Here is a 72,089-nt window from a genome sequence, read left to right as displayed (position 1 = left end):
GAGGCCTAGAGGTATCCATCCCAACCACTCTAAATGGCGTCGGCTCAATGGCGGTTAAGCCAAAGGTCCAAATTGAGCCAACCGGCTCTGATACCAATTGAAGGGATCATGATGCCTAAGAGGGGGGGTGAATTAGGCAACTTAAAATTCTAACTCTAAACTATGGCATCTTTTTCTAACCCTAGCAAAACCTATGCAAAAGATAAACTATCTAAATGTGCTACTATGGTTTTGCTAATGTGTTGCAATCTCTACCGCAAAAGGAGTAATGTGATTAATGTAAATACGGAAGGTAAAGAGCAAGGTAGAGATATGCAAACTCCCATCGACGACTCTGGTATTTTTACTGAGGTATCGAGAAGCACGCAAGCTTCCCCCTAGTCCTCGTTGGAGCCCCTCGCAAGGAATCCCTCGCAAGGGCCAAGCTCCCGATCAGGTAACTCCATGGATAGCCTCGGGCCTTCCCCACGCACAAGTGGGTCTCCAACGTGCCTTCTGGCAAGCCTCTCCTGGATGCTCCCCGCCATCTTCACTATCAAGCTTCCGGCCGAAACACCGTGGGCATTGTTCCCTTCGGTACACGATGGCGGCCACACCACAAACGTGGTTGGTGTGATCTCGCAAGACTTCAAGCCCCTTCGATGTACAACAATGGTGCTCGCAAGCATCGAGTGATAAGAGGTATGCAAACCTCACTAAACACTAGGCCTAAACCTAGAGCAAGCGCATAAGCGGTGGTCTAATCAACCTAAGCACTTCGCAAAGCACCTACGCTAATCACCTAATGAAACACTAAGCACTATGCAAGTGGAGATAACTGAAATGGTGCATCAACACCCTTGGTATATTTTCTTAGCTCCACTCACCTCAAATGGCCGGTTAGGGGTTGTATTTATAAGCCCCACTAAGAAAGTAGCTATTGGAGACGAAGTCTCGCTTTTTTGCTACTGACCGGATGCTGAAATCATCCTGATCGGACGCGTCCGATCGTCCCGACCATTGGAGCCACGATCAACTGATCGGACATTGCCAGCGTCCGGTCACCTGCCACCGGATGCGTCTGGTCACAGTTTCACCGCTTTGGAACCTCTCTATACTCGACCAGACTCTACTGTCCTGTGTCCGGTCGATCTGCCGCCAGCATCCGGTCTAGTGTCCGGTCACGCCTATTGCCGAGCCTCTTGATCTGAGTGTCCGGTCACTTTCTTCCAGCGTCTGGTCCAGCGTCCGGTCACTTCTGTGAGCTCGTTTCTTCGCGATCTTGCGTACGGCTTGGTTCCTATCTTCATGCTTGGACTTTGCTTGATATCTTGGGTCTTCTCTTGTGCTCCTAGGGTCTTGCTTATGGTGTTGATCATCGGATCATCACGTCGCCTTCATCCAAGTCACGTCTTGCATCCTATTGAACTACAAAACAATCACTTGCAAGTTCATTAGTACAATTTGGTTATGTTGGTCATCAAATACCAAAATCCAAAGTAAATGGGCCAAGGGTCCATTTTCCTTACACAGGTACACTAACAACGAAACGTGTAGCTCGACTAGTTACGCTATATATGAGAGAACATATGTATGCCACCATGTCTACCGTTAGAAATAAAATTTTCCTATGTTTGTGAGGACGTACGGAACGTGCATGCATCATGATAATTATCATTCAAATAATTACATTGTTCCTTCCCTTATAAATTTCTTGCTCGGTTATGTAACTCTTATCCATTATGGCCTTATCTCACAAAAGTGTACATGTTGATAGTACTGATGGTAGCACCAGTTGGATGTGAGAAGTTCCTAATAGTTTTCAGAACTCCTACTCTGCTGTGGAAAGTTTTGCACTTTGTGGGGTACCACGAACCGCCCCTCTATCACCGGAATGAAGGGACTTGAGCCAGCAGCTTGCACGGGCCCAGCATGTAGTGATGGGTTTTCAGCATGAGGTGCATAATTTGAACAACCAACTGCACCCGATCCTTAGTAAGGAAGACAAAGATCTAGAAATGTTAGTAGAAGATGACGACTGGGACAAGGAAGAAGTGGAGCCAGAGAATGAGGATGATCTATCTCCGACCTCGACAGCGATCTTAATGAAGATTAGTGTCGCCTAGTGACTAGTATGTTAACACGCTGCGAGCACGATAAGTGATCCAATTGGTGGTGTCATATTGCAAGAATGAATTATTGTGCCACTATTTTTATTGTATGAAATTGAGATTCTCTCCAGTAATTTCAGTTTGGCATGATTACATAATTCATCTGCAATCTCTTGACATTGTCCAATAATTGCTTATTGTTGCAACCTCGCAGATAATGCGCACCCATGCAGGAGCTAGCAGCAGTCATGAGGGCAATGGTGATGACTTACCACCACCACCGCCACCGTCTGCTCAGGAGTTCTTTGCCCAATTTTTGGGAAGCCAAAGAACTATGGAGGAAGCTCTGTGCCTCATCACGCAGAACACAGCTCGTGGCCACCCGCAGCAACAAGGACCCGAGCCCAATCAGCACAGTACCTTCAAGGAATTTCTAGATACGAAGCCTCCTATCTTCAAGGTGGTAGAGGAACCACTATAGGCAAACGAGTGGCTCAACACCATTGAGCAGAAGTTTCATCTGCTAAGGGTCACCGAGCATCTGAAGGATGAGTATGCTTCCCACCAGTTGCAAGGACCGACAGGGATTTGGTGGACACATTTCTTGTCCTCTCTACCTGCTAATGCACGAGTAACATGGGAATAGTTCAAGTTGGCATTTCAGGGGCATCACATTCCCCAGGCCTAATGCGCATGAAGGCGGCTGAGTTTATGAGGCTCACCCAAGGGACAAAGACCCTCACAGAATATATGCACGCGTTCAATAACCTATCTAGGTATGCTCTAGGTTTTGTGGATACCGAGGAGAAGAAGATAGAGAGCTTCAAGCAGGGTCTGGGCACCAAACTAATGAAGACCATGGCAAATTCCAAGTGCACCACCTATAACGAGTTTATTAGTGATGCTCTGACCCAGGAAAATCATAAAAACATGCATGCGATGGCTAAGGGTCGCAAGAGGGCATTTGAGGTAGGTGCCTCCGGATCTTCACAGTCTAGAGCTCCTATCATAGCTAGGCCACAGTTCCACCCACCTACACCCAAGTTTAGGCCTCCACCACCAAAAGCTCAAAATGGCAGGCCTCAGAAAGCATTTTGTAAGGCATTCACTATTGCCTTACCAAAAGGAAATGGCAGTCAGGGAAGCTCCATAGGACTTAGGAGTAATCAACCTTGTTTCAACTGCAATCAAGTAGGTCACTGGGCCAAGGAATGCCCCCACCCGAAGAAGAATGGCAATATGAATCAGAACAATTAGAGGCAGGCGAACTCAAGGGCATGTCCTAGATACGTGCATTATACAGCGGTTGAGGAAGTGCCCGCAGGAGAAGTTGTCACAGCTAGTATGTTTCTTGTTAATAAGCATCTTGCTGTTGTTTTATTTGATTCGGGAGCTTCTCATTCATTTATGAGTCAAGCATTTGCATCTAGACATGATCAGGAAATAATTGAAGTAAGCAAGGGGGTTATAATATAAGTTCAGCAGGGGCTACTATTTCTACAAATAAGATAGTCAAAAATGTGCTCATCTCTATACAAGGGAGGGAGTACACAACAGATTTGATAATATTGTCCGGGTTATCAATAAGTGTAATCTTAGGCATGAATTGGATGAAGGATCATGGTGTTCTCATTGACACTAGCACTCATACTGTTATGTTGAGAGAACCCAAGGGAAGGAATGATTTTCTAGTACCACTCCCCCGCAACTTTGAACTCCAACACTTAGCTTGTGCTATCCAAACCACTACCCTTTGTGATATCCCTATGGTTTGTGAGTTTTCGGATGTATTTCCAGAGGAGTTACCAGGTTTGCCACCTAATAGGGATGTGGAATTTGAGATTGAGTTAGTGCCAAGTATGGCACCCATCTCAAGAAGGCCCTATAGAATGCCACCAAATGAGTTAGCAGAACTTAAGATTCAGTTATAGGATCTGTTGGACAAGGGTCTTATTCAACCTAGTTCATCTTCGTGGGGATGTCCAACATTGTTTGTGAAAAAGAAGGACAAATCCTTGAGAATGTGTGTAGATTACAGACCACTCAATGCTGTGACCATCAAGAATAAGTACCTGTTGCCTCGCATCGACATCTTGTTTGATCAGTTGGCAAAGGCAAAGGTATTCTCCAAGATTGACTTGAGATCAGGCTATCATCAGATAAAGATTAGGCCAGAGGACATACCTAAAACTGCTTTCTCCACTAGGTACGGCCTATATGAGTATTTGGTTATGTCTTTTGGACTAACGAATGCTCTTACCTACTTCATGTACCTGATGAATTCGGTATTCATGCCCAAGCTTCACAAGTTCGTGGTCGTGTTTATCGATGATATATTGATTTATTAGAAAAATGAGTCAGATCATGAAGAGCATCTAAGGATTGTCCTATCTAGACTGAGGGAGCACAAGTTATATGCAAAGTTTAGCAAGTGTGAATTTTGGTTGAGCAAAGTACCTTTCTTAGGTCATATCTTATCAAGAGATGGAATCTCTATAGACCCATCAAAAGTACAAGAGGTCATAGCTTGGAAAGCCCCGACTTTGGTTCATGAAGTTCGGAGTTTTCTAGGGTTAGCAGGATATTATCGTCATTTCATTCTAGATTTCTTAAAGATAGCTAAGCCCATGACCAGACTACTTCAGAAAGATGAGAAGTACAAATGGACACCAGAATGTGAAGCAACTTTTCACACCCTCAGAACTCTGTTAACTATAGCGCCTGTTCTAGCACAACCCGACATTGAGAAGCCTTTCGATGTATTTTGTGATGCATCAGGAATAGGTTTGGGGTGTGTGCTTATGCAAGAAGGAAGAGTTATTGCATATGCTTCTCGGCAGTTGAGAAAGCATGAAGTCAACTACCCTACACATGATTTAGAACTTGCAGCAGTTGTTCATGCATTAAAGATATGGAGACATTATTTGTTGGGCAATGTATGTCATATATATACTGACCACAAAAGTCTCAAGTATATCTTTACCCAACCAGAGCTAAACATGAGACAGCGAAGATGGCTAGAGCTGATTAAGGACTACAATTTGGAAGTGCACTACCATCTGGGAAAAGCTAATGTAGTAGCAGATGTACTCAGTCGAAAGTCTCATTGCAACACTATGGAAGCATTATTGGAAGAGGGATTCAATTTGTTACATCTTGCTGTACTGCACAATATCATGATCAGTTGTTCACTAGAGAGCAAAATCATAGAACTATAGAAAACAGATGTAGGTATAAGTCACATTAAGAGAAAGATGCTAGAGCAAGAAACCAAGCATTTCAGATTGGACGAAAGAGGTGTACTATGGTTTGAGAACTAACTTGTGGTACTAAAGGACCGCGAACTTAGAAATCAAATTCTAGATGAAGCTCATGCATCCAAATTGTCTATCCATCTGGGTAGTAGTAAGATGTATCAAGATTTGAAAACCCATTTTTGGTGGACTAAGATGAAGAAAGAGATCGCAGCCTATGTCACTAGATGCGATAACTGCAGTATAGTAAAAGCTATTCATATGAAATCTACCAGATTACTTCAGCCATTGCCGATTCTAGGTTGGAAATGGGAAGAAATCAGTATGGACTTTATCATAGGCCTTCCAATGACACAGCAAGGTCATGATTCAATATGGGTCATTGTAGATCGTCTCACCAAGTCAGCCCATTTTATACCAGTGAACACAAGGTATCACATGGGGAAGTACGCTGAGCTATATGTTTCTCAGATCATGAGACTACATGGAGTACCCAGGACTATAATCTCAGATCGAGGACCACAGTTCATAGCTCATTTCTAGGAGCACTTGCACCAGGCTTTGGGAACTAAATTGATCAAAAGTTCGGCATATCATCCGCAAACTTCAGGACAGACAGAGCGAGTGAACCAAATCTTAGAAGATTTGCTAAGAGCTTGTGTTATATCTTCCAAAGGTTCATGGGAGAAATGGTTACCTTTAGCTGAGTTCTCCTATAACAACAATTATCAAGCAAGTATCAAGATGGCTCCATTTGAAGCCTTGTACGGCAGAAAATGTAGAACTCCGTTGAATTGGATTGAGCCCGGTGAAAGGAGATACTTTGGTATTGACTTTGTCAATGAAGCTGAAGAGCAAGTGCGTGTTATCTAACAGCATATGAAGACAGCTCAATCGAGACAAAAGAGTTATGCTGATAAAAGAAGAAGACCACTGACTTTTGAAGTGGGTGACTATGTATACTTGAAAGTATCACCCATGAAAGGGGTGAAGAGATTTGGAATAAAAAAGAAGCTTTCGCCTAGATATGTAGGGCCATACAAGATTCTGGAACAAAAGGGGAATGTTGCTTATAAGTTACAACTCCCACCAGAGATGAGTGCAATATTTGAGGTCTTCCATGTTTCTCAGTTGAAGAAATGTCTTCGTGTACCTGAAGAAGCTATTGCACCCACCAATATACAGCTTCAATCGGATTTGACTTATGAAGAAAAGCCAGTCTGAGTGTTAGAAGAGATGGAAAGAGTGACATGGAGTAAGATCATTAAGTTCTATAAGGTGGTGTGGAACAATCACAGTGAACAAGATGCTACGTGGGAACGAGAGGATTATTTACGAGAGGTTTATCCCGCCTTTTGCCAAGAATGGTAGGTCTTGCAAATCTCGAGACGAGATTTTTATAAGGGGGGGGGCTATAACACCCTAGGTGTTAGCCTTGCATAAATTGACTTGCATAGCATGAGCATGAGCATCAAGCATCCATAATTAAGCTTTTACAATTGAAACATATGCAACATTGCTTGTTATTTCATGTTTCCTTGTATATATGCATATGATCATGAGTGAATACATGTAAATGGTTTATGTGAGTCACTAAAACATATTAGCTACACTTAGGTTAACAAATGGAACATTGTTCATGAAGGTCACCTTTCATGATCAAGCACTTAAGTGATGTTACATGTGTTGACCTAGATAGCCCTATGTGTGACCAATGCATGAAATGATTGTGTGACCCTACAAATAGCTTAAACATGTTTAAAAGATCATTATGAACAACTTTGGTATTCATGGTTAGGGGCAATTTGGTAACTAAGCCATAGTTTGAATGTATACCATCATTGAATGTAGCATGTTTGACCAAGTTTGAACTATGTGTTAGAGACCTTCCATGGAAGTGGTCACTAAAGTAAAGTTGTAGTATTTGGCAAGAGGAACAACTTTTATTTTTGGGTCATTGACTAGTTTAGCTCCTAACATGCTTGAATTAGGCTCACAAAAATCATCAAATCATTGATTTCAGTACTTAACAAATTTTTCTAACTTTTAAACCCTGACAGTGCTGACAGCCCTACTTTGGGAAGACATAACTTGAGTTTGGTTGAGAGTTAGCACATGATCCTTTAAGAACAATTGAAGCTGGCACATAGAGCTACAAGTTTAATTTAGATCGTTGGCACTAATTCCTCTAGGTTTGGGAGATCAAGCGTCGCCAATTCACGCTGTCAGACAACTCGCGAACGCTGATGGATGACTGAATCGAACGGCTACAGTGACCGACCGTCAGCAGAGCTCGTGCACCACGTGGAGCCGAGGCAAGCCGCGCGTCACCGGCGCCCTGCCTAGCGCGGCCATGCTAGGCCAATGAGTGCCTTTATCACCCCAGCGCCCGCCCGATCCATCCTGCGCTCCCATTTTGTTTTCCCCGGCTTCCTCCTTCGCCATCCACAGCAGCCGCCGCAGCACCAAACTCCCGCCATCGCCCTTGCCGGCACCAGCTCGCCCTCGTCGCTCCTCCATCACCGTAGCCACTCCACTGCCATCCCCAAGTCTCACTACATCCACCCATGCTCGCTGACCGTGCCTGGTAAGCCTCCATGCCGCGCTTGACCTCGCCGGAGTATCATCGCCGAGCCCGTCACCGTGGCTGGAGCACCTCCGTCCACCATTGGCTGTGAGATCTTGTGCGTTAGGTTTGTCTTGGTTAGTAGATGCTCGTCCGCGCTTTATCTTGAGTCGCCGTGGCCACCGCCGGTGTAGCGCCGTTGTCCAGCTCCGCCGAGCTGCCATGGCCGCCGCCGTCGTCCTTCGCGCCGTTGATCCGCCCGCCTAGATAGCCCAACGTGTGCGCCAGGTCAAGGAGGTCACCGTAGTGTAGGTGCCGTCGCCGGTGAAGCTCGCCGTCGATGAGCCGTGGCCGCGCAATGTCGAGCAGCACCGCCTGCTCTGTTTCGTGTCACTAACATGTGGGGTCCACTATTATGCGTGTCCCGCCTGTCATCGACTGTAGAGTAATAGGATAGCTCATTTAATTCCAGATTTCATGCTGTTTTATAAAATTTATATCTGGAGTTTGGGAGATCCAAAATTGGTGGTTCAAATTTTGTTATGATCTTGGTGAAGTGTAGTATTTAGGAAAAATATGATATTAGCATATGTAGTAGAGTTTCTGGAAGATTTAAAATGAAACTTGAAATGTGTTATTAAATGTATGTAAACTTGTTTAATTTATATCTAGAGTTCCTGTGCTCCAAAAATTATGAAATTTATGTGGTGAGCTGTTCTTGACAAGTATAAGCTTTGGTAAAAATTTGAGGGTCAGTGCATGAGTAGATTTTTAGTTATAGATTTTCCTTTTATAATTAGGATCCTTGTATGAATATTTATAAATTATTTATGAATCCAATATTCATGAAATTTGTTGGAGCTTGTCCTAGTACCATATGGATGCTAACAAAAATATAAAATCTGTTGCTTGACACTTTTCACTACCGAAGACCGACTCTTTGCCGAGTGTCAAGTGGTTTGCCGAGTGTTGTTTTTCGGGCACTTGGCAAAGAGCTTCTTTGCCGAGTGTTTTTTTACACTCGGCAAAGAAAATTTCAAAGCACATTTTCAAGCAGTAAATTAATTCAAATGAAAAAGTTTTCAACTATAAAGTTGTATAACTCATCAAGATGTACAATGTTTGTTTTGGTCTTTTTTTCATATGACAAAGTGAAAGTAAATTTATTCACAAATCTAACATATCTCTCTTGTAGTTTATGAAACTACAAGAGAGATATATAAGATTTGTGAATAATGTTAGAACGACCATGTCGGATGAATAGATGACTAAACAACCAAAATAAACTTTGTATATCTCAAAAAGTTATGAAACTTTGTAATTGGCAACTTTTTAATTTGAAATCATCTTGTCATGCAAAACTGTGTTTGAATTTAAAAAATTTAAAATTCGAACTTTTCAAACGACCACGGATGGAAAAACAACCAAAATAAACTCTGTAGAGCTCGAAAAGTTATGAAACATTGTAGTTGGCAACTTTTTGATTTGAAATCATCTTGTCATGCAAAACTGTGTTTGAATTTCAAAAATTTAAAATTCGAACTTTTCAAACGACCTCGGATGGAAAAACAACCAAAATAAACTCTGTAGATCTCGAAAAGTTATGAAACATTGTAGTTGGCAACTTTTTTTTTTTTGAAATCATCTTGTCATGCAAAACTGCGTTTGAATTTCAAAATTTTGAAATTCAAATTTTGTAAACGGCCTCGGATGGAAAAACTTCCTAAACTAAAAGTGTAGATCTCAAAAAGTTATGAAACTTTGTAGTTTACAATATTTTTATTTGAATTCGTTTAGGGCCTCAAACAAGCAATTTACACTTGGTTTAGTATAATATATTGGGAACTAAAACAGAATCCAGACACAAGTGACAGTGTGGTGTAGTGGTAGAGGAGGTTCGCGCGTAGGGGGGGCGCGGGTTCAAATCCGGTTGGCCGCGTTGCTGCGATATTTACGCGAAAAATGCCGGAGATGGGCGGGTGCTGGCCGGTGGGGACCTCCACCGATTAAAAAAATTCCATTTTTTCCATTTTTCCCCATTTTTTCGGTTCCAACTTTGCCGAGTGTCGGGCACTCGGCAAAGACTTTGCCGGGTACCCGATAAAAGGCACTCGACAAAGAATTCTTTGACGACGGATTTTTTACCGGAGGCTCTTTGCCGAGTGCTGCACTCGGCAAAGTCTTTGCCGAGGGCAAAGTAGTCTTTGCCGAGTGCATTAGGCACTCGGCAAAGCGCCTCAATCTGGTAGTGCTACCTACGAGTAGCTGAAACTTCAGGTGTGTGATCTCGCTCTCCTTGCTCTTGCCTTGATCGATCGTGTTTCCTTTGATTTTGATGAGGCAGTAGTACTGGACGCTATTCAGATGCATGGGCTAGCTTATATAGCATTTGGGCTTGGTAGAATCATGGAAGTTCCATGGTATAATCCTGGAAGCCTTATCTTCCGTGTTCTAGCTAGCTACTGTAGTATGCATGCATGAGCGCGTCTATCGGCATGCAGGCTTAATTACGTGTCGCCATTCATTCGCTTCTCCATGAAGCTAGCGAGTATGCAGCTCGATTTCTAGGAGTAAGTAACTTAATTAGTCTTCTCTCTTGCATGCAATGCCGTGCTATTTTCAGTGATCCTTCGCTCATCACCGACACGTATGCGCCGTAGGTCGGTTTGTAAGCACGTCGACGACACAAACCGTGTTTCTCTGGTCCTCCTAGATCTGTTATCCATTTCTTTCTGTATTGTTCAATGCGATCACATATACATTGTTCCTAAATTTGCTCTTGCCGACGATGCGTTAATGGTGAGATAATTACATTGTATTTTCTGGATAGCTAGGTTCCTGCGTGCAAATTAAAAAAAAACTTGGATTACTTGGTCGTCATCCATCTAGCATGCATTTACATACCTCAATTCTGATATTTTCGCCACCAAATTAATAAAACAACGTGTGACACGTACAGAGGTACACGGTGCATCCTCTGATGTTTGAACATGCACGAAACTGAAGGAGAAATTGTGCAGTGTCATGCACTTTCCTTCTTTGTTCCTAGTATTGAAATCCAGTATATATCTCCTAGCTAATTTTTAATATAGTACTACTCGTGGTTATTATTATGCAAGACATCGGTGAGATATATGTGGTGATTAAAAAGAAGAAGAAGAACGTTCAAGATTAAAGCTTACCGAAGCATCGGTGTTTAAGGCAAGTATAGCATAGGATCTTCCTTGTTGTCCTATATACATTTAATCATTTAATTCATACTGCATGTGTCTACCTTGACTGCCACTAAGGATTTCCTAGTACCTTGTACCTTGCTCATTGATACCTTTGGGTTATTGCATTAGGTAGTATGATGCCAGTGCTCAACTACAACCATGATCTTGTAACTTGACTAATGGTATATGCAATAAACACTAAAAGATGTTTTTTTAGCAACTTGGAATCAGGGGGCTAGATCATTGGGCTGTTTTTATGGTGCTCTAGATTCCTCTCCCTAAGGATTTATCTGTAAGTGATCATCTGGGACTTACAGTACAGCTATGAGGGCTATATGGCTCTAGCTTTAGCTCAGTATGAGGACCTTTTCTAGCTTGTTAGTGATTATCTTTATTGGCGTAAGAATGGCTTACCAAATCGGGTATAGTGCGGCATCTGTCCCCTTGTGTATAGGCTGCGCGTCATTGTGTTATCGGGAAGAGGGGCTCTACATCTGTTTGCTGAGTGAATCTAATGGCCCTAACTTGTTAGACGAACCATTGAAAAGGCTTTATAGTGAACCCTACCGACCTTCCTTGGAAGTGGGTCAAGAGATTAGCTACCCCGGGCGAAAGGGTAAATCACGACTCACAGTGAAAGTGTACAACCTCTGCAGAGTGTAAAACTGGTATATCAGCCGTGCTCACGGTCACGAGCGGCCTTGGAACCCTTATGGAATAGGTGATCATTAATGGTTAATGATGATGAACACTGATGATACTGATGAAAATGATGCTCACTAATGAATACTATTTATGCTATTCATTATTCATGTTTACCTGATCATGTGTTTATATGGGCTTGTGGATGAACTTGTTGCTACTCAATTGCTAAAATCATGACTCATTAAAAGCTAATCGCAGTTAAACTAGTGTCAGCCTTTTGAGCCTCATGAACCTCATGTTATATTTGTTGAGTACGACATGTACTTACGCTTGCTTTACTTTTTAAATCTTTGGAAAAATCCCGGATGGGTACCAGATTGCTAGAGTTTTGAGGAATTAGGCTTGTGATCAACCAGTCAGTTGTCCGTGTGAATTGGAGTCTTCACCTGAAGATCGGAGTTGTTTTTCCGCTGTCTGTACTCTGAGGTTATATTCTTTGTACTAAGTACGTTATATATTGAGCATTGTCTATTGATATTACCCTTATTTGTAGCTATATGTGAGATTTGACTTCCTGGGCTCACATATGGTGTGTATCTGGTTTTGTTCTTAAAACCAGGTGCTACAAAGTGGTATCAGAGCAATGCTGACTGTAGAACGCAAGCCTAGTAGAAACTGGTCGTTCTAAGGTTTAGAAATTACTACAAAAACCTTTGCTCTATGAACTTTGATATTTTCTTCTCTACTATATCTCTACCCTTGCTATTCATCTCTACCTTGGTGCTTATTTTAAAGCCTTTGTTCTCATCTTCACTCCTTGATTTGATTTGCTTTTAGAACTGTTCCTCATCACCTTCTTGCGTAATCTGAAGATAAGTCTTAGGATTGTTACCCCTAGTGTAATAAAAATGATAGTATCACAAGTTGACACTACTACAGGAATCAATTTGCGCAGTGTGGTCAAAATGGGCTCCGTGGCGGGCACCTCTTTTGCCCGCCACGGTTAACCGGTGGCCGGCCAGCGAGGCCGGCCACCGAGGCGCCCGCTGCGGGAAAAGAGTTTACCGCGGCGGGCCACCTTACTTGCCCGCTGTAGAAAATCATTATTTACCACGGCGGGCGGTATGAATCGCCCGCCGCGGTTAATACGATTTACCGTGGTGGGCTCTTTAAACTGCCCACCGTGGTAAAGAGTTGTTTTACCGAGGCGGGTGCTTTATCTTGCCCGCCGCGGTAAAGCCTGTACAAATACACAGCACCACCCTTTCATCTTCTCCATGGGTCTTCCTCTCTCAAACTCATGGGGGAGGCTTTGCCCTAAAATTTGAGGAAACTTTTGATTTGAGTTGAAGGGCTTGGATTTGAGGGAGGAGGACATCATAAGAGGTTCATAAAGGCTCTCCCTCTCTCCTTCCATCCTCTCTCTCTATTTCCATCACCTAGAGTTCTCTCTAGATCTAGATCTAGATCAATTTTAATGGAAAAAATGATGTCATGTATTTCTTTAACTTTAGATTCATCATAGATGCATGCTTCATCTTTCACATCATCATTTCCTCTCTTTTTCATGATTTTGGACGTAAAAATCATCAATTTCTCCTAATTCTTCTTTATTTAATGTTGATTGTGATGGATAATGTTCGCAGGTATGATGGATAGGTCGGAATGAATGTACCGGATCGATAGAGTGAATGATCCACGGTACCTCTTTGAATTAAGGAAGTTTATTGCTGCTGGTAAAGCTCACCGTGAGAGACTGAAGCGGATGACAACCATATGTCCATGTTCTCGTTGCAAGAACCTGAAAGCCCACCGAGACAGTGAGGTGCAAACTCATTTGATCATGTATGGTTTCGTCGAGGGCTACACAGTCTGGACATTTCATGACGAAAGAGTTGGTGCAAGTGGCGGTGCATCTGGAGTGAGCTCTTCGATGCCGACGATGACAGCACCACCAGTGAATAAAGATCCTTTAGGAGCACCCGACTCCTCGTCATCTTCAGCAGCAGCTGCACCAGCCGACAGTGACAACAGTTGTCGTGATTACATCATGGTGGATGATCTAATGCAAGACATGGCCGACGAAGCCGGTGATGGTGGGGATGGTTAAGATACTGTGAGCCAACCCGAGGATGTGCAGCTTGTTGAAGATCTAGTCAAACACTTCGATGAAGACGACATTGTGTTGGGTTGCCCAAAGTGGTTGGAGAATTTCAGAGAGTTGAAGTAGGCGGCAGTTGATCCTCTCTATAAGGACGGCGGCGATTGTCTGAAGGAGTGCACAACGCTCTGTTTTAACCTCCATATATTGATATTGAAGGCTCATCATGGTTGGTCTGACACTAGCTTCAATGAGTTGTTAAGCTACCTTGCCACCACGTACCCAACGGCTAACAAGGTGCCCGCCAATACTTATCGGGCCAAGAAGCTGATCCGGCCAGTGGCAATGAAGCTTAGAAAGTTTGATGCATACCCTAACCACTACATCCTGTATCGGGGCAATGAGTATGAGAATTTGACGAGTTGTCCACACTATGGCTTTAGTCGATACAAGAAAAATGCTGGTTGTTGCGTGGATGCAGAAGACGAGGGAGGCTTGCGGGGTGGTTGGAAGAAGAACAAGAAGGGGGCAAAGAAGAGCAGTGCGGCCAAACAGATCTTGGCTCAGCAGGATGATGAAGAAGAGGGTTACACGCATAGGAAAAGTCCAGCACTATCGGTGTGGTACCTGCCCATGACTGATCGCCTACGTGCAATATTCAAGAACCCGGACGATGCCAATCTCATGTCCTGGCATGCATCAGCTTACCGCCTGAAAGACGATGGCAAGCTACGGCACCCATCCGATGGCAAGCAGTGGAAAGATTTCGATGAGGCCTACCCAGAGTTTGGCAAGGAGCCCAGGCATGTTAGGTTCGCGCTGAGTACCGATGGGATGAACCCGTTCGGTGAGCTTAGCAGCTCGCACAGCACTTGGCCCATCGTGCTCACCATGTACAACCTACCTCCCCATCTATGTCAGAAGCATAGGTACCTTATGCTGACCATGCTTATCTCTGGACCGAAGCAGCCTGACAATGATATAGATGTGTTCCTAGAGCCATTCATGGAGGAAATGAAGATACTATTTGATGTTGGGGTCCATATGGTGGATGCATCCCGCAAGGAGAAGTTCACACTAAAAGCAATCGTCCTTGTCACCATCACCGATTACCCCAGTCTCTTCTCACTATCGGGGCAGATCAAAGGGAAGATTGGCTGCGTAATTTGCATCGATGGGACCTGCTACACTTACCTTAAGGGATCCAATAAGATGGTGTACATGAGGCACAGACGGTTCCTCGCCAAAAATCACAGGTATAGAAGAAGTATTATGAACAAATACTTTGACAATCAGGACAAGCCGCAGCGTGATCAACCGACGCAGACTAGTTGGGGGACAAAGGTGTATGAGATGCTCAAGGACATGGATCAGGTGGAGTTTGGAAAGAAGAAGAAGCCGCTTGAAGAGGGGCCCAAGCAGACAAGGAAGTGAAAGCAGGACCAGACAGAGGAAGTCCCCACCACCGTTCCTTTCAAGAAGAAGTCAATTTTCTTCAAGTACCTGTCGTATTGGAAAACACTGAATACACCCTATGCCATCAACTACATACACCTAGAGAAAAATGTCTTCGAAAGCACGATCGGTGTCCTGCTGGACATCAAGGGCAAGACAAAGGATGGTATCAAGTCATGAATGGATCTTGTCAATCTGGGCATCAGGCCGGACCTTCACCCGGGACCGCCTCAGAACGGTAAAGTCGATATCCTGGGTGCAGCCTGCAACCTAACGCAAGACGAGAGGATGGCTTTTCTTAAGTTGCTTAGGGGTATCAAGGTGCCGACTGGTTTCTCTTCCAACATCAAGAGCCTAGTCTCCATGAAAGACCTCATAATGACCGGCTACAACTCACACGACTGCCATGTCATGCTGACGGTGTTCCTACCAATTGCGATTAGGGCTATCCGTCCAGAGTATTGAACATGGTCATCACACGGATGTCATACTTCTTTAACCGCATCACCCAGAAGATCATTGATAAGGCTGAGCTGCCTGCCCTGAAGGAGTTCATCGCGAAGACCCTTTGCCAGCTCAAGATGTGCTTTCCACAATCATACGTTGATATTATGCCACACCTAATGATGCATATGGTCGATCAGATCCATCAACTGGGCCCCGTGTACCTACACCAAATGTGGACGTATGAGTGGTTCATGTCCACCCTCAACAGATACATCCATAACCACGCTTACCCAGAGGGCTCTATGATCGAGGCATACACAACAGAGGAGGCCATGAACTGGTGTATGAGGTACATAAGAGATGGGAGGGTGATTGGGCTGCCTGTCCATCACCACGAAGGCAAAACCTCAGGGATGGGGTGCACAGGCCGAAAAGTACGCATCGATGTGGCAAACCAAATGGTGCAAGAAGCTCATTACAACATCCTTCATCAGTTAGTGAGCATGGAGAAATACATTGAAAAGCACCTGGAAGAGATCCGCGCTACTAATGACGGACAGCGCATGGAGGCATGGGTCTAGAATCATCACAAGAGCAATTTCATAGAGTGGCTCAAAGAGCAACACATACCCCTTGAAGGATGCCCTGATGAAGATATGGAGACCGTTAAGAGGCTTGTGTTAGGCCCATCCAACCAAATCACCATGTGGCAAGGGTATGACGTCCAGGGCTACAGGTTCCACACGAAAGACAAGGACAAGAAGAGCTCGGCACAGAACTGCGGTGTTCGATACGAGGGCGAAGAAGAGTCCACGGGCCAGAGGAGGCAATACTATGGGCAAGTCGAAGAAATATGGGAACTTGACTACGGCCAAAACCTATGCATAACCGTCTTCCGTTGCCAGTGGGTCAAACCGAATGCGGTTGCAGTGGACAGTTATGGGCTAACCACCGTGGACCTCAAAAGTATCGGCTACAAAGATGACCCATGGGTACTAGCAACCAATGTCGCGTAAGTGGCCTACTATATATATGCAGAGGACCCAAAAAGGCATGTGGTTGTGTCCAGAAAGCAGCGGATTGTGGGAGCTGATGGGGTGCAGTGTCCCGAACAATACAACAACTACACAGAGCTTGAGCTTTTTACCGATCATCCAAAGAAGATCAAGGCCATCGAGGACCGATTCAACAAGTCCAGGATGATGCCGTGGGCCTACCCCGACGGTGAGAAGAGGACGGTGAAAGCACCTGCACCAAAATGATATATGTATCCCAGAGACATATATGTAATAATATAGCTCGATCTATTGAAGACAAGTTTTGTAACTTATTATTAATATCATGGAACCATACTACTCTACTAGTACTACTGAATCTACTACTACTACTATACAATACTACTCTACTAGTACTACTCAACCTACTGCTACTATCTATTGTACTAATACTACTCTCTACTACTCACATGTACTCTACTACTACACAACACTACTCTACTACTACTACAACACAGCAAATGCAAAATGCAAAAATAAGTTTTAGATTGATAATAAATATCAGTGTTAGATTGAATGAGGAAAATGCAAAAATCTTAACTGTGGCGGGCACGTAACAGCACCTGCCGCAGTTAATAGATTAATCGCGGCGGGCAGTCTAAGGTGCCTGCTGCAGTAAACATTTACCGCGGTGGGTGGCTTATATTGCCCGCCGCGGTTAATCAGTGGCTATATATGTGACCCCTGCCCCTGTATTCCTCCCCTGTGCCCGTGCCCCGCCCCCGTCCTCCTCTCCCTGGAACCCTTGCTCCAGCTGCCGAGCTCCTCCACGCTGGACCCCGTCCCCGAAACCCTAGCGCTAGCCACCGAGCTCCTCCGCGGCCACCGCACGCGGCACCAGCCGCCATCCTCCTCCCCCGTGCCCTTGCCCTGCCCCCACCCTCCTCTCCCTAGAACCCTTGCTCCGGCCACCGAGCTCCTCCGCGTTGGGCCCCATCCTCGGAACCCTAGCGCCGGCCACTGAGCTCCTTCGCGGCCACTGCACGCGCCCCCCGCCCCCGTCCTCCTCCCCGGTCACCGTCCACATGCCGGGCCCCGTCCTTGGAGCACATACGGGCTCTAGCCGCTACCTCCTCACTTGGAACCTGCTGCGCCCAGGTCGAGGTAAGAACTACGTTCCAGCAAACTAAATTCTACTCTGCTTGCTTGTTTCTTGCAAATGATCCCTATTGGAGAAGTTTATCTGGTAGTAGTACCTTGGTTCTATAATTACATGCTTCGAATCTCAACAGCATTGCCATAGCTTGTTTTATTTTCCTTTTTATCAGATATTTGTAATGTAAACTATGGGTCTCCACTGTGGACATCTCAACAGAGTGAAAAGTCTGAAAATATGATGTGTAGCTACAGTTACATCTTGTATAATTCATTTATATTTGAATATTGATATGGCCATGGTAAGAATTAATTATATAGGGTTCAGAGAACGGGTCAAAATTGTACAGGATATAGTAAACTCCTTTTGGAATGGACGGCTGAAAATTGTACAGGATATACTACACTTGGTGAATTTTGAACTGCTATACTACTAATCTATGATGCTTTTGGTGAACCATAGCATTTGAATTCAATTCTTTTTGCTGCCTATGATGCCAAAGAAATTTGTGACAAAATTTTGAGCATATGCCACTACCTATGATGCACCTTGCCTTTAAACTGATCACATGCTAAATTTGTGAGAATTTTGAGATGAATTGGTCACTCTACTACAATTTTGCCAAATTTGATATAATTTTGGTGGTGGTGCTACCTATTTCTCTACTTAATCTATTCCTATACTACCTGCTACTACTGTCCTCCTATACTACTACTACTACTGCCTACTACTACTCCCTCCTCCTCTACTCCCTCCTCCTCTACTGCCTACTCCTCTACTCCCTCCTCCTCTACTGCCTACTCCTCTACTATGCTCTTGCTGACTAAATTGAGAAGTTCCTCTACTACTCTTACTCTTACTGACTAAATTTGATTGAGCTGTGATGGGGGTTTATTGCTACCTATATTGCCAAACAAACTTTTGAGCTATATAACTCTTACTCTACTCCTCTTACTCTACTCTACTCTACTCTCACCTCCTCTAGTCTTCTACTGTATCTTGATGGCCGAAGGACTTAGCCCTTTGGGGCCGAATTTTGAAACTATCTTGATGGCTTTTGTTTGGTATTTGCAATGATGATTCTTTTCACACTTCTAAGCTGAGGCAGTGGCATATGCAATGATGTGAACCCTTTTATGCTGAGGCAGCGACGATGATGATCGAGTGCCCCCGCTAAACTAGGATGGCTTGTATACCAGATACAAGCAACTAGTTTAAAAGCGATGTGATGACAATGGGGCAAATCTGAGCCAACTACTACTACTTTACTACTCTAGTACTACTCTACTTTACTACTCTAGTACTACTCTACTTTACTACTCTATAACTGTGTCCATACAACTGAAATATGTATTCATTGTAGCTTTCTAATGGTGGAGGAACCGATAAGCGAATGGCGCGACCCTACCCCTAGTGCATCATCATCAACTAGCTTCGAGAGCCAAGTGTCTGTGACCCCAAGGCCAACAAAGAAACATCGTATAGAGGACGAAGATGATCCGACCTACCAACCGAGGGACAATGAAGTTGAAAGTGCGCAGTCTCCAAACCCTGAACAGATGCCGGTGGTGCCTCAAGAATTGAATTTCGAGGAGGAACAAGTCAGGGACAAAGAACCCCCCGCTCCATCTCAACCACTTTAGGCAAGTCTAGGGGTCAGAGGACAAAGCTGAGAAGGGGGGAACACGGGAGGCACCAGAGGGAAACCCACAGCGAAGTCCATGTGATCCATGAGGTGGGACCAGAGGGAAACCCATTGTCACCACCCACGGTCCTTGCCAAGTTCAGCAACCAGGTGGCATGTATAGTCAAGGACAAGGTGGAGATCACTTGGGAGGAGTGGAACAATGTCCCGGTCAACTATAAGACACATATCTAGGGTGAGGTGATGAGGAGCTTCCATTATCCCGAGGACACCGATCTGAACAAGTGCAGGGAGTGGGTCATGCACGTGGTAGGAAGAGCCTTTCGAAACTTCAAGTCCATGCTGACCAGGTACTACCTGAAGCTAGGCAAGTCACCCTGTGTCAAATACACTATGGTGAAGGAACATCACTAGGAAGAGTTCTGCAAACAAAGAACAACAGACGAAGCAAAGGCAAAGAGCGCCAAGTTCAGCGCACTCGCAAAGAAGAACCTGCACCCCCACCACTTGGGCATGACTGGGTTTGCTGGTAAGAGGCAAAGTGGCAGGAGGAAGAAAGGGCTAGAGCTGCCGCCGGGCTTCCTGATCCGTACGACGGTGTAGACTTGAGGGCTAAGGACTTCATCTATGCCCGCAAGCCAAAGAAGCTCAAGGAGGGCGCGAGCAAGTTCAATGAGCCCAAGTTCAAGGAGGTGGAGAGGGTTGTCATCGAGGCCGCTAAATCCAAGGATAGCTTCGAGGTTCGTAGGGGCCAGGACTTGTTGACCCTGGCGCTGGGAACCCCCGAGCACCGTGGCCGCGTCCGTGGCATGTCGTCGAAGATGAGCTGAAACACAGTGGAGTCATGGTAATCTGACGCTGCCACATACCGGTCAAGGTAGAGGTACAAGGAGGTCATCTTTCAGAAGGGCTATGATCAAGGCGTGGCCAAAATGATTAGCCGGTCCATAAAAGAAGCCTTCACGAGCAATGACCCAGATATGGTGTCGATGAGGTCACAGATGCTTTGCCAGGCTGGCATGGCCGTGCCTCAAGTCCACAAGGGTAGACACAAGGGCAGCCACTGCCGATGATCGAGGATCGCCCAAGGCACCCCGTCGACGACATCCGAGAACCCATGCGCGTCCACCTCATGATCCCGTTTGGTAGGGCGAAAAAGTTGACCGTGGGTGAGGGTTACATGCACCCCAAAGAAGATATCAAAGATTTCAACCAAGACCAGATCCCTACCAACTATGCTGCCATGATACTTACATGGTATGCGACCGAATACAAAGAATTTGAAATGGAATATCCAACTATAGAAGGGGTAACAATCCTTGGAGCTGCCTTGGGTTCCGAAGTCCTGTGGAACAAGGACGACATAGAGATCATTCTCTCGACGCCGACTTCTACACTGACGGCGACACCAGCATCACAACCATCCGTTGCTGGATCTTGTCCCACTGATGATCCGGATCATGGCGACGGCAATGACGAAGGCAATGGCGGGGATGACAAGGGAAGGAACTCACCCCGAGGCACAAGCCCTCACCCTTGTTCTCCTCCTCCAACAACAAGTCCACCTCCACCTCCCGGTAGTTCATCTAAGGGCATGAGCAAAGGACCGGGAGGCATGAAGAAACCAGGGGCAAAGACACCGCCTGCTGCCATTGTGAGCACAAGCCACTGTCCTCCACCACCGGCGAAGACTAAAGGCGACCAAGGTCAGCTCACATACTCACTTGGGTTCAAAAGGTATGGTAGCGGCGAGCATAATTTGCTAATAACTTTTCTTTGCCATAATATGGTACTAACATTTCTATCCCAGGCCGAGATCACCTTTCCATCTATTTCCTGAATCGGATGACTGCCCCGGCCATTACGAGCATGGGAAGTTCATGATAACCAAGGCCGAACTTGTCGACGAGGAAAGGTGGGAGACAAGGAGGTTTCATCTCTGGTACATGGAAGTGGCAAAAGCTGGCCTGCATGGTTTTCTAGTCAAGGTTGTGGCGGAGTACTTCCACTTGCCCGGTAATGATGTAGAACTCCCCGTGGACTTCCACGACATGTACAGACTACTGTGGGAACAAGACCTTGACATCGCCCAAATCACCTTGTTCTCTATGTAAGTGATGAATTGCGAGTTTCACATATCACTTGCCTTTGAATCGGTCAAGACTACTTATATATGCCACGATGGCTTGTCCTTACAGGTTGATGGCCTATATATCCAAGGAACTAAAACTTGATGTTATCTATCTATCTCCAATGCATATTGCTTAAAGAATCATCATTGGTTACCACCTAGATGACAATCATCCAACCATGAAAGACTTGACCAAGCGATAGAGAGAGGCGCACAGGAAGAAACTGATGGACAATGAGAAGTTGAACATTTCAAGATACATACTAGGAGCAATGAAGAAGATCAGTAGAAATGGGTGTATCCTAGCTGCCTACCACTTTGGGTAAGTCGAAGACATGCCTGTAGATATAAGTGGGTAGCTAGCTAGTATTATTATTTCTCATCATAACCTGTATTTTGTTTCAATGGCGCAGCCAAGGCCTCGAGGGTCACTGGGTTACATTTATCATCTACCCTCAGGATGGCAGGGCCTGCGTATTTGATTCGTTGACAGTGCCAAACTTAAAAGGGTACAAGACCTTTGAAGATTGCCTCAGAGTGTAAGTGACTGAATTGTCTTCTCATATGCGTTCTAATGCCCTACCTAATACTAGTACATTTCGTATAGCGCTTATAAGGAGTACGTGAAGGATCCTGAATGCTATGATCGAAGAACAGAGAAATTTAAGGCTGAGCATAAGAACCGCATCAAAATCAGACGCAACTTTTCGGTAAGTATTTGAAAGGTTTAATTGTGCTTTCCGTTCATATGCGTTCTAATGCCTGTGTTGTAATGCTTGTGTATCGATCATGCAGTGTGCCAAACAACCGGTAGGATCACGAACCTGTGGCTTCTACGCTTGTGAGTTCCTGAGGGTGTGCAAGCAGTACAGCAGCAGTTGGAGGGTGCTCAAGAATGGATTGAACTGGTCGAGAGACGTGAAGAGCACCCAACACAGCTTCAAGCAGACAAAGACGGACATATGTAAGTTTGTCTTAGACAAATGCGTGCTTGAAGGGGCACGTTCTTCAATGAGAATAGCCCGCTAGCGATTTTACCGGAGTATGAGAGGCTGAGGAAATGGCCCACGATGATGCGTCCATAGGATTACACCTTAGCGCATGTATAACGACTTTAATATGTAAATGTAATGAATTAACGATGACAAGAACGACTAAGTGAATATATATATATATATATGTATATTATCTCATGTGTAATGCCTGCATACTTTTTAAGTTTAATCTATGAAATCTGGATGTGATTTGAATTTGAATTTATATGCCTGCTGTATTTTATTTGAATTTATATGCCTGCTGTATTTTTTTTAATTCAGGAAATAATTTACCAAGGCGGGTAAATAATAAAGCCCGCCACGGCTAATGAACATAACCGCGGCGGGCCACAAAATGTGTCCGCCGCAGTAAAATAATTTACCGCGGCGGGCGGTGTAACGTGCCCGCCGTGGTAAAAGTATATTTACCGCAGCGGGCAAGTTATACCGCCCACCACGGTAAATCGGTTAACCGCGGCGGGCAAAGCCGCCCGCCGCCCGCCTCCAGTAAAGTTTGTGTAGTAGTGTGAGTCAATGATTGAGTTGTGCATCTTTATTGCTTGTTGAATTGTCATTATGCTTATGATTGTTTTGGATCTTTGTAATGATTGCAATGATCTTGTTGGGTGTTCTCACAATTTCATTTAGTTTATCGGCCTAAGGTATAAGGATCAGTGCAATAAATAGTTGGGTTATGGTTTTCTTCTATTCTCCTTATCCTGTCTTTTCGAAGCAGCCTGCACTCTTCGGCTTATATCTCTATTCTTGGATGATCAAAAATCATGAGAAAATTTTGGACAACAGTAGACTTCAATTTCTTTCTCTGAACGAAAGAATCACCTTGATCGCTATTTTGGTTATGGAGATACGAAAATCACAAGGCAATGCATCTATGCTGTTTGGAACACAGAACAGTTTCTGTTGTGTACCATTTTCGACCAAGTTAACTGCAGAATTTGGAAAAGTGTTCTATAAGGAAGTTGTGGAGAATTTTATAAGCTTTCCAAATATATAAGCTACAACTTCATTGGATTAACAGAATGAGAGTTACAGTTATTTTCCTGCGCTGCTGATTTTCTACTCGCGAGGAATTCCAGATTTCTTGTTCTTACCCATACATAGGAGTATCATTGGGATGACAGAACATCTTGATATTAGTTAACTCATCTAGAAGGAGGTGGAAGCTATGCTTGGTGTCCCCTAGTTTATCTTTTCTTAAGGGGGGTAGCCAAGTTGAAGAATTTACAAGATGAAGTCTCCTACGTTCTAGTTTGCGCAGCGGAAGCGTGGTGGTACCCAAAGATGTGAAAGAAGTTCAGAGTCTCAATAAGGTTTGATTAAAGGTTCAAGGGAGGTTTAACCAAGATCATCAATATATTGATAATGCTACTGGAAGAGGTTTTAAGTTAGTTTGGATCAAGAAACCTTAGGTAAGTGTTTGACGGAATCTAAGAAGAGGTTGGAGTAAAACCTATGTATTAGCTTTGTCAGATCCAGACAAGAGTTTTATAGCTACAATGACGCACCCTGTCAAGGTGTGGGATGTGTCCTTATGCAAGAAGAAAAATGTAGTACCTTGCTCATTAAGTCAGCTAAGGAAGCGTGAGTTAAACTACCTAGCATGTTATCTGGAGTTATCCATTATGGAGCATGGAAGTACTGTCTTTTTAGAAGTAAAAGTGATATCTAGGAGGAACACAAGAATCTACAGGACATCTTCACTAAGTTGGTCTTGAGCTTGTGTTACCCTCATTGGAATGAAATTGCTTATGACTTGGAAAAGTGCTATCACCTGGAGAAGCAAAAGTCGCGACCGATGCCCTTAGCAATGGAGAATTGTGCTAAGAAGGTTCAGGTGACATCAAGGGCTAGGAATCGTATTCCAAGTTTGAGCAACTTGATAGGAATCATTAATGTTTTAAAGATTGGTAAGAGAATCTCCTTCTAACCAAGAGAATCATCAGGCTTCGTTGGAAGGTGGATATTTTAAGAAAGAGAATTGGTATTATAGGAAGGTGGCCTAGTGATTGGAGTTACCTGAGAATTGTTCAAGGTATCTGTTAGAATCTTGGAATCAATTTGATAAGTTACTTGGAGTAAGGTTAACAGGTATGCAAAGTGAAGTGGGATCATTATCAAGACAATCGAACTACACGAGGAAGTGAAGAAGAATCCAAAGACGAAGTATCCCTATCTCTCAGTCGACGTCTTCCGAATCTCGGGGACGAGATTCATCTTAAGGTGGGTAGAATTGTAACACCCCAAAATTGGCCACTTTTGAAAATAGAGTTAAAATGATTTATTTGTGAATTTTTGTGCACATGAAAACATAGGAAAATAAAAAATTTCATTAATTTAAAATTTATCATAAGGTAAAAACATGTTTGTTGCATTCATGCCGGTCGCACCTTGTGTTTCTAAGTGCAAAGTGTGTGTTTTTTATACGTTTAGTAGACGGATATCTATCTCTAGGAATTTTTCAGCTTCTTTCTGGAATTTAATTCCTACCTCCTTCACCTTAATCTTTATGTTCTAAGTTCCCAACAATATTTTTATGAGCTCCAAATACTTTATTTGGGTTCATCATATTCCAAAGTGGCTCTGGGAATTTTTTCCAAATTTTCGGAGGTCTCGGAGTATTTTTCGTGGCTTAAATATCAATTCTGGACTTTTCTAGAATTATTTTATCCATGGAATTAATTAATTCCGAAAATAATAAATCTCTCATTTATCCTAATGCTCAAAGCCCATGTGCAATAATCCTAGTAAATCTTAAAGGCCCATGTATTTATTTACTAATGGGCTTTAATGTTTACTTAGGCCCATTAGTGCAGACGGATGGTGCAACGTTAATTAGTACCATATCGCTAGTTGACGTGGATGTGGAGAGTTTTTCTCCCTATATATATCTACCAACCTCTTGGGCAAAGCACCCTCATGTAGTAAATCATATTTTTCTCATCATTCTCTCGCCGTCGCCATCACCTGTCTTTTTCTCCAAGTCCGGCCGTCACCGTCGATCCACTGTTTCGTCGATCCACCGCTTCTCTGCCATCGGTGAGGAACTCTGCGTCTTCCACATTTCGTTTCTTAATTCAACTTCGACGTTACCACTGCGCCGATCTTATGGTTAGACTGAAACTCCAGCGTGTCTGTGACAGGCGGCCATGGCTGCAGCCGACCTATAGCTTCCCTGTCTTGGAAACCTGCTCTGCGTCTGTCCTTTGTCTTCCTACTGCAACATATGCAAACCTTCAAGCAAATAGCACCGTGCATGCATGTCAATAATGCAAGCTAGCAAGCGCCAAGGATGACGAGTATGTAAGCTTAGCAACGTAATCTTCTATCCAAAAGCGAAGGTTCCCCATGTAACCATGTATATCCTTTATATTTTGGTTAAGCTCTTGATGCCGTGCACCGTGCGTGCTCTGTGCCCTGCTCCAGTTAGCTGTTCCAATTAGCTTGATGATGTCACATGGCATCACGTATATGTTTTATGGCCATTTTCTTATAGAAAAACAAATCCAACAATACTATAGAAATACACCACTTACAATCAATAATAAATCCCCACTGTTTCTTCGTTCTAACTCCGATTTGATCCGTTCAACTTGCGCTAGGTTCGTAATTTCATAACCTACATGTTCATACTACTGTTAGATGTGTTTTCAACTTTTAAAATTTGAGGTTAGATTTAATCTATTATTTTAATAAAGGAAATCTTGTTTATTTCATATCTTCTACGTTTTAGCTCTGATTTGACCTGTTCAAGTTGCGTTAGATTCATAGCGACGATGTCTACGCGTTAGTAACATTGTTTACCATATTACTATTTCTAAAATTTCATGGTTTAAATCATATCTTGATTAATAATTATGCAACAGGATTTTATAAATAAAATATGATATGTTTTACTTTAGTTTTATAATTCAGATCTAAATTTGACTCGATTTATATTATAAAATATCTTATATATATGAATTTATATAGTTAAAATAAATGAAGCATATAGTTTTCTTTTTTGCGTATAAAGTAGATCTTTCGGTAGATGTATCTTTTTTACCGTAGCTCCGATTAGAGTGCTTTTCGTGTCGTATGTTCATAGCGAGACGTAGATTCGTTTTACAAACTTTTCATCTTGATTTTATGTTTAGTGTTTTGTTCTAATTTAGATCTATTGTTTGCTTCATGTATGATTGTATGGATGCTTGTGTGGTGCTTTATGATTACATCTAGTCAGTGAGATATATGTGGTGATCAAGAAGAAGAAGAAAAAGAACATTGAAGATTAAAGCTTACTGAAGGATCGGTGTTTAAGGCAAGTATAGCATGGGATCTTCCTTGTTGTCCTATACACCTTTAATCATTTAATTCATACTGCATGTGTCTACCTTGACTGCCACTAAGGATTTCCTAGTACTTTGTACCTTGTTCATTGATACCTTTGGGTTATTGCATTGGGTAGTATGATGTCAGTGCTCAACTACAACCATGATCTTGTAACTTGACTAATGGTATATGTAATAAACACTAAAAGATATTTTTTTAGCAACATGGAATCAGGGGGCTAGAGCATTGGGTTGTTTTTATGGTGCTCTAGATTTCTCTCCCTAAGGACTTATTGTAGGATCTACAGGAAGATAAAGAAGGCCTAGAGGGGGTGGTGAATAGGCCTGTAAAAATTCAACTCAAAACTCTGTTAGAACAGAGGGCGGCACTGCCACACTATAAAAAATAATCTAACACAGTTGAGATTTAACAGATATGAACCTGACCCCACTAGTTACTTAATCCTGCAATATTAAGCCAAGATCCAGTTCGAAGACTGGATACCATAGAAACTTCACACAACAGTCAATCGAGCAACTAAACCCTAACAACAGCTAGCAACAAGGTAAACAGCAGTATAGTAAAGATGAAGCACGCGAGACATAAGATTTATTCCGTGGTTCAGCTCACCACTAAGGTTTGCCTAAGTCCACGTTGTTGAGGAAGCCACAAAAGGCTTGAGCTTGCCACCAAGGCTTGCCTTACCCTCATTCTCAAATCAAGAGAGTGAACTCTTGAGGTGAGGGGTGATTTCTTAGCTTTTGAATGAGGTTACAAACCTCCCAAGGCTGCCACACAAGTTGGCAAGCACTAGGGCGACGCCTAGCCGGCTAGGAGCAAGCTCCAAGAGTAACAAACCCTAGAACCGCTGGCCAAACATGAACCAAATGCTCTTAGACTTTGGGAATCAGTGGATCTTCTCTTCAATCGAGTTTTGCTGCCTTTTCTCTCAAGTTTTGATGGTTGGAATCAAGGATTAGCTTGAGGGATGGAGGAGTAACAATGGAGGAGAGAGGTGAGCTTTGGTTCTGTCTTGTTTCGAGCTGAATGACTTAGTAGAGAAGATGACCGTTGTGGGCTGGGCCTGAAGAGTATAAATAACCCCCGAGCCCAATGGTCAGTTAAGGGCGGTACTACCGCTCTTAATAGAGCGGCACTGCCACCCTAGCCAAAACAGGTAATATGATATCAAATTTGGTTAGCTATTTTGACTAGGTGGGAGGATGTAGATCTGTGAATTTCAGCATCTGATTCAATAGTTGACCAACTGTCCTAAAATCCCTCTTAATAGTACGGCTTTTCCTAAACTCAAATTTAAAACATAAAAGAATTTAAACCTCCTTTGAGCTAGATCTGGCCACCTTTTGTAATTAGGACACCTACAACCTGTACATCATCCTCATTCTTTGATTCCCTGTTTGTCATCTCGATAAATCTTATTAGTCCTCTAATTTGGTGGTCATCAATACCAAAACCCACAATAGGGCTTGATTGCACTTACACTTATCTGTAAGTGTTCATCCGGGACTTACAGTACAACTATGAGGGCTATATGGCTCTGGCTTTAGCTCAGTATGAGGACTATTTCTAGCTTGTTAGTTGTTACCTTTATTGGCGTAAGAATGGCTTGCCGAATCGGATATAGTGCGGCCTCTGTCCCCTTGTATAGGCTGTGCGTCATTGTGCCATCGGGAAGAGGGGCTCTACATCTGTTTGTCGAGTGAATCTAATAGCCCTAACTTGTTAGACGAACCTTTGAAAGGCTTCATAGTGAACCCTGCCGATCTTCCTTGGAAGTGGGTCAAGAGATTAGCTACCTCGGGCGAAAGGTTAAATCACGACTCACAGTGAAAGTGTACAACCTCTGTAGAGTGTAAAACTGGTACATCAGTCGTGCACACGGTCACGAGCGGCCTTAGAACCCTTATGGAATAGATGATCATTAATGGTTAATGATGATGAACACTGATGATACTGATAAAAAAAGGATGCTCACTAATGAATACTATTTATGCTATTCATTATTCATGTTTACCTGATCATATGTTTATATGGGCTTGTGGATAAACTTGTTGCTACTCAATTGCTAAAATCATGACTCATTAAAAGCTAATCGCAGTTAAACCAGTGTCAGCCTTTTGAGCCTCATGAACCCCATGTTATATTTGTTCAGTACGACATGTACTTACGCTTGCTTTACTTTTTAAATCTTTGAAAAATCCTGGATGGGTACCAGATCGCTAGAGTTTGGAGGAATTAGACTTGTGATCAACCAGTCAGTTGTCCCTGTGAATTAGAGTCTTCACCTGAAGATCGAAGTTGTCTTTCCGCTGTCTGTACTCTAAGGTTAGATTCTTTGTACTAAGTACGTTATATATTGAGCATTGTCTATTGATATTACCCTTATTTGTAGCTATATATGAGATTTGACTTCCTGGGCTCATATATAATGTGTATCTGGTTTTGTTCTTAAAATCGGGTGCTACAGCTAGTTATATAATACAACAGTTGTTGACACTGAAATCATTATTGTTTCATGGGCAACACGCACGATTGCCAAACGTTTGCCTCTAGGCTCTGGCTCATGTCGCTGTCGCCACAACTCGCGAGTGAAAAGGGTTGACGACGCAGCCTGTCAAGTCTGTCACATCAGTGATTGATTTCAGCTGTCCAAAAAAGGCGAATGTCAAACACAAGTTACTAAATGCAAGCTTAATTGCCACGAACTCGATCCCTTCGTCATACGGTAGGTGCATGGCTACATCATCACGACGTCTTGCATATATAATAATATAATAACGAGTAGTTCTAAATTAAAAATTAGGAGATATATACTGGATTTCAATCCTAGGAACAAAGAAGGAACGTGCATGACACTGCACAACTTCTCCTTCAGTTTCGTGCATGCTAGATGGATAACGACCAAGTAATCCAAGTTTTTTTTTGTTTAATTTACACGCAGGAACCTAGCTAGCCAGAAAATACAAGGTAATTATCTCGCCATTTCCGTATGTACCGTGCTCAGGATGCGTTGCTAATTGCTATGGTGGCTAAAATTGAAATGAATTTTCGGCCATCCTCTGCCGGACGTGATTCGTTAGTACTACAAATAATGGTGTGCCTGAACGCATCGTCAGCAAGTGCAAATTTTGGAATAATAATGGACGTACGTGTGATCGCAATGAATACACAAAGAAATGGATAACAGAGGGCTGAGGAAACATGTCAGCTTGTTCGTTTGGCTGTGGCTTGTCGTAAACGATCGTAAATTTTTAGCCAAAACAGTATTTTTCTCTCACACAAACCAGCCAGCAGTACTTCTTCACGAACCAGTAACGATACGAACCAGCCAACCGAACAGGCTAGTTTGTCGTCGTGTGCGCTAATGCCTAGCTACATATATATGCTTACCGACCTACGGCGCGCATACACATGTCGGTGCATGATGAACGAAGGATCACTGAAAATAGCATGGCACTGCAAGAGAGAAGACTAAGCTGCTCCTAGAAATCGAGCTACATACTCGCTAGCTTCATGGAGAAGCGAATGAATGGCGACACGTAATTAAGCCTGCATGCCGATAGACGCGCTCATGCATGCATACTACAGCAGCTAGCTAGAACACGGAAGATGAGGTAATAAGAAGAATTAGATTTAATTTGGTACACATAATTAAGCCCATAAGGCTTCCAGGATTACTAGCTAGGTAACCTGTATTAAAAAAAAGGTATGACTAAAATGTTCTGTAATTTCGCTCAAACCAAATGCTCGAAAATTATCTCTTTATTTTTTTGGTTTATTTTTGGTTTATGTTTTTCTCCTTATTATCCTTACTAATCCTTTCCGTTTGCCTTTCACTTGTACATGCACAAAAGTTTGTTTATTTTCTTCTACACCTAATCTAATCCCTTTTCAGTTTTTCCTTTTCATTCACTACCGTACGCGACTAAATTTTGTGTGCGTGCAGCATCGAGCTATATTGGTTTGGTGGATAAGGTACCGCCAACTGGTACTCAAGGGCCGCAGTTCCAACCGCCTTACACCTATGGTCAAGCTGGTCAAAACAATAGCACAAACAAAAATGCAACATGTACGTACGTGCTCATCTGCATTTTGTTGGACTATTGTTGACACGCAAAAGTGTCCTGGCATGAAAATTGGGCTTTGCAGCTAGCCTGACAAACACTGACGTTCGGTATGGTCAAGCGGTATGTCTACTACCATGCCCGTGATGGGTCAACGTTAGATATATATATATATATATCACATATGGAGGTGGATGAAGATCAATCCATGTGTGAGCCAGCTAGTCGGATGGCACAGAGAAAAAAAATGGATTCTGTTTGTTTATTTATATGTAAAAAAGTGATTATTTGATGCGTTGATTGTATTTGCACTCATATTCCTGACATAATGTATAATATGTAAAGATCCTTGTACATTCGATTGTATACAGAGCTTGCATAATTCGTTCCTTACACTAATACAGAATCAGTCTCTACAAGCGGTGCTTTTTCCATTTTATACTGGTGTGCGGTTTTCAAAGCCACCGGTGTGAAAAGTCAATAAAGGTAATGTGTTTCACTAGCGTCTACTTAATAAGAACCGCATGTATAAATCAATTTACACTGACAATTGCCTTAAGATTGTCGCCAGTGTAATGAATTTGTAACAGAACCGACCAATTTATAAGAGCACAAGTACAAAAGCAATCACCGGAGTGATCAAACCGTCATACTTGAACCCATATAAACCTGGTAGTCAACTGAAACCACGAAGGATTTCAAACCAACTTGCATACAACCAAGATCACAGTAATTCAACATAACAAGCCACATGTTACATCCATTTCACAAGTAGTTCATAAGTACCACATACATCAGAGTACACATAGTGATTACAAAACGAGTTCACAAATAGCGGAAGCAAAGTAGTTTAACACCATCACACACACTTAGTTCAAATACAAGCCAGCACCATAGTCACATCCAGCAAAAGCAGTAAGATAAGATAACATAGATGATCATGCCCATGATCTAGTCTTCATCCCCCGCAGGGTGGAGACAATACTTGCAGTAGCCGTTATAGAGCACGTCATCTACAACAAGGGGGAGTAAACCCTGAGTATGAGAAGGTACTCAGCTAGACTTACCCGTCGTAAACCAGAAATAAATGACACCAAGGATTATGCAAGGCTTTATCGGGGATCTAGCTTGACAACCATTTTGCATAAAATCTTTAGTGATACTAGAGCATAATTTGATTTATGAGTAAGCAGTAAGTTAACAATATTAACCTATCAACTAGATTAGCACCTGTACTAGAGCAAGCAATTGATTAACTCCAAACATTAATAACCATATCCAGTATAATGTTGTATCATCATCATCATCGATTTAACCATCAAGTTCAATTAAGTGCATCTACATTGCCGCTGCTCAGTCAAGTTCTCACTATCCGGGAGAGACAGCGATTCGAATCGATTCTTATCCAGCTGGAGGGGTATTCCTAACACAAACCCAGGCATACCTCGCGAAGGCAGCCTTAGGTCACCTTTAGTACATCTCAGGAATCGTGGCTCCGAGCAGCGCCGCACCCTCAGGGAGTCCACTCTGCCAGGTGGTCAATCTCATCTCGGACTTACACCAATAGCTCCCCGCACATCCTTACTACCGCCAGGGTGCGCACTTTCACTTCTCGGTCTTCTGGCCTGAGTTGAGCTACTCGACTTCGCGGTCGGAACGAGTTATCCGACCAACTAAGTGATAGGCATACGTTCAACATGACATGAGGACGTACAGCGAATCAGTCCTTAACCGACACAGACGGGGATAGATCCACAACCAAGACCTCCTTGCCTTGTTGCTTCTCTATCGACCTCCCGCCCGGTCACAATTCATTATTAACACATGATTATTCTCCACGATAGCAATTATAGCCAACCGTGACCAGACATTTTTCTAATATGCAGGTGACAGGAAATCACCTGACTTTTACCGGTCTAAGCATGGCTAAGCTTTGATTCGCTCCTGGACCTAAATAGGATTCAGGGTACGTATACTGGCCAAGGAATAGATATATATGTAAGAAGTGTTCGCATCCAATTCCTATCACTTAATGCATCAATAAAAAAAAGATACTCAAAGTAACCATTTTTAAAACATAGGAGTCTTAGAATACTCCGGGGCTTGCCTTTCAGAAAAGATGAAGGTTGGTGATCGGGGCACTCAAGAACTTCTTCGTTGACTCCTTCCTCGGGGGCCTGCACCTCTTGCTCTTGAGCTTGCTGCTGCTCCTCCAGAAGTACTGGCTCGAACTCCAGAAGCGTAACTCCCTCCGAAACACCTATTGCATGCCGATGCACAAGATAAATATCATGGATGCATAAGGAATGACATGATGCTCATGATGAATGAATCACAGTAAGTGTTTAACGAAACATCACTGGACACTCGTTTACCGATTAAGAATAGCTCTATTCAAATCACTTTAAAACACATAAAATCTTAACTCGAAGAACAAGATCAACTTACCTAATTTGCATAACCTAAGGTAAAGATGCTCATCTTCAGTTAGAGGCCTAACACCTAAGAACATTAACATAAACTTAGAAATAGTAAAGGTATAAATAATTTAACATTTAAAGCTTCGTATGCATACAAGTAGTCCCTTAATTCAATCACAACCAGAGTTCTACAATTTCAAATGACTTGTATGAGGACATTCTGGAAAGCTTATGAAATTCTCTACACAACCATTATAAACATCATAGCATGATACTTACGTTAACCAAATCGAATTCCAGTAAACCTAGAATTTATCTAGAATGGCAGGGTTACTAACTTATTTATTTAACGATGATGCAAAAGCCCAATTGGACCAAACCAAGCTTAGCAACTTGTTGCACATACCAGAGGAACACTAGAAAGTATGGTGCTAACTTCTAAATAAATTATTTAATATCCTTTTCCAATTTATTTAGTTAATTTGGTGATTAAAGCAATATATAGTAACACTGTTCATAAAAATCTACAAAAATTACAGTAGCTATCTCATGCTTCACATAGACTACCATAAAAATTTCAAATCCATTGAGCAAGCAGAACTTGCTGCACCTAAAATAACAAGTGGTATGTCCATTTTTTGCATAATTAGGAAACCCTAATGAAAAGTGTCAAGCAACAGATTTCTCATTTTTCCTAGCATCATTCTAGCATAAGAACCTTACTCACCAAATTTTACCTATACAGGATCTATAGAAAAATTATGAAAATTCACACAAGATCCATCTATTGATAAAAAGAAATTCTATAACTCAAAAACTATACATGCACTAGCTGTGAAATTTTAACCAGAGCTTCTACTAAGCAAGCAAGATTACCCACAAAATTTCATAATTTTTGGACCATAGAAACTCAAGATAAAATTCAAACGAGTTTGCATGTATCCAAAAACACATTTCAAAGTCCTATTTAATTTATCCAGAATTTCTAAAACATGTGCTCATATAATATTTTTATTAAATACTAGATATTACTAGGAACTCAACAAAATTGGAACCATAGCAATTGGATCTACCAACTAGGAGATACACATTTTTGAATCTATATACCAATCTATGAAATAATAAAAACAAAACAAATAAGAAAACAATCTACAGCTGTTGGGCCGGCCCGAAGGACACGGTGGCCCGTGAAGCGTGCGCCGGCGCGGCCCAGATGCGATGCGGCCCAGCCAGGCTCCCGCTGCGTGCGTCAGCGACTGACAAGAAGACCCGTGCATCAGAGAGAGAAGCAGGGGAAGGAGGAAGACGACGGTGGGACTCGCCGTCGGTGGCTTCTCCGGCGAGACCAACGGCGCTACTGTGTTTGTCTCACTCGTGTGCATCTAGTGGTACCCTAAATGGAAGCTATTAGCATGGCTATAGGGGTTGGCGATGAGCACGGCGGAGCACGGCCACGGCAGGGCTGGCTCCGGCGAGCTGACGGCGTCGCAGTCCCTAACGGTGACCCTACAAGCTTCGGTGGTGCTCCTATGACCTAGCGCGAGCCAGAGGAGGGAATGAGAGGATGCGAGGAGAGCTAGCCGCGAGGAGCGCTAACTCCGGTGAGGGCAGCCATGGCGGTAGTGGAAGAAAAACCGACGATTGGCCCTTACCGAGGCTTGATTGACTTGCTAGCACGGTGGAAAAGGGAGAGGGGATCACGGCGGGGCTCTGGGTGAGCTGGGCAGCCTGTTTTCGTGGTGGCGAGCACGCACGACAGTGGCGATGCACGGTCAGCAATGGCGGACGGCTACGGTGGCTTGGCGCTGCGCTGCGGGAGGCGGAGAAATGCGAACAGGGGCGGGCGAGTGCGTCGGGCAGGCACGGGGTGGCTTCAAGACGCGGCTGGCCGTGCTAGGGCATCCACGGTGCGTGGCCTGCGCGCTCAGGCGAGCGGCGACGAGTGGTGCCACGCGGCATCGGCTTTCTGAACCGGTCGGCCATTACGGTCACTGACCATTTTCTGAAAACAGCGATTCAGGGTTCATCGACGATGACTGACAGCGCCACTTCAACACGTTATCCTGACTAATCCGTTGCTCGTTTGTAAAAACAGTGTACATGAAAATTGTAGATGTACCATCCAGCTACATTTTCTTTTCAAGGACCATGCCCTAAAACGCCATGGATCAGCAGTTACATGAAGCCAAAGTTGACCTGATCCAACTGAAAATACAGTTTAAGACTTAGACAAATTTTTCAGTGAAAACAGCATGGACATCTGACTTGTGGGCCATGTTTGACCATGCTCTAGCCATTTTCATGAGATGATCATAAAATAACTTTTGTTCCTTGATAAATTAGCTACAACTTTGGTAAAGAGTGTAAAGCCATGCAAGATTCCTAAGTTGGACTTTTGAATCAGTCAAACAGTGACACTCCAAGGGTCAATTCTAGTCAAACCTTCACTTGAGGGCATTTTGGTCATTTTGATCCACATGAACAATGTTCCAACAAGTAACCTAAGTGTAGTTAAGGTGTAATAGACCATGATCAACCACTTTACAAAATTGGTATACCACTTCTAACGATCACATGTGATAAAGCAACTAAAACAAGCAATTCACTCATATGTTGCAATGCAATGTTTCATATGTTGCATGACTTTTGTTGCAAGCTTAACTTGCCACATTCCTACCATGGTGCCATGTTTCTAGGTATGAGAAATTAATGTTGCATTCACATTTTGCACTACTACCATTCATAAGCAAGAAAGTATGAACAAACAGAATATGTGAATGTTGCATATGCATGTTTCAGTGACAAATGGCATGATGACATAGATGATGCATATGTTTATGAAATGATATGCAATTATGTGGAAGGCAAACACCTAGGGTGTTACAGCCCTCCCCCCTTATAAAAATCTTGCCCCGAGATTTGAAAAGCGTACCATTTTGAATAAAAGGTAGGGTATATATCCTTCAAATAATCTTCCCACTCCCACGTTGCATCGCTCTCACTACCCTGGTTACTCCACATAACCTTGTAGAACTTGACCACACGATTCCGGGTTACTCTTTCTCTCGTGTCGATAACCCACACTGGTCTTTCTTCATAGGATAAATCTGATTTCAACTTGACATCCCGAAGTGAAACTCTTTCTTCGGGAACACGGAGACATTTCTTCAATTGAGATACATGAAAAACATTGAAGATAGCTCTCATCTCGTAAGGTAACTCTATCTTGTAAGCTACATTCCCACTCTTCTCTATGATCAGATATGGACCTACATACCTAGGTGCAAGCTTTCTCTTTACTCCGAATCGCTGCACACCTTTCATCGGTGATACCTTCAGATAAACGTGATCACCCACTTCAAACTCAATGGGCTTCCTTCTTTTATTCGCATAGCTTTTCTGCCTAGCTTGAGCGGCTTTCATATGTTTTTGGATAGTACGGACTTGTTGTTCAGCCTCTTCAACAAAATCAATGCCATAGTATCTCCTTTCTCCAGATTCAACCCAGTTCAAAGGAGTTCTACACTTGTGACCATACAACGCTTCGAACGGGGCCATCTTGATGCTTTCTTGATAACTATTATTATAGGAAAATTCAGCCAAGGGTAACCACTTATCCCATGAACCTTTGGATGATATGATGCAAGCTCTTAACATGTCTTCCAATATTTGATTCACCCGCTCTGCCTGTCCGGAGGTTTGCGGATGATAAGCAGAACTTCTAACTAAGTTGGTCCCTATCATCTTATGTAATTGTTCCCAAAAACAAGCGGTGAACTGAGGTCCTCTGTCAGATACAATGGTTCTAGGAACACCATGGAGACGTACTATCTGGTTAAAATATAGCTCAGCATAGTCACTTGGCCGATAGTCAACTCTAACTGGTATGAAATGAGCAGACTTTGTTAAACGATCCACTATCAACCATATGGAATTAAAATTCTTTTGGGTAGGGGGAAATCTAACAATAAAATCCATACTAATCTCTTCCCACTTCCATCCTGGTATAGACAATGGTTGGAGAAGTCCAGCAGGCTTCATGTGAATTACTTTGACTCTACAACAATTGTCGCACCTTGCAACATAAGCTGCGATTTCTTTCTTCATCTTTGTCCACCAAAAGCGAGATTTCAAATCTTGATACATTTTACTACTTCTCGGGTGGATAGATAACTTGGATGAGTGAGCTTCTCCTAAGATTTGGTTTCTAAGCTCTTTGTCCTTCGGTACTACCAGTCTATCCTTAAACCATAGAACACCCTTCTCATCAATGCGAAAGTGTTTTGTCTCATGTTCCTTCATCTTTCTTTTGATGTGGAACACACCCACATTGGTTTTCTGAAACTCGATGATTTTACTTTCTAGAGAGCAACTAAGGGTAATACTGTGCAACACAGCAGGATGTAACAGATGCGCCAAATGATAATCTGCCTCCAAGAGAGAATTACAGTGAGATTTCCTACTCAAAGCATCAGCAACAACATTTGCTTTACCCGGATGATAATGAACTTCTAAGTTATAATCTTTAATCAACTCTAGCCATCTTCTCTGTCTCATGTTCAATTCTGGTTGAGTGAAGATATACTTGAGACTTTTATGATCGGTATAAATATGGGACACGTTACCGAGCAAGTAATGCCTCCAAATCTTCAAAGCATGCACAACCGCAGCTAACTCAAGATCATGAGTTGGATAATTAGCTTCATGCTTCCTTAGCTGTCGTGAGGCATAGGCGATAACTCGACCTTCCTGCATAAGGACACATCCTAAACCGGTACCTGATGCATCACAAAACACATCAAAAGGTTTTTTGATATCAGGTTGTGCCAACACAAGAGCTGATGTCAACAAGGTCCTCAAAGTGCAAAAGGCAGTCTTACACTCTGGAGTCCAAACAAACTTTACATCTTTTTGAAGCAACCTGGTCATGGGCTTGGCTACCTTAGAGAAATCTGGGATGAATCGACGATAATATCCAGCCAAACCAAGGAAACTTCTGATCTCATGTACTGAAGTTGGTGCTTTCCAATTCATGACTTCTTGCACCTTAGATGGATCAACCAAAATCCCTTCATCGGACAACACATGACCCAAGAAAGGTACTTTCTTAAGCCAAAACTCACATTTACTAAACTTGGCATAAAGCTTATGCTCTCGTAGCCTGGATAAAACAACTCTCAGATGCTCGGCATGTTCTTTAGTATTTACAGAAAAGATCAAGATGTTATCAATGAAGACAACTACAAATTTGTCCAGTTCTTCCATGAACACCAAATTCATCAGATATACGAAGTATGCAGGAGCATTGGTTAGGCCAAAAGACATAACCAGATACTCATACAACCCATATCTGGTGGAGAAAGCGATCTTAGGCACATCCTCCGGTCTAATCTTTATCTGATGATAACTAGATCTCAAATCAATTTTAGAGAATACCTTTGCCTTAGACAACTGATCAAACAAAATATCAATGCAGGGCAATGGGTACTTGTTCTTGATTGTCACCGCATTGAGTGGACGATAATCCACACACATGCGCAATGACTTGTCCTTCTTCTTAACAAATATAGCAGGACAACTCCAGGGAGAAGCACTAGGTCGGATAAGACCTTTTTCTAACAGATCTTGTAACTGAACTTTAAGCTCTGCTAACTCATTGGGTGGCATCCTATAAGGCCTTCTAGAAATAGGTGCAGTGCCTGGCACTAACTCGATCTTGAATTCAATATCTCGATCTAGCGGTAAACCAGGTAGATCATCAGGAAATACATCTAGAAATTCACACACTAATGGGACTTCCTCAATTCTCGGGGTCTGGATAGCATTAGCAGTGTTGTGGAGTTCTAGCTCTCTGGGAATTGGCACAAGGAAGGCTTCATTGCTGATCGGATCCCTCAACATAACGACCCTAGTGGAAGTATCAATGAGCACTCCATGACCGCTCATCCACTTCATTCCCAAGATTACATCTATCCCTAATCCCGGTAGAACTACCACATCGGCCATAAACACTCGTCTCTCTATTTCAATACTCACCCCTAGCACTATTTGATTGGTCAAAATATTACTTCTAGCTGCACTAATGCAATAACTACCCGTGGATACTGTAATTACCTTTTGATTGTATTTTGATGCAAAAGCTGGACTCATAAATGAATGCGAAGCACCAGAATCAAATAGTACAACTGCCGGATGGTGATTCATAAGAAACTTACCCGTGGTGACTACCTCTCCTGAGGGTATCTCGGTCATGTTGGTGTAGTTAACATGTCCTTGACGAGCACCAGAATTCCCTTGCTTCTGATTGTTCTTCTGAGGATACGAACAATTCTTGGACCAATGACCTGTCCTGCCACAATTCCAGCAGGACCTATTAGCTAGCGGAACAAAAGAATTTCCTGGTCCTATGGTACCCTTTGGAAGAGGTATAGTAAATGCCTTCTTGAACCTAGTCTTTGCCTGATTCTTCTTTTGTGGCGGCCGGTACCGAACGGCTGTAGTCGGTGGGCGAAACTAAGTCTTTGCTACTGGAGCTCTAGCCTGAGAGACACCTGCCTCAAAGACCCTCTTGCGGTTTTTGGAAGCGGCATAGACATTATCGTTATTCTCTTGAGTAAGAGCATCGCTTACGAACTCATTGAAAGTGATACTCTTGTTGTTTCCCATGGACTTCATCAGTTTGGGACTAAGCCCTCTCTTAAAGCTAGCAATTTTCTTTGCTTCTGAATCAACGAATTCTGGAGCATACCTTGCCAGATGGTTGAAGGCATGAAGATATTCAGTGAGTGTCTTGGTGCCCTGCACCAACTTCATAAACTCATGTGCTTTATGGCCATCAACCCAGAAGGAATATAATGACTCTTGAAAGCCTCCTGAAATCGATTCCAAGTGATCTGGGCATTTTCTGGCAGGGTGGACCGATAATGTCGCCACCATATACCTGCTAGTCCTTCACCCTGAGCAAACGGAACTTGTGCTCAAGCGTGTTTAGCCACTCTTCTGCTTGGAGTGGCTCTTTAGCTTCCTTGAAGACGGGTGGCTTGGTATCTTGGAATTCCTTGAAATCACTAAACTGGTTGGGCTCTGGTCCCTGTTGTTGATTGCGGCCTTGGGCTTGATGCTAGGCCATGGTATGCATAGCATCACCCAACACACGCTGATCTTCCACGAGCATGGCCAACAGATCAGACGGCGTGGGCGATGGTGGCGGTGGAAGATCATCATCACCACTACCCCCACCACGGCCTAAACGCAGATTGCACAACATCTGCAGAAGTGCATTTGTGAGTAATGATGGACGATGTCAGATACATTGTAGACGAATTATAGAATTATGCCAAACTGAACTTATTGGAGAGATTAATTTCATACAATAAACAGAGGCACAATAATTCATCCTCATAACATCGCCATAACTTTACTCCGCACATTCATGCGATGAATACGCTCACATGCCAAATTTTTGGTCAACTTCAAGTTTCAGAGATTACATCTAAGTATAACGAGACTGCTCCATGTAACCTACAGAATGTAGCACCATCCGCAACAGGGTTGGGGTGCCAAACACATGAAGGAATGTGCTGCTCCAGGGCGGTAGTGCTAGTGCGGCCATCAGTAGCATTGCAACTTGGGTGAGAGAGGATTACATTATAGGATGAGAAAATTGTACAACAACAACAACAACAAAGCTTTTAAGTCCCAAACAAGTTGGGGTAGGCTAGAGTTGAAACCCAACAGAAGCAATCAAGGTTCAGGCACGTGAATAGCTGTCTTCCAAGCACTCCTATCTAAGGCTAAGTCTTTGGGTATATTCCATCCTTTCAAGTCTCCTTTTATTGCCTCTACCCAAGTCAACTTCGGTCTTCCTCTGCCTCTCTTCATGTTACTATCCTGACTTAGGATTCCACTACGCACCGGTGCATCTGGAGGTCTCCGTTGCACATGTCCAAACCATCTCAACCGGTGTTGGACAAGCTTTTCTTCAATTGGCGCTACCCCTAATCTCTCACGTATATCATCGTTCCGAACTCGATCCCTTCTTGTATGACCGCAAATTCAACGCAACATACGCATTTCCGCGACACTTAGCTGTTGAATATGTCGTCTTTTCGTAGGCCAACATTCTGCACCATACAACATAGCAGGTCTAATCACCGTCCTATAAAACTTGCCTTTTAGCTTCTGTGGTACCCTTTTGTCACATAGGACACCAGACGCTTGCCACCACTTCATCCACCCTGCTTTGATTCTATGGCTAACATCTTCATCAATATCCCCGTCCCTCTGTAGCATTGATCCTAAATATTGAAAGGTATCCTTCCTAGGCACTACTTGACCTTCCAAACTAACATCTTCCTCCTCCCGAGTAGTAGTGCCGAAGTCACATCTCATATACTCAGTTTTAGTTCTTCTAAGTCTAAAACCTTTGGACTCCAAAGTCTCCCACCATAACTCCAGTTTCTGATTTACTCCTGTCCGGCTTTCATCAACTAGCACTACATCGTTCGCGAAAAGCATACACCAAGGGATGTCCCCTTGTATGTCCCTTGTGATCTCATCCATCACTAAAGCAAACAAATAAGGGCTCAAAGCTGACCCTTGATGTAGTCCTATCCTAATCGGGAAGTCATCCGTGTCTCCATCACTTGTTCGAACTCTAGTCACAATATTGTTGTACATGTCCTTAATGAGCCCGACGTACTTCGTTGGGACTTTATGTTTGTCCAACGCCCACCACATAACATTCCTTGGTATTTTATCATAAGCCTTCTCCAAGTCAATAAAAACCATGTGTAGGTCCTTCTTCTTCTCCCTATACCGCTCCATAACTTGTCTTATTAAGAAAATGGCTTCCATGGTTGACCTTCTGGGCATGAAACCAAATTGGTTCATAGAGACCTGCGTTATTGCTCTCAAGCGATGCTCGATAACTCTCTCCCATAGCTTCATAGTATGGCTCATCAACTTAATTCCTCGGTAATTTGTACAACTTTGAATATCCCCTTTATTCTTGTAGATCGGTACCAATATACTTCTTCTCCACTCATCAGGCATCTTGTTCGATCAAAAAATATGGTTGAACAGCTTGGTTAACCATACTACAGCTATGTCCCCAAGGCATCTCCACACCTCGATTGGGATACCATCCGGTCCCATCGCCTTACCTCCTTTCATTCTTTTCAACGCCTCTCTGACCTCAGATTCTTGGATTCTCCGCACAAAGCGCCTATTGGTGTCATCAAAAGAGTCATCCAACTGAAAGGTTGTGTCCATATTCTCACCATTGAACAATTTGTCAAAATACTCTTGCCATCGATGTCGGATCTCATCCTCCTTTACCAAGAGATGCTCCCTTTCATCCTTAATGCACTTAACTTGGTTGAAGTCCCATGTCTTTCTCTCACGAACCCTAGCCATCCTATAAATGTCCTTCTCTCCTTCCTTCGTACTCAAATGTTGGTAAAGATCCTCGTATGCTCTACCCTTTGCCACACTTACAGCTCGCTTTGCAGTCTTCTTTGCCACCTTATACTTCTCTATGTTGTCCACACTCCTGTCATGGTACAAGCGTCTATAGCATTCTTTCTTCTCCTTAATAGCCCTTTGGACTTCCTCATTCCACCACCAAGTATCTTTAGCCTCACGTCCCCTTCCTTTGGTTACTCCACACACCTCTGAGGCTACCTTCCGAATGTTGGTTGCCATCTTGTCCCACATATTGTTTATGTCGTCTTCTTCCTTCCAAGAGCCCCCTTTGATAACCCTTTCCCTAAATACCTCTGACGTCTCCCCTTTCAGTTTCCACCACTTTGTTCTTTCAATCTTAGCTTGTTTATCCCTACGGGCACGCATCTGAAAACGAAAATCTACCACCAAAAGCTTATGTTGAGAAACAACACACTCCCCTGGTATCACCTTGCAATCCAAGCATGCTCGTTTGTCCTTTCTTCTTGCGAGGACAAAGTCAATCTGACTACAGTGTTGTCCGCTACTGAAGGTCACTAGATGAGATTCTCTCTTTCTAAAGAAAGTGTTGGCTATCATCAGGTCAAAAGCTACCGCGAAGTCTAGAGCTTCCTCCCCCTCCTGATTCCTACTACCATACCCAAAACCTCCATGAACTGCCTCGAAACCTGTGCTTGTAGTACCTACATGCCCATTAAGATCTCCTCCTATAAAAAGCTTCTCACTACTAGGTATAGCTCTAACCAGGCCATCTAAGTCTTCCCAGAACTGTCTCTTAGCACTCTCGTCGAGGCCTACTTGGGGGGCATACGCACTAATTACGTTCAAGACCATATCACCAACGACAAGCTTGACTAAGATAATCCTATCTCCTTGCCTTCTCACTCCCACCACACCATTCTTGAGGCTCTTATCAATCAAAACTCCTACTCCATTTCTATTCACGACTGTCCCTGTATACCAAAGCTTGAAACCTGTATTGTCCATCTCCTTCGCCTTCTGACCCTTCTATTTAGTCTCTTGAATGCATAATATATTTACACGCCTCCTAGTCACGGTATCAACTAATTCTCTTAACTTACCTGTAAGTGACCCTACATTCCAACTACCTAAACGGATCCTAGTTGGTTCGACTAGCTTCCTTACCCTTCGCACCCGTCGACTCTGATGCGAAGACCCTTGCTCATTTTTCACTACACCCGGGCGTCGATGTAGCGCGCCACTAAGAAAGCGATGACCCGATCCTTGGTTACTTGACACCATGCCCAGATCACGACACGGCGCGTCATGGGGGTGACGACCTAGCCCTTGCCCATTTAACACCATACCCGGGTTCCGATATGGCGCGTCGCTAAGAGGGTTACGCCCCAATAATTTTCTTTCAGGTTTCATCTCCATTTAAGTGGCTAAGTTTTTACATTGGCTCGCCACGCCTAACACAACTCTCCTCCTTTACCAGGGCTTGGGACCTGCTATGCTGGGACACCAAAGGCGCCCCACCATAGGCGGAGTAATTAAAGATAAGGGAGGGAGTGATGCAAAAATGTAATGGCATGAGTAAACATGATGCATGCACGTTCCGTACGTCCTCATGAATCTTAAGGAAATTTAACATTCTAGCGACATAAACGGTGGCATACATACGTTCTCTCATATATGTATCTAGTCAAGCTACACGTTGCGTTGTTAGTGTACCTGCAGAAAATTTCATTGCAGCCCATCCCAACAAAAGAAATAAGTACGCAATGAAAGCAGTAAACTAAGATACTCTCCATATATACATCCCCGGATATATATACTTTGGTATCCAAAGCTACCCGATTGATACACCCACCATTAAGTACCTTCGTATGTACATGTGTGCAACATGTAAATATTCCGGTAACCAAAACTAACTCTCCCCTAGACCGATAGTTGGACGGTCATGTTCTCACAACTCACTTTACCTGGGCGTAGAGGCAATTGATCCATACATTACCACCCAAGCGGATGGCATCCATACAATAGCACGCCGTATGGACGATGAAATAAAATGAAAGCAATTACCCCCCAAAAGTTATTACTTAAATAAGCCACCTGAAAGTCCTTATTTGGGCATAGAGGATATGACAACTGGCATACTTAGATAAAATTTCAGATTTGATCACCTATATAAAGATAACTATAAGTTGTCAAAACTGATTTTCGCAAACAAAAGCTTTTGTTTTAAATACATATATGACACGTTTAATGTTGAATCTAGCTCTGATACCAGCTGTAACAGAACTGACCAATTTATAAGAGCACAAGTACAAAAGCAATCACCGGAGTGATCAAACCGTCATACTTGAACCCATATAAACCCGGTAGTCAACTGAAACCACGAAGGATTTCAAACCAACTTGCATACAACCAAGATCACAGTAATTCAACATAACAAGCCACATGTTACATCCATTTCACAAGTAGTTCATAAGTACCACATACATCAGAGTACACATAGTGATTACAAAACGAGTTCACAAATAGCGGAAGCAAAGTAGTTTAACACCATCACACACACTTAGTTCAAATACAAGCCAGCACCATAGTCACATCCAGCAAAAGCAGTAAGATAAGATAACATAGATGATCATGCCCATGATCTAGTCTTCATCCCCCGCAGGGTGGAGACAATACTTGCAGTAGCCATTATAGAGCATGTCATCTGCAACAAGGGGGAGTAAACCCTGAGTACGAGAAGGTACTCAGCTAGACTTACCCGTCGTAAACCAGAAATAAATGACACCAAGGATTATGCAAGGCTTTATCGGGGATCTAGCTTGACAACCATTTTGCATAAAAGCTTTAGTGATACTAGAGCATAATTTGATTTATGAGTAAGTAGTAAGTTAACAATATTAACCGATCAACTAGATTAGCACCTGTACTAGAGAAAGCAATTGATTAACTCTAAACATTAATAACCATATCCGGTATAATGTTGTATCATCATCATCATCGATTTAACCATCAAGTTCAATTAAGTGCATCTACGTTGCCATTGCTCAGTCAAGTTCTCACTATCCGGGAGAGACGGCGATTCGAATCGATTTCTATCCAGTTGGAGGGGTATTCCTAACACAAACCCAGGCATACCTCGTGAAGGCAGCCTTAGGTCACCTTTGGTACATCTCAGGAATTGCGGCTCCGAGTAGCGCCGCACCCTCAGGGAGTCCACTCTGCCAGGTGGTCAATCTCACCTCGGACTTACGCCAATAGCTCCCCGCACATCCTTACTACCGCCAGGGTGCGCACTTTCACTTCTCAGTCTTCCGGCCTGAGTTGAGCTACTCGGCTTCGCGGTCGGAATGAGTTATCCGGCCAACTAAGTGATAGGCATGCATTCAACACGACATGAGGACGTACAGCGAATCGGTCCTTAACCGACACAGACGGGGATATATCCACAACCAAGACCTCCTTGCCTTGTTGCTTCTCTATCGACCTCCCACCCGGTCACAATTCATTATTAACACATGGTTATTCTCCACGATAGCAATTATAGCCAACCGTGACCAGACATTTTTCTAATATGCAGGTGACAGGAAATCACCTGACTTTTACCGGTCTAAGCATGGCTAAACTTTGATTCGCTCCTAGACCTAAATAGGATTCAGGGTACGTATACTAGCTAAGGAATAGATATATATGCAAGAAGTGTTCGCATCCAATTCCTATCACTTAATGCATCAATAAAAAAAAGATACTCAAAGTAACTATTTTTAAAACATAGGAGTCTTAGAATGCTCCGGGGCTTGCCTTTCAAAAAAGATGAAGGTTGGTGATCGGGGCACTCAAGAACTTCTTCGTTGACTCCTTCCTCAGGGGCCTGCACCTCCTGCTCCTGAGCTTGCTGCTGCTCCTCCAGAAGTACTGGCTCGAACTCCAGAAGCGTAACTCCCTCTGGAACACCTATTGCATGCCAATGCACAAGATAAATATCATGGATGCATAAGGAATGACATGATGCTCATGATGAATGAATCACAGTAAGTGTTTAACGAAACATCACTGGACACTCATTTACCGATTAAGAATAGCTCTATTCAAATCACTTTAAAACACATAAAATCTTAACTCAAAGAACAAGATCAACTTACCTAACTTGCATAACCTAAGGTAAAGATGCTCATCTTCAGTTAGAGGCCTAACACCTAAGAACATTACCATAAACTTAGAAATAGTAAAGGTATACAAAATTTAACATTTAAAGCTTCGTATGCATACAAGTAGTCCCTTAATTCAATCACAACCAGAGTTCTACAATTTCAAATGACTTGTATGAGGACATTCTGGAAAGCTTATGAAATTCTCTACACAACCATTATAAACATCATAGCATGATACTTACGTTAACCAAATTGAATTCCAGTAAACCTAGAATTTGTCTAGAATGGCAGGGTTACTAACTTATTTATTTAATGATGATACAAAAGCCTAATTTGACCAAACCAAGCTTAGCAACTTGTTGCACATACCAGAGGAACACTAGAAAGTATGGTGCTAACTTCTAAATAAATTATTTAATATCCTTTTCCAATTTATTTAGTTAATTAGGTGATTAAAGCAATATATAGTAAAACTATTCATAAAAATCTACAAAAATTACAGTAGCTATCTCATGCTTCACATAGACTACCATAAAAAATTCAAATCCATTGAGCAAGCAGAACTTGCTGCACCTAAAATAACAAGTGGTATGCCCATTTTTAGCATAATTAGGAAACCCTAATGAAAAGTGTCAAGCAACAGATTTCTCATTTTTCCTAGCATCATTCTAGCATAAGAACCTTACTCACCAAATTTTACCTATACAGGATCTATAGAAAAATTATGAAAATTCACACAAGATCCATCTATTGATAAAAAGAAATTCTATAACTCAAAAACTATACATGCACTAGCTCTGAAATTTTAACCAGAGCTTCTACTAAGCAAGCATAGATTACCCACAAAATTTGATAATTTTTGGACCACAGAAACTCAAGATAAAATTCAAACAAGTTTGCATGTATCCAAAAACACATTTCAAAGTCCTATTTAATTTATCCAGAATTTCTAAAACATGTGCTCATATAATATTTATATTAAATACTAGACATTACTAGGAACTCAACAAAATTGGAACCATAGCAATTGGATCTACCAACTAGGAGATACACATTTTTGAATCTATATACCAATCTATGAAATAATAAAAACAAAACAAATAAGAAAACAATCTACAGCTGTTGGGTCGGCCCGAAGGACACGGCGGCCCGTGAAGCGCGCACTGGCGCGGCCTAGATGCGACGCGGCCCAGCCAGGCTCCCGCTGCGTGCGTCAGTGACTGACAAGGAGACCCGCGCGTCAGAGAGAGAAGCGGGGGAAGGAGGAAGACGATGACGGGACTCGCCGTCGGTGGCTTCTCCGGTGAGACCAACGACACTACTGTGTTCGTCTCACTCGTGCGCATCTAGTGGTACCCTAAATGGAAGCTATTAGCATGGCTATAGGGGTTGGCGACGAGCACGGCGGAGCACGGCCACGGCAGGGCCGGCTCCGGCGAGCTGACGGCGTCGTAGTCCCTAACGGTGACCCTACGAGCTTCAGTGGTGCTCCTATGACCTAGCGCGAGCCAGAGGAGGGAATGGGAGGGCGCGAGGAGAGCTGGCCACGAGGAGCGCTAACTCCGGCGAGGGCGGCCATGGCGGCAGTGGAAGAAAAACCGACGATTGGCCCTTACCGAGGCTTGATTGACTTGCTAGCACGGTGGAAAAGGGAGAGGGGATCACGGCGGGGCTCTGGGTGAGCTGGGCAACCCGTTTTCGCGGTGGCAAGCACGCACGATGGTGGCGATGCGCGGTCAGCAATGGCGGACAGCTACGGTGGCTTGGCGCTGCGCTGCGGGAGGCGGAGAAATGCGAACAGGGGCGGGCGAGTGCGTCGGGCAGGCGCGGGGTGGCTTCAAGACCTGGCTGGCCGTGCCAGGTCATCCACGGCGCGTGGCCTGCGTGCTCAGGCGAGCGGCGACGAGTGGCGCCATGCGGCATCGGCTTTCTGAACCGGTCGGCCATGACGGTCACTGACCATTTTCTGAAAACAGCGATTCAGGGTTCATCGACGATGACTGACAGCGCCACTTCAACACATTATCCTAACTAATCCGTTGCTCGTTTGTAAAAACAGTGTACATGAAAATTGTAGATGTACCATCCAGCTACATTTTCTTTTCAAGGACCATGCCCTAAAACGCCATGGATCAGCAGTTACATGAAGCCAAAGTTGGCCTGATCCAACTGAAAATGCAGTTTAAGACTTAGACAAATTTTTCAGTGAAAACAGCATGGACATCTGACTTGTGGGCCATGTTTGACCATGCTCTAGCCATTTTCATGAGATGATCATAAAATAACTTTTGTTCCTTGATAAATTAGCTACAACTTTGGTAAAGAGTGAAGTTGGACTTTTGAATCAGTCAAACAGTGACACTCCAAGGGTCAATTCTAGTCAAACCTTCACTTGAGGGCATTTTGGTCATTTTGATCCACATGAACAATGTTCCAACAAGTAACCTAAGTGTAGTTAAGGTGTAATAGACCATGATCAACCACTTTACAAAATTGGTATACCACTTCTAATGATCACATGTGATAAAGCAACTAAAACAAGCAATTCACTCATATGTTGCAATGCAATGTTTCATATGTTGCATGACTTTTGTTGCAAGCTTAACTTGCCACATTCCTACCATGGTGCCATGTTTCCAGGTATGAGAAATTAATGTTGCATTCACATTTTGCACTACCATTCATAAGCAAGAAAGTATGAACAAACAGAATATGCAAATGTTGCATATGCATGTTTTAGTGACAAATGGCATGATGACATAGATGATGCATATGTTTATGAAATGACATGCAATTATGTGAAAGCCAAACACCTAGGGTGTTACAGAATTGATTTTACACTGGTGGCAGGCTTAAATTAACCACCAGTCTCTAAATAGTTTACACAACTATTTATGTAATACAACTATTCTTGACACTTAAATTGGGCCTAGGGCCCATTTTAAGAGGCCCATTCCATTTTTGATCCAATTTAAGAAGAACTCTATAAAGCGACATAAAAATAGTACCACACTGATTTTCCAACAGGATAAGACCACTCTTACTCCCTATAAAATAGGTGGTACATGATCGATTGATGTATCCAACATCCCATCAATAAATTTACATTTATAATACCATTTTTCTTAATCCTTTTTCCAACCCCATGTTGTTGCTCATCACTTGATCCGACGACCAAGGATGATGCCCTAGGCTTGCCAACCGACCTAGGGCAACTTGCTGATATCCTTGCCTCGACGGTCCCTCCTAGACGAGTGTTTCAACGTTTCCTTTGCTAGTTTGCTCGGAAACTAGTGTTCTTCATCGCGCAATCACGATTGGTTACCCTTTGCTAGAGTGCCTGGAAACTAGCCGTTCTTCGTTACATAAGCATGATCGGTTATCCTTTGGTAGTTTCCTTGTAAACCTATACCCGCTCTTCACCGCAAAAGCATGATAGCTATTCATTGCGCTAGGTCTTCGGTGACCCTGGCGATCTAGTCGTAGCTGGTGTGTGACCGATCTTTGCATCAACACACTTTTTGGTGAATTTCTTTGCGCTAGCCATATCCTTGATTGATCTATCTTGTACTCGCCATTACTATTGCATCTGGCCCAAAACGCCGATCATATCTAGTTTTGACCCCTTGAGATTTTGCTTGAGGTTTTGCAACGTGTTGCTCTTGTCATTGAAAAAATTTAGCAAGGTGGTCAAATTCTATATTATGGCGTACCAAGGTGTTGCATTGCAATATTATTACAACTACCCCAAGGTACAACTTGCAAATATATCATATGATTCTAATAATTATTTTGCAAGTCCTATGAATTCTCATGCCGGTGTTGCTACTCATGATAATAGCAGATATGTTGCATCAACTAATGCTTATATTGTTAATGGTCCTCATCATATATATCATAATCCAGGATATGTTCAAGGGAAGAAAGCGGCCCAGCCCCGTGCAGCTGTAGAGCAGCCGGCCCACTCCCACACCGCGCGCAGTCGCTAGCAGCCGGGACCTGCATGCCAGCGCTGCAGCGCTGGCAGCCGGGATCCAGTAGCATTGCAAGAAGTATAGTGATTAGCAACCATATGTATATGCTATGGTTTTAGGGTAGAGTTTACAGAAGACAGAGTTGCTGCAAATGTTCTCACCTATCATGTTTCTATAATATGGTACCTAGAATAAACTAAACAAACATATATAGAATCATTCACAGACGTAATAAATGTATCATCTAATATTTTCATTTAAACTCCTGGTACGGTCAACGTAACAGCGGAACTAATATAACTGCACGCAAGCCTTCTTGTCTCGTAGTTGGACGGAAGTTTGGCAATGACTGCTGCAAGCTAGCTATAGGACCGTCCACAGTCAAGAAATTCAATCAATCTGATTCTACCTACTGTGTTCTCTTCATCTTCTGACTAATTACCAATGAATATAATGCCTGAATTTTACGCGCTAACAACTTGAACATCAAGGCATTAAATTTGACTTGAACTTGGGAGGTGAGAGGGAAATGTATATGCGCATACTACACCAACTGACAGAGTCCTAAGACCATGTTGTCCTATAGAAAATTTATAAACATTAATTAACATATTGACCTGTTGCAAGTACAACAAACTACAAATATCGACCAGAGAAGCTTTTGCTAATTTTAAATGAACCACGAAGGGAGAACACATGTTTATATCAGTGCAAATATCATTTCTTCAATTTCTTGTGTGGCCCAGACTAGAAAGTTTTTCTCTGTGTTTTTTGGTTTTGAGAAACAAAATATTATTTATTTATTTTAAGGTAACAAAAGATGCAACTGATACCACCAGCATGTGGAACACCAATTAATAAATTCAAGACTGTTTAAACTATGTGAAGGTTTGAGGAAAAGGGTTGTTAATTGCGTAGAACTTGCATGTGATTTCCAATTTCTCAAATTGTATTAGAGATAACAGCATAATGTAATACTCAGGAAACACTCTTGCAGGATTTCCTGAAAATGTAATACTCAGGAAGGACGGCAACAAGAACAAGTCTGGTCTCTTGAGTGGACTAACATTATTTCACTCATAAAAAAAAAGCAGACAAACACAGCACACTTGTATTGTAAAAATAGTTGAATTTTGACTAGGAATGAATCTCAAACTACACTGAAAGTACTGAACTCTTTCAGTAATGACATCAAGATGTCTCAAGTAATTTAATTAGCATATATAGATTGAATATTAGAGCAGTAGTAAATATGGCAGATCTCCCTCTGTGTATATATTTGGAAGCCTATTTAACTGAAAGCAACATCTTGCATTATGCTAATCTCTAGAACTAAACTGAACGAGATCTTCTCGATTAATCATGAACCAAGGAAAATCTTGAGACTATGTGTTTCTACACATGCTATTTTTCTGTTTCTTGCATGTTGCAAATTTATAGAATGCATGTCACTTTTACTGAAAAATATCAGGATTCAATTTATGGCTACTTTTGTCGTGAAACATGGATCACTACTGAAATAAAAGACTTGGGGTTAATTTACAGGAAATGGCATAGGAAAGTGCAAGCTAAAGTCTTGCATCAATTTTTTTTTCAAAGCTTCCAAAACATGCACACTACTACAAAATGGTTATGTCCTGCAGATCATAATTCCCATTTTCTATATACTACTCTATGTCAATGATGAGGTCAATTTTTTCCATGGGTCTATATCCATGCCCTAAAAACAGTATATATCTCCGTGATTCATCATGGGAGAACCGTCAAACATACTTCATACCCACTCTCGAAAACCTGTAGAAATTAGCTAATTTACCATAAAAATATATGAAACTTATTTTTTGGGTTTCCTAGTGATGACCTCCCACCATAGTTAAATCAAGAAAACATCCTATCGTGGGGCTGCCATGGGATTCAAACTTCACGGAGAGGATCGGAGCGTATACCATCTGAGCAATTGTTAGTTGGGGTGATGGAAATTCAAAAAAAAATTGACTTTTTTGTTAATTTTTCATATTTTTATTCCAATAGATCAATTATCAATTGTTTATTTTTAAAAAATAATTGCAAAAAAAATATATAACAAACTCTGACGTAGCATGGGGAAATTACTATTGCCACATAGTTTCTTTATTTTCTGAAGCGTGTTTACGGCCAGGTGGATGGTCTCCTCAATGGAACTCGAAGACTCTCTACCAACCAAACCGAGCCTTTGCTATTAACTAAACCCACAAGATGAATCATTTGCAGAAAAAAAACACCAGCATTCTTATTTCTTAATATTGAGTTTTTAACATTGGTTCAGAAATTGCAGGTACATCTCCTGTTGTCTCGCCTTGCTTAAAAATATCAGATCAAAATACTGGGTCCGCAATGCATTAACTCTCTAGGTTCAATACGGGTTACGTGGAAAGTCCTTCCTATAAACATTACCTGAACGTATTAAGACTAGCTGGGACTCGAGACCCAGCAGAATGTATAGCAAATTACTCCATTCATAAAATACCGTGGCTAATAAGAGTACAAATAATTCCTCAGAGAAGCATTTATCATTTATTAGTCAATTGAACTTTCCATGATTATACCATTCATTCCTAGCTAGGTTGCTGTATATATAGGGCACGTATCAACACATATTGCCACCACCACCACCACCACCTCCACCTCGTAACAATCGATCGATCACAACCACGAGAAAAGTAGCACAAACAGGAACCATGTTCAAGTCGAACGCTAAGCCACTACTATATGGAAATTTCAATGCATGCACGCACTTACTATTGCATTGTCGTCTGAGGCGCTGGAAATGCAGGGACATCGACTAGGGTGCCTGACCTGAAAGGATCGCAAGCAGCCCCTCCAACGCAATATCAGAGGCCCAAAGCTCATGAACAACAGGCTCCTTCTTCTGGTCAGTACTACCTTCAATATAATGCATGCCGCCAGCATTATATTTTCTGTTACTAGAAAAAACAATTATTCTCCCTGTCTGGAGATTCCAGTTGAAGTATTCCTTGTCCCTTCCTTTTTTTTTTGTTTTTTTTGCAATTCTCAAAGTTCCAGAGCGGCAGGTCATTGTATATCCTTGAGATTAATTAACTAGAATGATAGCCCGGCCGGCGGCCTTGATAGAGCCAAAATTATCCGACCGGATAGGACCGGAGTGTCGTCGGTGATCTCGTTCCCTTGCAACTGAACATTGTCGCCGTTGCATGGGAGACATCTAACCCAGCAGAACTTCATATTATCTCGCGTTTGCTTTGCTTAATTTCGTTTGGTTTGCTTTGTGCGTCCATGCCCGCAGGAGGTAATGGTCTGTCCAGCCCTGCGCCCACGACAGGGACATGGAACAAGCAGAACCAACAGAAGCCGTATTACAAACCTCCTGGTCAAGCTCCAGGACAAAAGGGGGCCCCAAAAGGTAGGCAAATAAACCAGCAGAATGCATGATATATACTCCCTAAAATTCTATGCATGCATCCATCATCTGTATGTTGGTGGGCTTGTGAGACACTGACATATATATCTGTAATTCTTTTTCATCAGCTACTGGTATTTCGTACATTTACAAATGAGGGATCTACAGAAGCTGGCTCAGCAGAAGAATACACTACTAGAGAACAGACTTTAGAACGATGTCCCAATTTGGCATTAGCCTTGGCATTTTTTACCCCCGGGACTAAAGGACCCTTTAGTCCCGGTTGGTAATACGAACCGGGACTAAAGGTCCCTGCCCAACGGTCGTCCGCGGGATGACTAAAGATTTTAGTCCCGGTTTGGGTGATGCCCCGGGAATAAAGATTAATCTTTAGTCCCGGTTTGGACCCCTAACCGAGACTAATAATCCCGGCCTATAATTCAGCTCATTTCTTCCTCCCCGAGCCCGAGTCATTCCATTCAAACTCACTGCCTCTGTTTTTCAGCTTGCTGTTGTTCTTGCTCTCTCCCCCTCCATTGGTGTTGCTCTTCGATTTTGGAGGTAACAAACTTAATCCTCTTATGTTTTATCAGTAGCTTATCTCATTTTGCGATGTAGATGCATGTGTAACTTTATATGTTGGACTTTATTATGATTTTATATGTAAACTTAGAAAATTGTAGAAAATCCGTACTAGTTGAACTTGCGGACCGTGTTCAAGTCGGCGAGCATGTTCTCTGCCGAGCGGTAACGGACGTCAAGGAGGAGCTTTGATTCTACGAGGGAGAGCGGCAACGGTCGTGGAAGACCGTGTTCCCTTTCTCGTAGAATCGGAGCTCTTCCTTGGCCTAGTACGGTGCCGTCCGGTGGAGAAATACTCGCCGAGTTGATCACGTAAGCAAGGTCAACTAGTACGGATGGTTATTTATTGAAACATGTTTTTGAGCTATAATTTGATGGATATTTGATAACTTCAGACCTACAAATGTCATCTACAAATGTTACTATCCTCGGCAACCTAAACGTCCGCGAGCTTGCCGATATCGAGCAGGTCACTTAGAATTATTTTTTCCATGAAATGAACTACTTAGAAATCATGCTTTTTTTTAAAATTAAATTTTCTATGAAATGAAAAACTTAGTAAATAGTTAGAAAATTATAGAAAATCCGTACTAGTTGAACTTGCGGACCGTGTTCAGCTCGGCCAACATGTTCTCTGCCGAGCGGGTAACGGACGTCAAGGAGGAACTTTGATGCTACGAGGGAGAGCTGCAACGGTCGTGGAAGACCGTGTTCCCTTTCTCGTAGAATCGGAGCTCTTCCTTGGCCAAGTACGGTGCCGTCCGGTGGAGAAATGCTGGCCGAGATGATCACGTAAGCAAGGTCAACTAGTACGGGTGGTTATTTATTGAAACATGTGAAATCCGTACTAGTTTTGTTTAAATATATCATTTTAGAAAATATGAAATTTACACTAGTTTACAAAAATAAGTATAGAAAGTAGATGACAACTGGTACCGGATCATCGGCCTCTTGTTCGGTTGCGAAACGACTGAGGCCAGAACTCCCTCTCATTATCTGCGGCAAGTGTAAGCAGAAGATTGTGATGGAGTACCGAGTCAAGAGACAGGGACCCAACAAGGGCCGTGTTTTCTACAAGTGCTCGGATCGCGATGTGAGTTTCTTACGTATTTTATCTTTATGGCTAATTGACCTGCTTTTCTTGAATATTTTTGACTAAATATTTTTTGGCTTTAATTACAGTGGGAGGGCAATGGATGCGATGGTTGGTACTGGGAGGAAGATTATGCTACATACGTGCAGAATTTGGGTGCGCTTGAGGGTAGCGGCTGCTGCTGATGAGGCAGTGAGCCAGCAGGAGAAGCTTATTGATATTCAACAGAAGAATGATTTGTCTGTTTTAGTTGCGTACGATCACGAAATAATTATGTTACTGAAGTGCATTGTAGTTTTAGTTTGTTTAGTGATAGTTGGGATTGCTTACGTTGTAGCCAGACTTAGTTAATTAATCAACCGTGTGTGTGTCATTTATGTTGTGTAATAAAATACTAAATTATGTTCAAGGTTTTCATAATTTGTCGTGTAATACAGATTATGTCACGCCATTGGATGTACAATGCCGATCGCCGCTCCCAAGACTTTATTGAGGGCTTGCACTATTTCTTAGGTGTGGCCGAGGCAAATAAGCGGGATGGTTTCATGTGCTGTCCATGTGCCCTATGTAAGAATTTAAATGAATATTCAAGCTTAATGAGTCTTCATTCACATTTGCTTAAGTCAGGTTTCATGTCAAACTATATATGTTGGACTAAGCATGGAGAAAGCGGGGTCATGATGGAAGAAGGTGAAGGAGAAGATTTAGACATTGATGACATTATTGCTCAGTATGGTGCCTTTGATGATACTACAATGGGGGGAGATGAAGAAGAGGTAGCGGTAGAAGATGATCTCGGTGATGCTCTTGGCGATGCCATTCGTGATGCACAACAAGAATGGGAAAGTGAAAAAGAGAAAGTTAAGTTCGAGCGCATGCTTGAGGATCATAGGAAGTTGCTATACCCGACGGCCGAAGAGGGGCAAAAAAAGCTGGGTACAACACTGGAATTGCTACAATGGAAGGCAAAGAATGGTATATCCGACAAGGCATTTGGGAATTTATTGAACCTCATAAAGAAGATGCTTCCGAAGCCAAATGAATTGCCCACCACTACGTACGAAGCAAAAAAGGTTGTCTGCCCATTGGGATTAAAAATCCAGAAGATACATGCATGTCCTAATGACTGCATCCTCTACTATGGCAATGAATACGAGAATTTGGATGAATGCCCGGTATGTAAAGCATCGCGGTATAAGATCAGGCGCGATGATCCTGGTGACGTCGAGGGTGAACAACATCCTAGAAAGAAAATCCCTGCCAAGGTTATATGGTATGCTCCTATAATACCACGCTTAAAACGTTTGTTCAGAAATAAAAACCATGCAAAGTTGTTGCGGTGGTATAAAGAAGACCGTAAGGTAGACAATATGCTGAGACACCCAGCTGATGGGTCCCAGTGGAGAGCGATAGACAGGGAATTTCCAGAGTTTGCAAATGAGGCTAGAAACTTAAGGTTCGCCTTAAGTACAGATGGTATGAATCCTTTTGGAGAGCAGAGCACTAGTCATAGCACTTGGCCAGTTACTCTATGTATCTACAACCTTCCTCCATGGTTATGTATGAAGCAGAAGTTCATTATGATGCCGATCCTCATCCAAGGTCCGAGGCAACCTGGCAACGATATTGATGTCTATCTGAAGCTATTAGTTGAAGAACTTCTAGTTTTATGGAACAAACCAGGTGTACGTGTCTGGGATGAGTACAAACAAGAACACTTTGACCTACGAGCAATGTTGTTCGTAACAATCAATGATTGGCCTGCTTTAAGTAATCTTTCAGGTCAGACAAACAAAGGATATAATGCATGCACACATTGTTTTGATGACCTTAACAGTATATATTTGAAAAGATGTCGAAAGGTCGTGTACCTTGGCCATCGTCGATTCCTTCCGTTGAATCACCAAGTAAGAAAGAAAGGGAAGCATTTTAAAGGTAAGCCAGACCATCGGAAGAAGCCTTATAACCGAACCGGGGAAGATGTACTCGCAATGGTCAAGGATGTGAAAGTAGTATTTGGAAAGGGACAAGGCAGTGAATCTATTCCCAAAGATGCTAAGGGACACGCACCCATGTGGAAGAAGAAGTCCATCTTTTGGGAGCTACCCTATTGGCAAGTCCTAGAGGTCCGCCACGCAATCGACGTGATGCACCTAACAAAGAATCTTTGTGTGAACCTGTTAGGATTCATGGGTGTGTACGGGAAGCCAAAGGATTCACTTGAAGCACGCCAGGACTTGCAGGGCATGAAAGAACGAGACAATCTTCATCCAGAGAAGACAGATGATGGACGTCATTACTTAAGTCCTGCTAGCTACACGCTTAGCAAAGAAGAGAGGGACAACATGTTCGAATGTCTAAGCAGCATCAAGGTCCCATCGGGATTCTCCTCCAATATAAAGGGTATAATAAATGTGCCAGATAAGAAATTCCTAAACTTAAAGTCCCATGACTGCCACGTGCTTATGACGCAATTGCTTCCAGTTGCTTTAAGAGGAATTCTACCTCCACATGTACGTCTAGCCACCGTGAAGCTATGTGCATTCCTTAATGCAATTTCTCAAAAGGCAATCAATCCAGTGGAACTAGCTACTCTACAGAATGATGTGGTTCAATGTCTTGTCAGCTTTGAGTTGGTGTTCCCTCCATCCTTCTTTAATATCATGACACACATCCTAGTTCATTTGGTGAAGGAGATTAGTATTCTTGGACCTGTGTTCTTACATAACATGTTCCCCTTCGAGAGGTTTATGGGAGTCTTGAAGAAATATGTGAAAGTCCGTTCTAAGCCTGAAGGAAGCATCGCCCAGGGCTATGGAATAGAGGAGGTCATTGAGTTCTGTGTTGACTTTATTCCTGACCTTGCCCCGATTGGTGTTCCCGAATCACGACATGAGGGGCGACTCAGTGGTAAAGGAACTTTAGGGAAGAAAACATATATCGGCATGGAAGACGATTATTTCAATAAAGCACACTACACAGTTCTTCAGAACTCGTCATTGGTGCATCCGTACATCGAGATACATAAGGAGTTCTTACGATCCAAATTTTCAGGGAAGACTGAAGCTTGGATTAGGCGTCAGCACATGGAAAGTTTCAGTGGTTGGTTGCGAAAAGAATGTCAAGGCGATGACAATATTGATGAGCAACTGTATTTGTTGGCTAGGCAGCCATCGTGGCATATCCTCACGTACCAAGGGTACGAGATAAATGGGAATACATTTTACATAGTTGCCCAAGATAAAAGGAGCACCAATCAAAATAGTGGTGTTCGCATAGATGGAACAGATCCAAATGGGAATATACAAACATATTATGGCCGCATAGAAGAGATATGGGAACTAGACTACGCACCTAATTTTAAAGTCTCTTTGTTCCGGTGCTAATGGGTGAAGCTGACCGGAGGAGGGGTAACAGTCGACAAAGAGTATGGAATGACAACAGTGGACCTCAACAATATTGGGTACAAAGAGGAACCATTCGTCCTTGCTGCCGATGTGAGTCAGGTGTTCTATGTGAAAGACATGTCTACAAAATCAAAGAGAGGAAAAAACGAAGACATCAACTCAATGATCAATGAGCCAAAGCGCCACATAATTCTTTCTGGGAAAATAAATATAGTGGGAATTGAAGACAAGTCAGACATGTCAGAAGATTATGAAAGAAATGTCCGAATTCCACCCTTCATAGTGAAGAAAGATCCAAGCATCATGTTAAATGATGAAGACACTCCATGGTTACGACAAGATCATAACCAAGGGTCATACGTCAAGAAGAAATTCACTGTTGTGCCCGCATGATACAACGATGCATGTTTAATATATTAGGGAGAATGATGTTCTTACCCCTGTCCAATAAGCTAATTGTGATTTTACCCTTCTTTTTTCAACTTTGTATTTTTACCCTTGTTATTTTGAACTGAATGGTCCGTTTGCCCCTGCTTTTAACGCCCGTCAGATGGACATGGATTAAACGAATTAAAAAAATTCTAAATCAGAAAAACAAAGTCCAAATGACCATACTGCCCATTATCCTTATCTCATCGTCCCAAACGCATAGGGCATCGTCGCTCACATCGGCTTGGGCGCGCTTTTCCAGCGGCGGCGGCTGCAGAAGCGGGAGGCCACGACTCCGGTGCCTGGACGCGGCTCCCGGCTGCGCCTGGCAGCGGGTCTCCGCGCCGCCTCCTCCCCTCCTTCCTCTGCTCCTCCTCCCCACGCAGGCTCCCGTGCATAGCGCGTATGATGCTGTCGAGCTGGTGGCCGACGTGCCAGGCCACATCGAGGCCGTAGCCTCCCACGCTGGGAAGCTCCTCGTCGCGGTTTCCAACACCGAAGGCTTCCTCTGGGGCTCCGACTGCTCCCTGCACATCTACTCCGCTCCTTCCCCCTCCTCCGACGGCGGCGGCGAGATCCGGTGGGACGGGCCCTACGCGCTGGAGCGGCAGGAGCCGCGGTTCTGGCGGCGCCCGCCCTTAGCCATGGAGGTCAGCACCAGTTGCGACCTCCTGATCTCGCTCTCCGAGTGGGTCGCGCTCCACCGCCTCCCCGGGCTCGAGACCGTCGCCGTCGTCTCTAGCAAGACAAAGGGGGCCAACGTGTTTGCCTGGGACGAGCGGCGGGGCTTCCTTGCCGTCGGTCGACAGAAGCGACTGACCGTCTTCCTCCTCGACAGTGAGAACTCATTTGCATTGCCTATTTGTTTGTTACTACTATGATTCCAGTTTATTTTTTTCTCCCATGGGGTTGACCATGCGATCGGTTTAGGTTTGGTAGAATTCCAATTGGAGGATTGGAAGTGGGAATATGTTGGGTTGTGGAGTGCGAATGTCAGATCGATTGTGTTTGCTTAAAGAGGTATAAAACTGGCACAAAATCGAGTAGTTAATCTGTTTAAGTTTTAAAACTGTATTGAGAGTTTTGAACTTCACATTGATCGGTCAAATTTTCTATTCAGAGATATACCATGGTAGTATTCAGTATCTATTTTCATCTCTAGTCAGTCTTCACGCGCCTACATGCTGAGCCCATTAAAACCCTGGTACACTGTTGTTGAAATTCTTTTTTTTTTAGATTTAGTGGCATTGGTATTATCTATGCTTAGCCTGATCTAGTTCTTCAATAGGTATGGTTTCCCTGTTCCACCTTATTAAAACGTGTGCCTGTCATAATTGTGAGAACAGAATATGTTTCATGGAAATCCGTCTCTTTCAGAACTTTTTTTTGGCAGGCAATGTGTGACTGCATCCACATTTGTAATTTGAGAAAGCTTCTGATGTGTCTCTGTTTGTCAGGTGGGAGAGAATTTGTTGAAGGAATTTGGAGTATATTTTGAAATCAATGGCCTGGTGTGGTGATAACATATGTCTTGGAATTAGGCGGGAATATATGATAATAAATAGCATGACTGGGGCACTAACAGAAGTGTTTTCTTCTGGGAGGATCACTCCTTTAGTTGTGCCTCTTCCTACTGGGGAACTAATCCTTGTCAAGGTATAATACTTCAATTTTTGTGATGCTGTGTCCAATTCCTGTCCCATTTCATAAATCTGTTAGATGGCAGATCTTTTTTTGGTTCCAAAGTGACATTAGTCTATGTTTTACGAGAAGAGTGGCAGATGTTCTAACAATGTACTTATTTCCATTTTCTAATTTAAGGGGAATCTTATCTTGTGAAATTCTGAAATGTTTATGTCAAAGTTGATGTAAGACCCTTAGCGCTCAGGTATTCTTGTACTTATTGGCGCTCAGGTTTGTTGCCCGTTTCTATTGGCGCTCAGGTATTCTTATCTAACTCTGTTCATGGTTTGTTGCCCATTCCTATTGGCGCTCAGGTATTCTTGTCCAGTTTATTAATTATGATATGATGATTGTGTTGGTGCCAGTATTTGGGTTCATGTCCCGTCTTTATCATTTTGTCCATCTCCGGTTAAATACAATAGTTCTAATTACTCTGTTAGACTGTTAGTAGCTGGCAACCAATTATAAGATATTTTAAGATCAGTTAAACATTGATATATGTTTTAACAGATATAGTACATGGTCCTTTTTATCATGCTTAGTTTTGTTATGGTTTTACCTTCCCTCTCATTTATTTTGAGAATGTTCATGTTGCAACTCTATTTGTAGGACAATTTTGTTGTGCTACTTATGTAATAAGTATTAAAGCCCATTGTTTAGATCAATTAATGGTTAATAATGTCTTGCACAATCAGTAAATGCTGGAATGGACATGGTATATGGTTATTTGAGTGTTCACATGAAATGCATTCCTCAATCATCTGTTCGTTTTACCTACATTGAGCAATCTACAGATTATGATACCTCACAGGTTTGAGAAAATTTTGGACGATATTGTGTTGTGTTGCCGTGACCTACAGCGGGACGTGGACATCGGCGCCGACTTCAGGAGGTTTCACCGGGAGAAGGCGGCAGCGTCCAGGGCTATGCCGACGCTGGACACACGGAAACACGGCGGAGTCCAGTCCACTGTCTACATATGAATCGATCTCTGTAATATCTTATGTAATCTTCCATCCCAGCATTATGAACCTTTTGGTCCTAAAATTTTGAATATTTATCAATATTAAATCCGAGTTCAAATAATTGTAAGTTGTGCCAAATATGTTTGACCAAATTTAATCAATTGTCAGCATACAATAAAAAAGTCTAATTCCAAATCAGGGTAAAATCACAATTAGGCATAACAAATAGGGGCAAAATCGCATGGGCATTCATGTCTTTTAGTACAAAGTTTAACACCGTTAGGGGTGGATGACGGAGCAGGGGCAAACTGGTGCTTCGTGAATGGCACAGTAGGGGTAAATTCACAAAGTCAAAAAAATAGGGGCAAAATCACAATTTCGATACAAAACAAGGGTACAAACGCAAGAGCCCCAATATATTATGTTTTAGAGACGGATATTATGTAATATGTTATGACTTTGACTCTAGTATTATGAACTCTAAATGACTTCAAATTGAAAAGTTTTGAATACCAAGTTTGTTAAACTCAAAAAGATCTACAATTGTTGTTTTGGTCAACTTTCCATTTGAGAAAGTTTGGATGGTTCAAATTTGTGATTTTTAAATTTCGACGCCTACAAACTAGTTTTCGAGACCCTAGATTGTCTCAAATTGAAAAGTTTTGAATACCGAGTTTGTTAAGCTCATCAATATATACAATCCTTATATAGGACATTTTTTCATTTGAGAAAGCTTGAACAAAATGTAGTTCAAATTTCACAAGTGTGTGACATAGTTTTAGAAAGTATATATGAGATTCAAGAAGTTGTGACTAGTGTTTGATAAAAATTTCTCAAATGGGAAAATGAGCTATGTAACAATTGTAGATCTTTCTGAGATGATCAAACTTGGTATTCAGAGTTTTTTCATCTGAGGTCATTTAGTGTCTCATTTGAGCAAGTTTGACCAAGTCAAATTTGGTCAAATAAAAAAACAACACTTTGACTCTAGTATTATGAACTCTAAATGACTTCAAATTGAAAAGTTTTGAATACCAAGTTTGTTAAACTCAAAAAGATCTACAATTGTTGTTTTGGTCAACTTTCCATTTGAGAAAGTTTGGACGGTTCAAATTTGTGATTTTTAAATTTCGACGCCTACAAACTAGTTTTCGGACCCTAGATTGTCTCAAATTGAAAAGTTTTGAATACCGAGTTTGTTAAGCTCATCAATATATACAATCCTTATATAGGCCATTTTTTCATTTGAGAAAGCTGTAGAACAAAAAATACTATATTTTCTCTATTTTTATAGGTTCAACAAAAAATTCCTGTCAATTTTGGTCAAAAACCGAGAAAAAATTGAAACATTGACGTTACAATAATGTGATAATAAATTTCCTATCGAATAATATTAGTTTTATTAATTTTAAGTTAGAAATATATTTTTGCATTAACAAAATACTTAGTATTAGTAACATTTATATTCTATATTCATAAAAGAAATTAAAAACTTTAGGTTACAAAATTTTTCTATTTACAATAAATAATTAGTTAATCAATAGTATTTTTTAAAATAAATATTGCAAAGTATTGAAGTTGCTATGGAATTAATTGATTAACCTAGTATTAAACAAAAACAAAATCCCAGGCCTTTCCAATTACGCTGGCGCGTTGGCAAATTTTTCAGGGCTTCAGTCCCGGCCCAGACCAAGAACCGGGACTAAAGGGTGGGCGGCAATTTAGGTGCCCGCCAAAAAATACCTTTAGTCCCGGCTGGCAACACGAGCCGGGACTAAAGGACATTTAGTCCCGGCTGGTAAGACCAACCGGGACTAAAGGGTTTTAGTCCCGGTTGGTCTTACCAGCCGGGACTAAATGTCCTTTAGTCCCGGCTCGTGTTGCCAGCCGGGACTAAAGGGTCGCAGGCTATATATATCGAACGTCTATTCTGTTTATCTTCGATCTCGCCTCCGTCGCTCAGCCGCCCGCCTGGCCGCGCCATCCGCCGTCGTCGAGCTCGTCTCTGCCGCACCGCCGTCGTCGTCTACCCCCACCCGGCCGCGCCATTCTCCAGGCCTGCATCGCCGCATCCCGTCTCCGCCGCCGCACCGTACCCGACCCCACCATCCGTCGCCGACGCTTCCTGCGCGCCCACGCCGTACGACCTCCGTCGATCGAACTCGATATGATCTGCTGCTCTCGATCGGCTTTTTTTTTAGATTTTTTTTACAAAGTCTCGGCTGTATGTTAGATTAAAATAAGTACATGTAGTTTATTGTTAGTTTTTTAGTTATTTTTAGATAGTTTTTGATATATTAGATTTAAATGTATTAAAATTTAATTAGTATTTTATTTAGATAGTTTTTTTTTAGATAGTTTTTTATTATAGTTTTTGATATATGTTAGATTAAAATGTATTATCTTACTAGTTTATCTAATTTCATGTTAGATTTATTTAATTGGATTTAGTAATTATATATTCTATCTCTCTATATATTATATCTAGAGATAGATTCTATATGTATACATATGTACTTAATTATTTCTATATGTATATATATATGTACTTATTTTCATGTGTTGAGAGAGAGAAAATTGTATCTAGAGAGACATTCTATGTGTATCACATGCATATCTAGAGATATAGATCGACATATGCACTTATTTCTATGTGTTGAGAGAGAGAGAAAATATATTGTATCATTCTATGTGTATATATATACATGTACTTATTTCCATGTTGATGAAATATTATGTGTTATTATATTTAATTGGATTTAGTAATTCTATATGTGTTATCACATGTACTTATATTATGTACCATAGTAATTCTATCTATGTGTTATCTTGAAGATACAAATGGCTGCTCCGAATGATAACTTAAGTGATGACATAATGGCGGATATTATCAATGCCGGCACCAATGTGGATGTAGATGACACGAGTCAGTACTTTGCTGATTATGAGGATATCCTGAATATGCCGGTGGTTGAAGATCAACAAATTGTCGCGCAAGAAAATACTGGCGAGGTATATTCGATTATCTATCATCTCTTATAGATGCATGCGTACGTATATTTGTTGTTAATCGTTGTGTTTGTACTCATGTAGCCGGTCTCTGGATCTACATCAACCACCAACAAAAGTAGGAAAGTCCGAGGGCCAAAAAAGCCATTAGAGGGCCGTTTCATAATATCAGAATTCGACACCGACACCGGCAAACCATTGGGACCACATGCTCAGACATATGTCAATCAATGTGGGTTCGTTGTAAGGGATAGGATCCCAGTTAGTGCTCGTGAATGGAAGCAGAAGATATCCGCTCCTAATGTTAGTTTTGTATCTGATCGTGACAAGAACCTAGCTTGGAGTGATATCACTCAACATTTCACATTACAAGCAGATGATGCTTTGAAGGAGCTAGTGAGGGATTGGACAATGAAGAAGATGGCAACATTGTTCCAGAGTTGGAAGAAGACATTGTATAAAAAGTTTATCTTGAAGAATGCTACGCCGAATTTCAATGCTAAGGCGTTTGTCAAGTTGGAGTCCCATTGGGATGCCTTCGTAGAATACAAGACATCCCAAGACAGTGAGGAACGTGTGATGAGGAATCGGCAGAATGCCCGACAGAAGCAATACCATCATCGCATGGGATCAGGTGGTTATAAGAGTGCTATTCCCAAGTGGCAGAACCTAGAAGCAGAGATTACTGCCAAGGGAATCATACCTGAAACAATAGAGAAGAACTGGCCTCAACGCGCGAAGAATTGGTTCTACGCTCATGGGGGAAGCCTAGACCTAGACACTGGCAAGCTAATTTTCGGCCAAAAAATTGAGAGAGCAACACAGAGACTAGCTCGTGCTAGGGAAGAAGCTGATAGTGGTGTTTTCAAGCCCAACAGAGAGAAGGATGAATTGACATATGCACTAGAGAATCCCAAACACGGTGGTCGAACAAGAGGCTATGGGGCGGTTCCGTGGCTACACGCATTCCCAGCAGACAAGGATACCTACAGAAGCCACCAAAGAAAGAAGGATGAGGAGGCAGAACGAATCCGTGCATTGGAGCAATTTGTTGATGAGTCACGACAAGCATTGCTTGAATCACGTGAACGAGAAAAATCTCTTGAGGCAAGAATGCAGGAGGAGATCAAGAGGCAAGTGCAGCTAGCAATGAGTCAAATGCAATCGCAATCAACGCCGGGAGTCACCATTAGCCCCGTTGGTTAGATGAAAAGTAGTTGTGCTTCTACGGAGCTGCCAGTTATTCAAGACGACGCTGGATTGCGCTTCCCTGTTGATGACATTACCGAGCCTCTAACAACATGTGAGCTGCACATTCCAGATGGTAATAATGCATCAATCATGGTGGCTGTCGGGGTTGTATCTCCAATAGACCGAACGAAGACACCAAGAATCCATGGGTCAGTTATTCAACCTGGATATGCTAGCGTCTCGGTCGATAGAGTGCTCAAAGGTTACAGCAATGTTCCTCTTGACATTGAAGGTGGTGATGGGGAGAAGACACTAGGAGAAGCAGAAAAGACATTTATTCAATGGCGCAAATGCTTCATCATCATTCCTGGGGCGCCACCGCTTCCCCTACCTCACCCTAGGTACGAATGAAAGTGAATGAAATATTATTTTCCATTAATTTTCTATTGGCTTAAAAAATAATTGACACACAACTTGTTTTTGTAGCAGGGTCTCCCCCTAGCCTAGCCTAATCATTCATTCCCCATCTCATCACAGCGTCGCGGGGGGCGAGACGACTTCATCCCCACGGCGATCGCCAACTCCTACACCGGCCCCATCGCCTCCACGACGATCTCCAACTCCTACACTGGCCCCACCGCCTCCACAACGATCTCCAACGCCTCCACGCCGGTCTCCACCAACACCGGCCACATCGCCTCCACGCCGGTCTCCAACACCGCCCCCACCCCCTCCACAGCGACGCACTACAAAGACGTCTAAGGTCCCGGCGGCAAAGAAGACCCCAAGAAAAAGAGTTATTTCTCAAGAAATACTTTCTGAAAAAACTGATGAGCAAATCGCAGCTGAAGAAGACAAAAAAGTGAAAGATTTTTTTATAGATACCAAAAAGAAGAGTCAAGCGAAGCTTAAGGAGAAGCCGTACTTTTACCTACCACGAGAGGAGCTGAGGCAGAAGGTCGATGCTCACAAGAAAAAGATGATTGAACTTCGTAAGCCTTCGCCACTATCAGACTATGATCGCTCCCTCGTGAAGTCACATGATGCAGATAAGAAAAGGAAAAGAGCATCAGGGAAGGATGTCCCACAGCTCGGACAACAGAAGCAACCAATGCAAAATCTTGTTGTTGCTAATCAATATGGTTCCAACATAGAAGTCTATCGACCAGACAACTCTGGAGAAGTGTCGGTTCAAGCCCTTAATGCTTTTTTTCAAGATACTAGTTTAACCTTGGATCAATTGACGGGCAAAGCTCCAATCCAGAACCTGGAAGTTGATACCTGGAAGACTTATAAATATGGCAAAAGTCTGTACAACCCTGCGGCTCTGAATGAATTGGGTACGCAAATGTACTTGCTCAACAAGTGGTACATGCAGGCGTGTGGCAGGGGTGAGCAGTGGATCTTTGTCAGATTTAGAGACCATCATTACTTCCGTGGCGATGACATCTTACATATTAGTTTCGAAGAATTGCATCAACTATACCACATGGACGCTCTGGACAAATCAATCATTAGCTCCTTTTGTTTGTAAGTGATTCTTACTTTTATTTAATAAACTCACTTCCATGCGTACGTGTATATAATTATCCTCACATATAACTTATATTTATATACAGATTCCAGATGTCAGAGCTCCAAAGAATACAAGACACCAGTGTTGGCTTCATTGATCCTTATATCGTATTCAAAACCGGTATTATTGTCAAGGAGCGATGGGTATCTGAAGCACAGGAGAATATCATGATGTTCTTCGTGAAGCAGCACGACAAGACAACAATACTTTTCCCGTACAACTTTGAGTAAGTGTTAATAATAATGTAGTCTACACATTTTATGTAATATCAATACAACTTATATGCATGTACGTGTGTGTATAAACCAATGCAGTTTTCACTGGATACTCATTGTCATTGAGTTAAACTCAAGTCGGTTACTAATCTTTGACTCGTTGAGAAAAGAACGGGCACTATACCAAGATATGATAGACATTATCCAGGGGTAATTTCGATCTCTCGCGCACAACTATTATTGAATAGACTTTGCCATAATTTATTAACGATCGTACATTATTGGTCGCACAGGGTTTGGAAAGAGTTTATTCGGCAACATCGTAAGGATTGCAAGGCACCACTTAATGTAGTTGAAATACCAGTAAGTTGTACTATATACACTTCCCCATGTGTTTAATTACTATATCGTACTTCAATTTACGTGTGAGATGATGAGAATAATCTTCTTCTCGTACAGTGGTGTTTGCGGCAGGAACCAGGTAATAACTTGTGTGGATACTACGTTTGTGAATTTATCACTGCGCACATAAGAAGAACTCCTAAAGATGTCCTCAGAGTACGTATATATCAATTTTTATTTATTTTTAAATGAATATATATACATATATGTGTATTAATACTTTTCCTTTTATTTCAAATGCAAGACTGAATGGTTGAAACGAAGGGTCATGCAAAAAGACCATCTGAAAGCAGTTCAAGAGTCAATAGCAGGATATCTTCTAGAAAAAGTGCTAAATCCCAACGGCGAGTTCTACTTTGATCTTAAGGAATAAATGATGTAAATTAAATGTTTATTGATATCGTTATTTTCGAGAACAAGATTATGAAAGTGTTGTATATATACATATATATATATCTATAATATATATAGTTTCATACTTTATTCGAATATAATAATGCTCAAGATGAGAATTAGATGTAATTATACGCATGCGTGTATTTATATTAGCAGCGTAGAATACGTACATAAAAACATATTATATATTAAACAAATACGTGTAACTGAACTGAAAACAAATTAAACAAAAAAAAAGAAAAAGAAAAGGAACCTTTAGTCCCGGTTGGGGTTACCAACCGGGACTAAAGGGTGAACCATTAGTCCCGGTTGGTGTTACCAACCGGGACTAAAGGATGCGCCAGGTTCGCTCGGCTGGAGGGCCTTTAGTCCCGGTTGGTGTTACCAACCGGGACTAAAGGTCCCTCTTTAGTCCCGGCTCGATGACCCGGGACTGAAGGTTCCACCTTTAGTCCCGGGATCGTTGTCCCGGCGCGGTAACCGGGACTAAAGGCTGTTACCGCCCGGGACAACAAGTCCATTCTGTAGTAGTGATATAATGCCAGCTTGTCTCTGTCCAGTTCTACTATATATACTAGTTACATGAGCAACTGTAAATTCATATATTGTACTATACATAGGAGTATAGGACATGCATGGTAGGAAAAAAATGTTATTACATTTATTTATGATATTAGTTTGTTCGATTTGTTAATGTATGTATTGTCATATACTTGTGTATGTATGTGTGTGTGTGTGTATATATATATATATATATATATATATATATATATATATATATATATATATATATCCAAAAATAAATGAACAACAGATATCCTCTTTGTAAGAAGATATTGCACACAACCGAATATGTATATTAGTAAGGCCAATCTCGGTGAGAGTTTCATCTGTATTTAATAAGCTGCCACATACAGCTGGCCACATAAGCATGTTTGATGACATAAAAATGTTTTTAAGAAGAGAGAAGAAGTTTCATATCAATAAAATTCCCTTAGTACGATTATCAACTCTCTATAAGCCATGTAATTAAATATCTATGAAATCATAGATGAAGCTTTCCATTGAGAGCGGAAGTTTCATCCATATTTTATTTCATTCTACATGACATAGCGGTCTTAAAAATAACGCTATGAAACTTTCCACTGAGACTGGCCTAATGAAACATGAAAGGAAGTATTGATTTTCCCCTTAGTTTTCATTTGTTTTGTACAAATAGCCGCATCAATCGATCTCATTTTTATTTTCCCTTATCATGAAAAAAACATCCTCTATCATGTATAATATTAATTATAAGGTTAAGTCATTTCAAGCAATCCTATGTATACCAATCTTGCGTCTTCTGAAAGAACATATTTAGTTTTGGGCCTGACAATATATATAAGGGGCCTGCAGAGAAATAAGAAATAGAAATTAGCATGCCACTTTAGTAATAATTAGGGGAACATTGCTTCAAGTACTCGCTGGACAACAACCATATATACTTTGAGTTTTAATGACTTTGGTTCATAATGACTTCATCTCTACCTATTAAGTTTTTCTTGTTATGATGTATTCACATATCATATCTTGTAAGACATGTGATGGCAATGAGAATTCTCTGATGTACTATAGTAATAGCTGCCAGGTGTGGTATTGGGTCGGCAGTGGCACTCAACAATTCACTGATGAGTATGCACTGATCCAGCTGGGGTGCCATAAGTGCCACTATCGGGTCATGTTTTAAGCCAACATTGACACTGGCCATGTCACCATCGGTTCATACGTCAACCCGGCAATGATACTATTTGATATCACTACCGATTTATGACTAGACCCGACAGTGATATGCCTTCCGGGTGATCAACTTGGCAGTGATAGGCCACCCACCACAATCGATTATCCTCTACCGGAAGCAATTTAGGCAGTGATGGGGTTCTGACCCGGCAGTGATGTACTGTCCTAGTGTAGTGGGTCTATACCAAAGTTATAGTTCTTACACAATCTACAACTTTGTAGTTGACAAGTTCCAAATTTAAAATTTCTAAACGACTTTGAATGTTCACATCGTTAATATCAAAGTTATAGTGACCAACCTGATCTACATGTTTTCAGTTGATAATTTTTTGATTTGAAGTTGTTTAGTGTTTTAAATATTTGTTTTAAATTCACATATTTTAAGATTTAATTTTCAAAAAAAAATTAAACAATCTCAAATGGAGACACACCCTATAGCAAAGTTGTAGTGCTTGACAAGATTTAACACTTGTACTTGAAACATTTTTCATTTGAGTTTATTTCATAACCAAAATATTCAATAAGAAATTATGAAATGTTGATATAAAAAGATAGCATATATATACTCACAAATGGGTGTCTGGTGTAGTGGTAGGGAAGCGTTATTGCTGAGTAGTAGGTTGTGCATGCCGACCACCTTTGTAAATAGTGATTAACTATGATGATTGGTCAGAGGCTTGTGTGCCGATGAAAATAAAAAATGACTGCCTCCAAAAATCAATTTTATAGTAGTGACAAACGCCTCACTGTCGATAAGAACATCATCTATTACTAAAAGAATAATGCCTTTAAATAAACCCGAATGGACAT

At 42.3% G+C, this 72,089-nt stretch overlaps 1 pseudogene; it reads left to right on the top strand.

The window, feature by feature from the left end:
* The first annotated feature begins 14,216 nt into the window (after nt 1-14,216).
* Nucleotides 14,217-61,728, top strand: LOC136469882 (uncharacterized; annotated as a pseudogene).
* Nucleotides 61,729-72,089: the final 10,361 nt, after the last annotated feature.

The sequence above is a fragment of the Miscanthus floridulus genome, chromosome 8 (assembly GCF_019320115.1).
Source record: "Miscanthus floridulus cultivar M001 chromosome 8, ASM1932011v1, whole genome shotgun sequence".
NCBI classification, from domain to species: Eukaryota; Viridiplantae; Streptophyta; class Magnoliopsida; order Poales; family Poaceae; genus Miscanthus; species Miscanthus floridulus.
The sequence above is the reverse complement of the archived record's forward strand: the minus strand, read 5'-3'. Positions and strand labels throughout refer to the sequence as shown.